This window comes from Vulpes vulpes, chromosome 5 (genome assembly GCF_048418805.1).
Source record: "Vulpes vulpes isolate BD-2025 chromosome 5, VulVul3, whole genome shotgun sequence".
Taxonomy (NCBI): domain Eukaryota; kingdom Metazoa; phylum Chordata; class Mammalia; order Carnivora; family Canidae; genus Vulpes; species Vulpes vulpes.
In genome coordinates this window covers 75,148,302-75,220,390 of record NC_132784.1, presented here as the reverse complement: position 1 = coordinate 75,220,390, position 72,089 = coordinate 75,148,302, and the positions used below count along the sequence as shown (strand labels likewise).

General features: G+C 37.7%; 5 protein-coding genes and 1 pseudogene across 8 annotated transcripts; 3 read left to right on the top strand and 3 right to left on the bottom strand.

Annotated features, from left to right (window-relative positions):
* Positions 1–1,947: 1,947 nt before the first annotated feature.
* Positions 1,948–3,504, bottom strand: LOC112912193 (olfactory receptor 4A47). Of its 2 annotated transcripts, XM_072757346.1 has the most exons (2): positions 2,612–3,504; positions 1,948–1,978 (listed from the first exon to the last, which is right to left on the bottom strand). In XM_072757346.1, the coding sequence occupies exons 1-2, from the start codon at positions 3,502–3,504 to the stop codon at positions 1,948–1,950; spliced, it is 924 nt and encodes a 307-aa protein (XP_072613447.1). The 2 variants fall into 2 exon arrangements, with proteins under 2 accessions (XP_072613447.1, XP_025844714.2); XM_025988929.2 differs by lacking the exon at positions 1,948–1,978 and having other exon boundaries at positions 2,575–3,504.
* Positions 3,505–15,017: 11,513 nt separating this feature from the next.
* LOC112912186 (olfactory receptor 4C12-like) lies at positions 15,018–15,929 on the bottom strand. The gene has a single exon (XM_025988921.2). The coding sequence runs from the start codon at positions 15,927–15,929 to the stop codon at positions 15,018–15,020; it is 912 nt and encodes a 303-aa protein (XP_025844706.2).
* A 6,614-nt stretch (positions 15,930–22,543) lies between these two features.
* Positions 22,544–24,568, top strand: LOC112912174 (large ribosomal subunit protein P1 pseudogene; annotated as a pseudogene).
* Positions 24,569–32,580: 8,012 nt separating this feature from the next.
* LOC112912183 (olfactory receptor 4C46-like) lies at positions 32,581–36,361 on the top strand. 2 transcript variants are annotated; one of them, XM_025988918.2, is made up of 2 exons: positions 32,581–33,493; positions 36,348–36,361. In XM_025988918.2, exons 1-2 carry the CDS (start codon positions 32,596–32,598, stop codon positions 36,359–36,361), a joined length of 912 nt encoding a protein of 303 aa, XP_025844703.2. In that variant the 5' UTR covers positions 32,581–32,595. The 2 variants fall into 2 exon arrangements, with proteins under 2 accessions (XP_025844703.2, XP_072613446.1); XM_072757345.1 differs by lacking the exon at positions 36,348–36,361 and adding an exon at positions 35,154–35,163 and having other exon boundaries at positions 32,581–33,491.
* A 3,939-nt stretch (positions 36,362–40,300) lies between these two features.
* On the bottom strand, positions 40,301–49,742 carry LOC112912187 (olfactory receptor 4C12-like). 2 transcript variants are annotated; one of them, XM_072757344.1, is made up of 2 exons: positions 49,732–49,742; positions 40,301–41,216 (listed from the first exon to the last, which is right to left on the bottom strand). In XM_072757344.1, the coding sequence occupies exons 1-2, from the start codon at positions 49,740–49,742 to the stop codon at positions 40,301–40,303; spliced, it is 927 nt and encodes a 308-aa protein (XP_072613445.1). The 2 variants fall into 2 exon arrangements, with proteins under 2 accessions (XP_072613445.1, XP_025844707.2); XM_025988922.2 differs by lacking the exon at positions 49,732–49,742 and having other exon boundaries at positions 40,301–41,230.
* A 4,609-nt stretch (positions 49,743–54,351) lies between these two features.
* On the top strand, positions 54,352–55,306 carry LOC112912197 (olfactory receptor 4C45-like). The gene has a single exon (XM_025988932.2). It carries the CDS (start codon positions 54,377–54,379, stop codon positions 55,304–55,306), a length of 930 nt encoding a protein of 309 aa, XP_025844717.2. The 5' UTR covers positions 54,352–54,376.
* The last annotated feature ends 16,783 nt before the right edge of the window (positions 55,307–72,089 follow it).

Here is a 72,089-nt window from a genome sequence, read left to right as displayed (position 1 = left end):
AAGCCAGAAAAATAATACATATACAATAGTAAGAGGGATCATTTCTTTAGTACATAAATGACTCAAAAATCAGCATGGGAAAGATCAACAATTGAATGAAATAAAGTCTTTAATAGTTAATCCACAGGAAAGAAATACAAATCATGTTAAATTTATGAGAAAATGCTTAAACTCAACTACATTAAAAGGATTTTAAAAGAAAGGACTTCAATTAAAGTATAAAATGAAATAAAATAACTTTAATCAGATTGTTCTGTCCCTTAAATATGCACTGGACACAGTTTGTTGGGTATACGGACAGAATGCATCTCAGACTGTGAGCAGCAGTGTAGCTGTTAGTATTACCTCAAGGATGGCAGTTTGGCAGTAACTATAAATATCTGACCATTGACTCAAATACATATAACAAGAACTCCACTCCTCAGAACCCATCTTTGCACATATTCAAAAACATGTATTTATTACAAAATTCTTTGTCATACGAAAAGGTTAGGAACAATCTGAAGAGAAATGCATACATTAATATTAGTATATACTTATAAGGGAGTATTACCTAATATAAGAAAAACTAAGAGATCTATATAAACAGGTATGGAAGGTCTTCAATGTTGCAGATAATTTGACTTTTATGTAGAATCTAAAAAACAAATAAACAGAAACAAAATAGACTCAAACACAGAGAACAAACTGATGATTACCGGAAGGGAGAGGCTGAGAGGACAGGCAAGATAGGTGAAGGTGATTAAGAGGTACAGGCTTCCAGTTATAAAATATTTAAGTCAAAAGATATAATGCAACATAAGAAATAAATACTGTAGTAATTACCCTTGGATGGCGACAGATGATGACTACACTTACATGGTGAATATTCTTATGTCATGTCTATAATTGTCAGAGCACTATCTTGTACATCTGAACCTAAGACAGTACATTAAGTATACTTCAGTTTAAAATGAAAATGAGAGATTCTTAATCCTGGAAAAAAAAACAAGGGGTAGTGGAAGGGGAGGTGGGCAGGGGAATGGGATGACTGGGTGATGGGCACCGAGGGGGGCACTTGATGGAATGAGCACTGGGTTTTATACTATATGTTGGCAAATCGAGCTCCAATATATATATATATATATATATATATATATATATATATATACACATTTATGTGTGTGTGTGTGTGTATATATATATATATATATATATACACACATAGAGAGAGCACTTTTTTCTATATATATATATAGAAAAAAAAACAAAAAAAAAAGAGGAAATAAAAAACATAAAAACAATCCTAAAATTAAAAGTGTATTTTAAAGAAGTATTGCATGAGCAATAAGGAGGGCATGTGATGTAATGAGCACTGGGTATATATGGAACTGATGAATAACTGAACTCTACATCTGAAAGTAATGATATACTATATGTTAATTAATGGAATTTAAATAAAATAAGATAAAACATATTTTAAATGTTGCATAGTAAAAGCAAACATTTACATACAAAGAAAAAATACACATCCGTATATTTAAATGCACATGCGTTTGTAAAGATTGTTATCTGATAAATCTTCAGAAACCAATGAAGTGACTGCTCCCGAGGAAGAAGACTAGAGACCATGCTGAGAGATAAGCAGGAAATTTATGCTACATCTTATCCTATATTTTAAAGATTTAATTTGTTTATTCATGAGAGACACAGAGAGACAGAGGGAGAGGGAGAGAGGCAGAGACACAAGCAGAGGGAGAAACAGGCTCCATGCAGGGCCCCCGACGTGGGACTGGATCCCAGGTCTCCAGGATCACACCCTGGGCTGAAGGTGGCACTAAACCACTGAGCCACCCGGGCTGCCCTAAACCTTATCTTATTTTGTAAGGTTTTCATTTTTGTTATAATTACCTGTTACACTTCAACTTTTCTTATATAAGACAACCAAAATTTAACAAAGAAGACATTCTATACATGTTTGAATATTTTAAATAGTAAAATAAAATGATGAAATGACAAGAATCTAATTAAAAATAATACTAAATCTCAGGAAAAAAGTGAAAGATAAATACATAAATTGATGACTGTTTAGTATAATCATACAAAAATTTCCTCACTAACTCATCACCTATTATTGATTCCTTACTTTAAAAGCATTATATCATTCTAAGTGAAGTAATACACAAGACATTATAGACATTATATTCTTGCAAGGAGGAAAACTTATTACAGTACAATCATCTAGTCCATGCTTTAATTATAATTACCAGAAATTCTTTAAAGAAATTAAAGTCAGAATCAGATTCTGCATTCTGGGGCACCTGGGTGCCTCAATCAGTATATCATCCAACTCTTGATTTTGGCTCAGGTCATGATCTCCCGGCTCAGGGATTTAGTCCCATGTCAGGCTCTGTGCTCAATGCAGAGTCTGCTTCAAATTCTGTCTCTCTTGCTTTCACTCATTCTATTTTAAATAAATAAAACCAAATCAATCAATCAATCAATCAATCAATCTTTTTAAAAGAAGAAGACTTCTGCATTCTAAGGAAATGAACCCTAATGTTCAAATGACTCTATTCATGGTGGCAGATGGGCTCATTTGCTGCAAGATATGATACTTCTGCTCCAGAGCTTCTTCATAGCATTTGTCATCTCAGAATTTCTCAGAGTGTAGATCAGTGGGTTCAGCATGGGGGTTATGACTGTATAAAACACACTCAGGGATTTGTCAATGGGGAAGGTCTTAGCAGGTCTTACATACATGAAAATACATGGAACAAAGAAGAAGACCACCACAGTGATGTGGGAACCACAGGTCTGGAGGGCTTTCCGCCTCCCCTCCGGACTAAGGTTCTTTAGAGAGTGCAAGATGACACCATAAGAGATGAGCAAGAGCACAAACACAATAGAGCAGATCATCCCTCCATTGGCAGCAACTAAGATGCCAATGACATGGGTGTCAGTACAGACCAGTTTCAGTAAGGGGTACATATCACAGAAAAAATGATCGATGACATTGGGGCCACAGAATGGGAGCCCATAAATAGTGCTAAGTTGAATTACTGAATGCAGAAAACCTCCAACCCAGGATACCACCAGCAGCACAATACACACCCATTGCCTCATGATAACCAAATAATGCAAGGGCTTACAGATGGCCACATAGCGGTCATAGGCCATCACCAGCAGAAGAAAGACCTCTGATCCACCAAAAAAGTGCTCTGTAAATAGCTGGATCATACAAGATTGGAAGGATATGATATTTTCTCCAAAGAACAAATTTGAAAGCAGTTCAGGAGAAATAGATGAGGAATAAATGACATCCATAAATGATAAGCTGGCAAGAAAAAAGTACATAGGCGAGCCCAGGGTCTTACTGAAAGAAACAGTCACCACAATGAGTAGGTTGCCCACCATGGTCAAAATATAGAAGAGCAAGAATATAACAAAAAGGACCTTCTGTTCCTTTGGATTCTGTGTGAGGCCCAAGAGGACAAAGTCAGTAACATTGTTCTTTGGTTCCATTTCCTTGGCTCTTTCTATTCCTTATGGGTCCTGACCTTTGTTATTAGAAACAGTTTACCTTTAAAACAAAGAAAAAACTTTTAAGTATATTATAAGCTTGATTTTTTATTTAGTCAACAAAAAGTGCACATGCAAAATCTATTTCTATCAAACCTATCATAATTGATATCACTTAGTTAAATACAATGTGGTTTCTTCCTCTCAGTGATTTCATATATAGGGAGTCAGACCACTACAGATCAATTTAACAAGTGTCACCACAAGTATATTCATGTAAACTATGGATTCCATGTGCCATAACACATAAATCAACTTGGGATCTGGGAAGACTTCCCAGAGAAAGCAGTACTTTAGCTGAGTTTTAAAGGAGAAGTGAGAGAACAAGATGGAAAGGAAATTCCTTGAAAGATACACAATGTATAAAGTCCTACACAGAGTATAATTCCTAAATGAAGAATCACTCAAGGTAATTTACATATTTAAAGTGGGAGAACAATTTATGAATGGTTCTCTGCTTACATCTACCTAATTGACATTTCCAAATAGTTATCAATTATTTATTAAGATAAGTTTGTTTTTTTTTTAAGATAAGTTTTTAACTTTCCACAATAAACCTATTCCTTCCTAAATGATCTCCATCTCATTATATGGTACAAAGTATTTTAATGACAGGAAATGGTAACACTGCAAGAACAACATCTATTATTTGTCATGCATAACTCTACATCATGTGCTATTTCCACACTTACATAGGCATTTTATATATATATATATGTATATGTATATATGTATACACATATACATCTATATCTATACATATGCACATCTATATAGATCACAGATAAGGTACACTTTATCTTTACAGTAGCAAGCACTGCTATCTCCATTTTATAGTTGAAAAAACAGGCTTAGAATACTTAAATTCTCAAAGTCATATACCTTTCAGTGACAGAGATGGGATTAAAAACTAACTTTGAACAAATAATTAAATCATATTTACAACAGAAATAAGCAGTAGTGTGTTTCTTCCTCTGTACATATGTAAAATTTGCTTATAGTTTTAGAGTAGTATTTACTGTGTTACACTGCAGATCATTAGTTAACATGTCTTCTCTGCTAGGTTGTCTATACCTCTATCATCTGTGCCAGGGATTTATATTTTACTTTAATTGTATATATTTTTGTTAAAAACATTTATATATTAAATGTTAATATATAATACATAATTTTGATAAACTTACTTTTATATTTCTACTTTTTCTTCTTCTTCTTCTTTTTTTTTTTTTCTATTTAGGTATCCTAACTAAGAGGACTCTCTAACATCCAATTCTGGTTACATGTTTAGACATTTAACTTTTTTTTTTTTAAATTTATGATAGGCGCACAGTGAGAGAGAGAGAGGCAGAGACACAGAGACACAGGCAGAGGGAGAAGCAGGCTCCATGCACCGGGAGCCCGACGTGGGATTCGATCCTGGGTCTCCAGGATCGCGCCCTGGGCCAAAGGCAGGCGCCAAACCGCTGCGCCACCCAGGGATCCCGACATTTAACATTTTTAATTATTATGGCAATTTTTTGAATTATGTATTCTCAATTCTTTACCATTCTGCATGCAAATAAAGCAGCTTATGAGTCAAAAAAAAAACTAACTCTGATTAACTTCAAAACTCCTGTGATTCTGAAGACCTTTTCAACTTTTAATTCTCATAAGCTCAAATTTGTAAGAATTTCCTGCATTATAAAATAATTCACACAATTGAAAATCTCCACCATTAACTCTTATAGGCTTACCTTTTGAAAGCTTGCTTACAGTCAGCAGGAGACTCTTAAACGAACTAATAAAGACCTGGAAATGCCTCTCTTATCCAGTATGACCAACGAGGTCAAAAAGCTGCATTAGTCCTTAAGGATATATTTTACTTCACATGACCAGATCTGTGCTTGTTCTGCAGAGTCCTCTAAGTACTTCAGAAAATTGTTATTACTTGATTGTAGATCAACTTAAAAGGAATTCCATGATGCAAATAGAAAACCAAAAATTTTCCACATTAGGGTAATTTATTGAGGCAGGCAACTTTATTGAAATAACAAGTCAGCAACAAGCTCTTTTAAAAGGAAAAATCTCTTCCAAAAAATAACTTTTTTTCTAGTACCTCAAAAAAAGAAAAATTACCATTCCCATTTTGGGGCCATCTCATTCTGTTTGTAATGGCAAAATTAATTGTACTGAGATCTAGAGAGGACATTCTTGAAATGTTCTCAAAGAATAGTAACAGTGCTGAAGAGAATAGCATCTTCTCCCCAGTAAAAGCAAAGATCACGGGCCATTTTTTGCCTTCCAACCAGATATATTATCAAGTCATGCCCTGGGAGTATGTCCAAGAATGACTCTTGCTTTATTTTATTTACTTTGATTTTTCCACCAAATTTTAAAATTTTAAAAGAACATCTAGATGTAAATATTCTTTTAGGTCTATCACATTATGGACAGGTCAGATGAGAAGCACTGGTGAACTATACAGTCCCAGAGTACAAACTGACCAGAAGAGTTAGATTTTATCATAGAACTCCAGAACACTTGCCCTGTTATATCACTAAAGACAAGAACAGGTGGATAATGTAAGAAGAGAGAGAAATTCTAAGGAAAAATTGAAAAGAAATGCTAGAGATCAAAAACACTGACAGAATTCAAGAATGCCTTTGATGAGCATTAGTAGACTGGACATAGCCTCAGGACATGGCAATAGAAATTTCCAAAACTGAAAATCAAAGAGAAAAAAAACCTGAAAAAAAACATAGACAAATAAACAAACTAGAACAGAATATGCAAAACAGTGGGACAACTACCAAACAGGTAACATACATGTAATGGGAATACTAGAAAAATTGACAAGAATAGAGGCAAGATTTTAAGCAATAATGACTGAGAATTGCCCCCCAAATTAATGTTGAACACCAAGCCTCTGGAAGCTCAGGTAATACTTCATAAGATAAATGCCTAACAAAAACCAGATAGAAGTATGTCATATTCAAGCTTCAGAAAATCAAAGGTAAAATTTTTAATCTTGCAAGAAAACAAAGAAAAAGTATCTTACCTATGGGTAGTGTCTGACATTAAGCCCTTTGATTGTACTGTAAGTGCTTGCTTGACATTAAGTTTTTGATTGACAAAGCATCCATTTCAAAAGCACCTATCATGAATAAACATATTACCAACTATATGACACAGCTACTAGCAAAGCAACCAGGTTAGGAATTAAGACACCTCCACTCATGAAGTTTCCTCTTTCAGAAAGCCCTGGGTAACTTCAACAACTGACCAGTTTAGTGACCCTGCTTCTCCTTTTCTGTGCCTTACTTCTTACTCTCATGCTTTAAATGAGCCAATAAAGAGTGAACCCATGAAACCCTGCATAGGCCCCCACTACCATCAGACCCTAATAAAGGCATAGCCCCAGGTCTGTACTCTTGCTCTCTTTAACTGCAATCTCAGATGTGGCCCTCAGATATGCTGTTTACCCTCTAAGACTAGTGTGTAGAATATCGTGTACCTTGAAGCTCCCTGATCATTTTTACTGCAGTCAAGTGTATCCTGAAATCATAGTAAGAACCACAAGAGCCAGTCCAGCCACAACACTGGCCTCAGTGGAGGAAATGTCTATGGGGACTTACTATAAGTAATACAAGCCCAGGTGAGTGCCACAGGCATTCCTAGACAATCACATCACTATCACTAGACTGGGACCACCACAAGAAGAAGAAAAAAGAATTAGATCCAACTTCTCAGAAACCATGCAAGAAAGAAGTGAATGGAGTATTTAAAGTGCTGAGAGAAAATAAATAAATAAATAAAGTGCTGAGAGAAAACAAAAGAAAAAAAAACCCACCAATCTAAATTTCTGTGCTCTGTGTAATTATCCTTTAAAAGTGAAGAAGAAAGGTCAAACTAATAGAATCAGAAAGTAGAACAGTGGTTGCCAGGAGGTGGGGATAAGGAAAGACGGAGATGTTGACCAAAAACTACTAACTTCTAGCTGAAGATGAATAAGTCCTGAGTATCTAATAATCAGTATGGTGACATAGTTAACAATATTGTGTTATATACTTGAGAGTAAATTTTAAATGTTCTCCCCCCAAAAAATGTAATTATGTGAAGGGATGAATGTTTTAACTTAACTTATTGTGGTAATAATTTCACAACATATATGTTTGACAAATCACATTGTACACATTAAACTTATATTATGTGCCAATTATACTTTAATCAAGATGAGAAGGAAAAAAAATCTATGCCTAGATGTTTCTAGCAACTTTATTCACAATTGTCAAAACATGGAAACAACCAAGACACTCTTTGGTGGGTGAGTTGATAAAAAAAAAGCTGTGGTACAGACAGAAAATAAAGACTATTTGGCACTAAAAGGTTGACCTACCAAGTCAGAAAAGGACATAGAAGAAATTCAAATGTGTATTACTAAGTGAAAGAATGCAATCTCAAAAGGCTACATATTGTATGATTCCAACTATGTGCAATTGTGTCAAAGGAAAAATGATGCAGACAGTGAAAAGATCATTGGCTGCCAGGAGTTAGGGGAGAGAGAAGGTTGAACAGGCAGTGCACAGAATATTTTTAGGGCAGTGAAACTACTTTTCATGATACTACAATGGTGGATACATGTCATTATACATTTGTCCAAACCTATAGAATGTACAGCACCAGAGGTGAACTCTAATATAATTTATGGACTTTATGTGATAATGTTTCATAGGTTCATCAATTGTAACAAATGTACGCAGTCTTGTGAGAGTCCATAGTGGGAGAAATTTGCATGTGTGGGGACAAGGATTATACAGGCACTCTCTGTACTTCCTGCTCAAATAGCCAGAAGCTGAAAACTTCTCTAAAAGTAAAGTTTGTTAATTTTTTTAAGGTGACATGTGTCCAGGAAGAGGAAGCACACAGATGCATGTGGATAAGCTGAATATCCTGGAGGCCTGCATTAAGAGCCAAGATCCAACTAGATGGAGATCTGAGGTAAGATGAAATGAGCGTACCATTTTAAACCTAGACAACTGTGGATTTTAAACAGAATTTCAAATGTGTTGGAGAGAGGTGACTAGGATTAATTCGCCTTCTTACCTAAAATAGCATAACTTTGAGAAAATTATTTTAAATATCCCTCAGCCTCATTTTTTAGCTCTAAGAGAATAATGTGCACTTCAAGAAATCATGATGATTGCATGATATAATGTATGCAAAGTGCCTGGTACACATAGTACACAATACATTTTGGGGTGGTTTTTTTAAAAAAGATGAGAGTCACTAAAGCAAGACAAGCATTTTTGTTTGTTATTGAGAAAACTTTCCTTATAATAAACATTTTAAAATTAAGCTAGAAGAGGTATTTGGGAAGTGCTACTGCATCATACCCTACACTATGCTAATGCCACAAGGTGAAAGACAATGCTGTCCATTGTGTTTCTACTTTAGCACTAACCACAACTATAGCACAGCAGGTATAAATGATATGAATAACTATGGTATCAACAATTTTCCTGCCCTCAGCTTCTCTGAGGTCACTTATTTCTGCTTCTTCTCCTAGATCTAGGATAGAGACTGGGATACTCTTATATTCTGTGGAAATTAAAAACTATCTATGGGATAAATGAAACCCATTTTGTGAGCTCCCATCCCCAATTGTGCACATTCGAGTGTGTGGCTGCCCCAAAATCTCTTAAAAGCATGCCACACATGTTAGTTTCCAAGGTATGTATCCACTATTCCAACATAAAATCCGAAGAATCTCATTTCCTTGTTTCCCTGCAATAAAGGTGCAGACATGTGATGGGTTCCATCAACCAAGAGTGTATGCAAGTCTTGGAGCAGAAGTCAGTTATCTGGCGATAGGTAGTTCCAAGCATCAGAGCAGCTTTGAGGTCAGGAATGTGATGGCACCAGTACAGTCTAGTCAGGGCAGGGTGATCCTGGTTAGGCACAGGCAGCATCTCCCTTGCATGCCAGTCCAGTCAGGTATGCTTCTACAAGCCCTTCCTGATAGCTCAGCAATCAATTTGTGATTCCCACTCTTCCAAATATCCTTAAACTATTTAATTGCATATCAAATATCCCTTCTACTGAAACTAGCTACAGAGATGCTGGATCATCAGCTAAGAACCCCTGATGATATATTCAACTGACCTAAAATTTTCCATTTCAATTTATCACCAAGAATGGAAAGTCATCAACTTCAGGAGCTTCCAGTTAACAAGGGTCACTTTTAAAAATGCATTTATTCTTGAGAGGGTTAAGTGGAAATGATGGCCTTTTATTCAGTAAGTCTGTAAAAAAAAAAAAAAAGCATTTGCCGTGTGCCAAGTCTACTCTAAGTGCTGGCAATACAGTAGGGCGTAAAATAGCCAATACACCTACTTTTCGTGAAGCTTGCATTCTAATTGGAAGAGACAGAGAATAAACAAGTAAATCAGATAATCAGATGGCAAAAGTGCTATAGAGAAATTGTGAGTACTGTGACAGAATAACTCAGGGAGATAGAGGATGGCTTTACATGGTGATGGTGGTTAAAGACCTCTAAGGAGGTGGCCATTGTGTTGCAGACTGAGTGAGGACAACAATCCAAGCAATAGGAAGGCCTAGAGGAAGAGCATTTGGGGAATAAAGAACTAGTTCAAAGGCCTATAGGCAAAAGTGAAACCATTGCAGCTGAAGCTAGTGGGTAAGGGAAAGAATGATATAACAGGGTCAAAGAGATGTGCTTGAGTGGGGCAACTATATAGAGATGTGCAATTTAAGCAAATGCTTTCAAATGGGAAAAAAAAATTGTGGAAATTAAAGAAGCCATGAAGAGGCAAAGTGGAGATGAATGTCATTGGCTACACCAAGTCCACCAAAGAAAACACCTGCCAGAAAGCACATACAGGTTCTGGGGAAAGACGATTGCTTGAGTCCAGATGTTTTATTTCACTTCATCTGACTTTATTTTTTTTTAATTAATTTTTATTGGTGTTCAATTTACCAACATACAGAAAAACACCCAGTGCTCATCCCGTCAAGTGTCCACCTCAGTGCCCGTCACCCATTCCCCTCCAACATCCGCCCTCCTCCCCCCTTCCACCACCCCTAGTTCGTTTCCCCGAGTTAGGAGTCTTTATGTTCTGTCTCCCTTCCTGATATTTCCCAACATTTCTTCTCCCTTCCTTTATATTCCCTTTCACTATTATTTATATTCCCCAAATGAATGAGAACATACACTGCTTGTCCTTCTCCGATTGACTTATTTCACTCAGCATAATACCCTCCAGTTCCATCCACGTTGAAGCAAATGGTGGGTATTTGTCGTTTCTAATCGCTGAGTAATATTCCATTGTATACATAAACCACATCTTCTTTATCCATTCATCGCACAGCAAAGGATACAGTCAAAAAAACTAAAAGACAACCTACAGAATGGGAGAGGATATTTGCAAACGACATATCAGATAAAGGGCTAGTTTCCAAAATCTATAAAGAACTTATTACACTCAACACCAAAGAAACAAACAATCCAATCATGAAATGGGCAAAAGACATGAAGAGAAATCTCACAGAGGAAGACATGGACATGGCCAACATGCACATGAGAAAATGCTCTGCATCACTTGCCATCAGGGAAATACAAATCAAAACCACAATGAGATACCACCTCACACCAGTGAGAATGGGGAAAATTAACAAGGCAGGAAACAACAAATGTTGGAGAGGATGCGGAGAAAAGGGAACCCTCTTACACTGTTGGTGGGAATGTGAACTGGTGCAGCCACTCTGGAAAACTGTGTGGAGGTTCCTCAAAGAGTTAAAAATAGACCTGCCCTACGACCCAACAATTGCACTGCTGGGGATTTACCCCAAAGATTCAGATGCAACGAAACGTCGGGACACCTGCACCCCGATGTTTCTATCAGCAATGGCCACAATAGCCAAACTGTGGAAGGAGCCTCGGTGTACTTCATCTGACTTTAATTAGAGCTGAATTAATTGTAAGGTTAAGGTTGCTTGATGATGTCCGAGTCAGAAGGGAGTAGTTAATGACACTCACCCATATCAGATAAAAATCCCCTTCCCATGTACAGAAACTCCTCTCTAGTGGTTTTACTCATGACCTTTCAGCTCACTGTCTCTCATACCTGGACACAGATAAACACTATAAATTCTTGCTTTGAGGTCTTCCTTGAACACAAAACCTAGAGTGGCCCCTTGTCTTTTGAGTCACTATCACATTAACTACATCTTTAAATTTTTAAGCACTTGAATGTAACTTTTTTCATACATATATATTAACTTATTTATTGTCTATCTCCCTACAAAGTGCTATGTGATCTGTCATTATTATGAAGTATACCATAGTGTTTAGGAGCACCGGTTCTAAACTGCATCTCAGGCATATCTAGCATGACCTACCGTAAATTATTTAAATTTTCCATACTTCAGTTCTTCTAGAAAGAAATAATAATAACATTATTTCATAGAGATCTTAGGGGATTTTTTTTTTTATCTTAGGGGATTAAACAGTAACTTGCCTTTGTAGCAGTAGCCAAATTTTAATAAGTAGGAACCACTTTTACTACAATTACTAATTATTGTACTACAGATTTTTTTATCATAGAAAGTGTCTCAAAATTTGGTGTTTTCCTTCACCTAATTGTAACTTCAGAGACATTCACATTTTAAGGTGAATTTTGTAGAGAGCGAATCTTATCCATCTTGTATTAATTTTGAGGGCTTTACTCTCAGAATTTCGAAAGTGTCTCATGACCTCATAATAGAAATATCTGCCTAGAGTTGAATAACATGTATAAATCAGAAGGTTTTTTTAAAAGTCAGACAGAAGGGAGAAGAAATGTGTGGGAAATATCAGAAAGGGAGACAGAACATAGAGACTCCTAACTCTGGGAAACGAACTAGGGGTGGTGGAAGGGGAGGAGGGCGGGGGGTGGGGGTGAATGGGTGACGGGCACTGAGGGGGCACTTGACGGGATGAGCACTGGGTGTTATTCTGTATGTTGGCAAAGTGAACACCAATAAAAAATAAATGTATTATAAAAAAAATAAAATAAAATAAAATAAAATAAAAGTCAGAAATAGAACACAAATAAACAATTGAAGGAGCAACAAAGACAATGACGCTTATTAGGTACCCACTAAGTGACAAGCATTGTCCTGGATATTTGGCATGCAGTGTCTCATCTAATGCTTAAAACTACTGTTTGAAAAATGTATTACCATTTCACTGTCCATGGGAGCTCAGATTAAAATAAGACCCTGAGGAATGCCTGGGTGGTTCAGTGGTTAAGGGCTCTGCCTTCAGCCCAGGGTGTGATCCTGAAGTCCTGGGATCAAGTCCCATGTTGGGCTCCCAGCATGGAGCCTGCTTCTCCCCTGCCAATGTCTCTGCCTCTGTCCTGTGTCTCTCATGAATGGATAAATAAAATCTTTAAAAATAAATAAATAAATAAATAAATAAATAAATAAATAAAATAAGATCCTCAGAGTTGATGAAATTCACACAATATTACATAAACTTAACCAGAATTCAATACTAATTCCGTTTACTCCATAACTCAAATCTTTCCACATCACCCAAAACTGCCATTAACACTAACTTCCAGAGGCTGAATAATAACATAAAGTCAATTATGCTCTTACCTAAACTTCAAGGAAAAGGTTACCTGACATAGTATTGATAATATATAAGGAACTAGTTGTCTTTTTTCACCTAAGGAGACAGGGACCAACATCCATAAAGGTGCTGACCCAAACACAATGAAGACCCTGCTAGTTCAAAAAGAGATATAAGCAAACATCTGTCCATACTAAGAGTTGGGCCAGCAGTGTTTTTTTTTTATTCTTTTAAATATGCTTTTATAATGTTTACTATGTGCCAGGAACTTTCATAAGCATTTAGCATATAAAAACTCATTTACATAGCCCAAATATATTATGAAATTTGTATTATTGTTACCATTTTTACACATAAAAAAATATTGTATAAAGATAAAATAATTTCCTCAGGTTGCATTCAAACTCATGAAATCTGACTCCAGATCTACTTTCACCACACCACCTCCTCTAAACAAGTATCTCAATTCTGTTCACATTCTGGTTGCCTATTTTTGTTGACCTCAGGTTCATAATAAAATGACTTTTTGGCCCTTCAATTAAGACTTGTCAGAAGAAAATCATACCGATAAATGGACCAGCCCCAAGGCCTAGGAAGCACGAGGCCAATGGAAATGAGAAAAACAGGAGAATGCAAGAAAGTAATGGTCAAGGATGTTGGGAAACATTCCAGACACCAAGAATTTTACAAGGCCAGTGAGTATAGAATATTATTCTTCAAAGAAGGTAGAAAGAAATTACGTATTATCCATTCCAATTCTCAAAAACTAGATTAAGTGGTTCTGCAATATTATAGAGACTCCAGTAATGAATTTCATAATCACTAACAGCCTTTGAGAATTTACTGGTAATAAAAGTTTTATAAGAATTATGTATTAATCCTAATAATATCTCTATCACTCTCCTTTAACTCAAAGATACTGTAGTTTCCTAAAGTTCACAATGAATGTAGTAAAACTAAGTTTTGACTCAGAACTATCTTACTTAGAGACTATTCTCTTAACGATTAGAATACACTAAATTCATTCCTACAAATGTGCATATAAAAATGCTACATAATGTCTTCTTCACACAGCAAAATCATGACAATGATATTCTCAATGTAAATGACTAATTGTTATTACAGTAACAATAAATTTTAGTCCAAATAACCCAGCAAGGATAGTAGGTCTTCCCTTTGGAAATAGAGAGGAAAAGAGAGAATCAGACCAGATGTAGCAAAAGATTTAAAAGTATAGGAAGTGAAGATAAAGAACAGAGAAAGCTTCACAGAATACTACATTTTTGTTTTGCCATTGCAAAGGTAGTAAGCTTGCACTGCATGACTTATGCAGAGTTGAGTTTCATAATGCTCATTGCATAGCAACTGCTATGAAATATACTTCCCAGGAAATGCTGTAACAAAGTGATCTGATAATAAGCTAAGGATGCAAACATAATCTATAGCATTGTTGCTCAAAGTGTATGCATAGATCACCTGCTTAGACACATCTACATAATTTGTTTAAAATGCAAATATGCCAATCCAAGAACAGTGCCCCACTGAGTTAGAATCTCCTCAGTCTGTATCTTGGAAATGTGTGTTTTAACAAGAATTCCAACTGATTCTGAAAGTAATCAAAGTTTGACTAAATGGGCAATAAATAAATCTAAATGTCATAGTTTTAAATTATTAATAATTTCTTGCCTGGGCCTTTCCTCAGAAAACTTACATGCCAACATCAACATACTTTTACATATAATGTTCACTTGGCCCTGAACCATTGAAATTACATTATTTTCTCCTTGCCATTTAAAAGATAAGGTCATTTTATGCTATTGTGATTATTTCTCCATTGAAGTCACCTTTTGATCCAGAGCTTCTTTATAGCATTTTTCACCTCTGCATTTCTCAAGGTGTAGATTAAAGGGTTTAACATAGGAGTTATCATGGTATAAAACACAGCCACAGCTTTATCAATGGAAAAGGTGATCGCTGGACGCAAATACACAAATATACAGGGCACAAAGAATAAAACGACCACCGTGATGTGAGAGACACAGGTAGAGAGGGCTTTACGTCTCCCCTCCAAGCTGTAGGTCCTTAGAGAGTGCAAAATGACCATGTAGGAGACCACCAAAAGGAGAAAGTTTAACAAACAGATGAACCCACTATTGGCAGCAACAAAGAGACCAAGGGTATGAGTGTCCATGCAGACAAGTTTCAACAAAGGGTTTAAGTCACACATGAAATGATCTATAACATTGGGCCCACAGAAAGGCAGCCAGACTGTGAAGAAGATCTGAATGGTTGCATGGACAAAGGCTCCAGCCCAGGCCACGCCCACAAGGAGGCTACAGACCTGTTGACTCATGATGGTTGTGTAGTGCAAGGGTTTGCAGATGGCCACATAGCGGTCATAGGCCATCACTGTAAGGAGGATAATCTCAGCAGCACCAAAAAAATGCTCAGCAAAGACCTGAGTCATACATCCCCTAAAAGAGATGATTTTTCTCATAGTAAGAGTGTCAGCAAGCATTTTAGGGGTCATGGAGGAAGAACAGCAGCCATCTATAAGGGACAAGTAAGACAGGAAGAAGTACATGGGTGTTTCCAGGGCCTTGCTGGTGCTGATGGTGATCATGATAAGCAAGTTGCCTGCCAAAGTGACCAAGTAGACAATTAGAAACACAACAAATGAAAATTTCTGAAGTTCCACATTTTGAGTCAAGCCCAGGAGGATGAATTCCGTCACATTACTCATCTTCTCCATCAAATCCGTTCAGGTGACAAGTGACATCCCTGAAAAGAAAGTCACACTCATCCTCAATAATGACACTTTCACCTAATGGATATTCATGGCATGCCTTATTTTTTCTAGTTTTGCAGAAGGTGAAAACAAGCCCAAAACCCTATTGACTATTTCATTTTTTGTATTCTTATAAGTGACAATGTAGGTGCTATTGTTTTTTATAATTTCCTGATTTTTTTGAGAGAGAGAAAGAGGAGGAAAGAGAACACAAGTTAGGGAGAGGGGCAGAAGGAGATGGGGTGGCAGAGAATCTTAAGCAAGCTCCACACCCAGTACAGGCTCAATCCCATGACCCTGAAATCATGACCTAAGCTGAAATCAAGAGGCTTAATCAACTGAGCCACCCAGGCATCCCTTGTTTTAATTTTCTACAACAAAATGTGCAACATTTAAAATCAGAAAAAAAATGCCATGCGTCAATTTGGAAGAGCCAATCAATGATATAGCCATGGATGTGGGACATTCACAAATACCCAAAGATTTGTGTATTTTACCTCCAAAATGGCTGGATATGTTTACCAGTGAAAAATCCAATTTGTTATAATTGAGGTCATGAAAATACTCAAAAACATATAAAGATTCTTTCACAAGCCATGTTTTTTCATACTTTACCTGTTTTTTCACAAGCCATGTTTTTTCATACTTTACCTTCTCAGCTTTCTTAAGACTAAAAATGGTATTGCTACCTCCTCCTAATCTCACAGAAGGTGGTAAATCACCCTAAAGGCTCTCGTGCCACATTGTCTGGTACTCATCTCTCATTCTTCAACAGGGTGCATTCCTGAAGGTAAAAATGTGCCTTAATGCAATTGTAATCATTAATTTTTATATTCCCAGTGATGGCCAAAAAGTAAACAGTCATAAAGCATTCACTGAGAGAGGGAGAAGAAAAAAAGAGACAAAAGAAAGAGGGAGAGAAATATAAAGGAAAAAGAGCAAAGAGAAGTGAGCTTAAATTCAAAGACTTAGTTTAGAATCTGGGATACACCACTTATTGACTGCATAGCATCAATTTATTTTATCTCTCTGGGATTCAACGTTTTCATCTGTTAAAGTGGGGAATAAATATATCTGTATTTAGGAGTGTCATGAAGATCAAATCATTTTAAATTTACTATTGTTGTTGTTAATATGATTTTACTGTTCTCACAAAGAAATCTTTCAAAATTGTCTCTGAACATCTCCAAAACGCAAAGATTCTAAAAATGTAAGCTAACCAAGTGAGAAGAAACAGGAGAAAAAGTAAAAGCAATAAATGTCAAAAAGAAAGGTCATCAGATTTAAGAAAAAAATTTTAAGCAAGTGATTAAAAGACTCTTTAATATAAATATTATTATTTAATTTGCTTGCTTTGTGGAATGTATTCTCTATTGATTAATTGATTTGTTGAAGATGAATTCTAAATACAAAATAATATACTGCTTCCAAATTTAACTCTATGACCAAGCATAGATATTTCCTGGAAACAGGAAATCATATAAACCTTGTTCATTATTCAAATAAGTGCTTTGTACAGTGTTGTGTCTTACTAGTTTTATAACCCTATTCAATTTTACATCCACAGTGATGACCAATATGAGGTATTAGAAAGCATTTGAACACTGGGGTATAAGAAACAGGTCAGAGTAGCATGGGGGGAATGGAGGGAAAACTGAATGGGAAGTCATCAGAAAGGGGACAAATCATTAGAGACTCTTAACTATAGGAAACAAACTGAGGGTCGCTGGAGGGGAGGTAAGAGGGTGGATGGGATAACTGTGTGATGGACACTAAGGAGGTTCTGTGACGTGATAAGTACTAGGTGTTATAGGCAACTGATGAATTATTGAACACTACATCTGCAACTAATAATGTACTATAAGTTGGCTAATTGAATTTAAATTTTTAAAAGGGGGGGAAAGCATTTGAGAGAGAGCAACAAAAGAGATGTAGAGACAGAACAAAGGGAGAAAGGGGGAAAGAAAAAGGAGAAAAGGTAAAACCAAAAAGGAAAAAGAGAAAAAAAAGGCAAGAGGAAGAAAATGGAGACACTACACTTACTAAGGTCATCTATGACTTTAGATGTTGGAATATTTCCAACAAGTGCTGCATCTGAAATCTGAACTTTTTATCAAATTTGCTTGCTGATTATGGTCCTCTGGGTCAACATCAGAGAAAATTGCTGACAAATCAAGAAGTCATAGGTTGTCCTTACATACACAATGGTCAGAAAAAAAAGGTTGTTTTTGCCTACCTTGGTGCTGAGGGTTATAAATTACTGTCTTGTCAACAGTTGGTCCTTTGCAACTTCAATAATACTTAACACCATTAGGGCTATCTTCAGTTCAAGGTATATGAAACCCAAGTCATAGTCATTTAATTTATGTAAATTTACTGTTCAAAGAAAAGAATCAAAGTGTTTCCAGAAATCAAAAAGAAGAAAATTATGCTCTTCTTACATACCAATCCTCCATATATGTTGTATGCCTGGGACTTCTCACCCTGGCATGATTTGTTCAGATAAGAAACTATTCCAGATAGTAGACACATTCACTTTATATTTAAAAGGAATTTAGGCTGGGAGGAATGGGGGGGAGCTTCAGCAGATTAGCACATTTCTATTTCTGTGGGATTCACAGCAATCTATAGATTTTTAAGTTTTTTCTGTAGACGTTGTGAGAGACTTGATACAGGCCCTAAGCACATGGAGCCAGAAAAGTAAATTCAATTACCAAAACATCAGCAGTCGACTAAAAGTCTCTGAGATGAGGAATCTCTTGAAGCCAATTCTGAGCCTTTTTTCAGAGCATTTATGCTTAGTGCTGAGCCACGTACTTTGGTCCTTGGGGTGGACTCTTTTCTCCCATCATTTCACTAGCTCCCCCTGTCCAGCCACAGATATAGTCAAGAAGAGGTTCTGCCTTTATGGTTCACTCTGCCAAGGAATCCTCACAGTCCTGCTTCTCAACTCCTTCAATTCTCACGAGAAAGGCATCAGTTTTATTTAAATGGTGACCCACCTCTATGCTATTCCCCCAAAGGAAGAGTAGTTAATTTTAGGAATCTTTGCCAAAATGGCAGCCAAATGCTTCTCTCTTCCTCCTATAGTACCTCTGACTACAGAAGGACTTTTTTGACAAGGGTTAGAGTTTATCTCCAGGAATAGGATAATTATTCCAAGTTAGAACCTTAGATTATTTGTTTCTTTTTTTCCCCAATAAATGTTCATGGAACATCTAAAATATACCAGGCACAGTGTTGTTCAATAATAATAATGGTAACTAATGAGTGCTATATGCCAAGCTCTGTATTTTTTTCTTTTTTTTTTTTTTCAAGCTCTGTATTAAACACAATGCATGACGGACACTTTGTGATGGACACTATAATTAATTTTCATTCTACAAATGAGGAAACAGGCACTATGAATATAGGTAATTTAACCATGATCAGAAGCTGAGTGGTGACAGAACTAAAATTTATTTATTCATTTTTAAAGATTTATTTATTTATTTTAGAGATGTACAGAAAACATGCATGAGGGGGAGGAGAGGCAGAGGAAGTGGGAGAGAGAGAACCCTGAAGCAAACTCCCCACTGACCATGGAGCCCAACATGGGGCTCAATCCCAGGACCCCAAGATCATGACCTGAGCTGAAATCAGGAGTTGGATGCTTAACTGACCGAGCCACACAGGCAACCCATAAAACTAAACTTTAAATACATATTTGCCCCCACAGCCCAGATAGTGTCTCTGCCCTCATATGAAAGAATTCAACTATTAAAAAAAGAAGAGACAAAAAAAAAAAAAAAAAGAAGAGACAGCATGAGCATTTTAAAAAAAGAACACAGCGCCATAATAGGAACATGCCTTAAACTAGTGTGGATGTGGAATTCTTGGAGACAAAGTAATGTTGAAGTTGAACCTACAAAAACATTACCCAAGGTCTAGATTAGATACGTAAGAGAGGAGATTGAGCCAGACTATACCATTTGGTGAATGTCAACAATGAACAAGGTTTATGTGTGAGCCCACCAATAGCATTTGTGGTTCTATTCTGTTAGAGTTAAGACCAATCAATTGTACTTTTCCAATCGTATATTCAAGTTGACTACAAGCTTTCATTGTCATTATCAATTAGCTGAAAATTACTTTAGCAGAAGAGTTAAAATGCATAAAGCAGCTGAAAAACCCCAATTGTAACCAGCTTCTTGAAATGAGGAATAATTAAAAATCTGATACATTACTTTGTTATACTTTATTTTTATTTATTATCCCCTTATTATAGGGATATAAAATGGTCTAGAGATGAGGAAAACAGTTGGTGGTTCTCAAAAAGTTATTTATGTATATAAAATATCCAGAATCAACAAATCTATAGAAATGGAAAACAGGTTAGTGGGTGCCTAAGGGGCTATGGAAGGGAGAAATAGAAATGGACTATATAACTGGTATAGCATGATAAAAAAATGTTCTGCAAGTAGGTATTTGTGATGATTACACAGGTAGAAAAATAAGAGGAAATTAATCAGAAAGTAGAAGATAGGAAATCATAAGGACAAGAACAAAAACTGATGACACAGAAAATGAAAAACAATACAAAAAAATCAATGAGATGAAAAGCTGGTTCTTTGAAAAGCTTAAATAAAATTGACAAAACTTTAGCTAGAATAACAAAGAGGAAGGGAGAGAGAAGGAGGAAGAGTAAGAAAGCATAAGAGAAAAAAGAGGCAAATCACTCATATCGAGAATACAATATGGGGTGTCTGGTGGCTCCATCAGTTAAGCATCCAACTCTTGATTTTGGCTCAGGTGATGATCTCAGGGTTGTGAGATTGTGCCTGGGGTTGGGGTCCACACTGGGCATGGAACCTGCTTCAGATTTGCTCTCTCCTTCTTCCTCAGCCCTCTCCCACCACCTCTCATATGCAAGTGTACTCTCTCTGTCTCTAAAAAAAAGGAAAGAATAAAAGATAATACATATTTTGTATTAATACATAAAACAAATACATAATAAAATCATTACATATTTTTCAGACATGAACAGGATACTAGGAAATATTATGACAAACTAATGCCAATACATTTGACAACTAAAACCCAATTATTTTGAAAAGTATTACAAGATCTGACTGAAAAAGAAATAGAAAACCAGAATAGTCATATATTAGGTAAAGAAATAGAATTTGTGGTTAAAATCCTTCTCAAAAATAACTCCAGACAGATGCAGGACGGAGGGGCAAGATGGGGGAAGAGTAGGGTCCCCAAGTCACCTGTCCCCACCAAATTACCTAGATAACCTTCAAATCATCCTGAAAATCTACGAATTCGGCCTGAGATTTAAAGAAAGACCAGCTGGAATGCTACAGTGAGAAGAGTTCGCGCTTCTATCAAGGTAGGAAGACGGGGAAAAAGAAATAAAGAAACAAAAGGCCTCCAAGGGGGAGGGGCCCGCGAGGAGCCGGGCTGAGGCCGGGGCGAGTGTCCCCAGGACAGGAGAGCCCCGTCCCGGAGGAGCAGGAGCTGCACCAACCTTCCCGGGCGGAAAGGGGCCTGCAGGGAGGTGGAGCAGGACCCAGGAGGGCGGGGATGCCCTCGGGCTCCCTGGGACACTAACAGGCACCTGCGCCCCGGGAGAGTGCGCCGAGCTCCCTAAGGGCTGCAGCGCGCATGGCTGGACCCGGAGCAGCTCGGAGGGGCTCGGGCAGCGGCTACGCGGAGGGGGCTGCGGGGCGGGAGCGCAAATCCAACAGCACAGGCCGTGGAGCACAGGGCGCCGGGACACAGCCCAGGATCCAGCCTCCCCCGGGACAGGCAGAGGCCGGGAGGGCCCAGGACAGCGAGGACGCTCCTGCCCGGAGCTGAGCAGATCAGCAGCCCCACCCCGGAGCCTCCCGGCACTGCAGACGGAGAGCCCCGGAGCTACTGCAGGAGCTGACTCCAGGGTCCCAGAGCTGCCACCACCACTGTGGCTGTTCCTCCTGGGGCCTCACCGGGTAAACAACCCCCACTGAGCCCTGCAGCAGGCAGGGGCAGAGCAGCTCCCCCAAGTGCTAACACATAAAAATCAGCACAGCAGGCCCCTCCCCCAGAAGACCAGCTACACTGACAACTTCCAGGGGAAGTCAAGGGACTTAAAGTAGACAGAATCAGAAGATACTCCCCAATGTGTGTTTTTTTTTCTTTGCTTCTTGATTTCTGTTTGCTTCCCCCACCCCTTTTTTTTCTCCTCTCTTTCTTTTTCTTTCTTTTTCTTCTCTTTTTTCTCTTTTTTCTTCCTTTTTTCTTATTTCTTTTTCTCTTTTCTTTCCTCTTTCCCTCCTCTCTTTTTCTCCTTTTCTCAAACAACTTGTTTTGGCCACTCTGAACTGAGCAAAATGACTAGAAGGAAAACCTCACCTCAAAAGAAAGAATGAGAATCAGTCCTCTCTCCCACAGAGTCACAAAATCTGGATTACAATTCAATATCAGAAAGCCAATTCAGAAGCACTATTATAAAGCTAATGGTGGCTCTAGAAAAAAGCATAAAGGACTCAAGAGAATTCATGACTTCAGAATTTAGAGCTAATCAGGCAGAAATTAAAAATCAATTGAATGAGATGCAATCCAAACTAGAAGTCCTAAAAAGGAGGGTAAATGAGGTGGAAGAACGAGTGAGTGACATAGAAGACAGGTTGATGGCAGAGAGGGAAACTGAGAAAAAAATAGACAAACAATTAAAAGATCATGAGGATAGATTAAAGGAAATAAATGACAGCCTGAGGAAGAAAAACCTACGTTTAATTGGGGTTCCTGAGGGCGCCAAAAGGGACAGAGGGCCAGAATATGTATTTGAACAAATCCTAGCTGAAAACTTTCCTAATCTGGGAAGGGAAACAGGCATTCAGATCCAGACAATAGAGAGATCTCCCCCTAAAATCAATAAAAACCATTCAACAACTCGACATTTAATGGTTAAGCTTGCAAACTCCAAAGATAAAGAGAAGATCCTTAAAGTAGCAAGAGACAAGAAATCCCTGACTTTTATGGGGAGAAGTATTGGGGTAACAGCAGACCTCTCCACAGAGACCTGGCAGGCCAGAAAGGGCTGGCAGGATATATTCTCGGTCCTAAATTAGAAAAACATGCAACCAAGAATACTTTATCCAGCAAGGCTCTCATTCAGAATGGAAGGAGAGATAAAGATCTTCCAAGACAGGCAGGAACTGAAAGAATATGTGACCTGCAAACCAGCTCTGCAGGAAATTTTAAGGGGGACTCTTAAAATTCCCCTTTAAGAAGAAGTCCAGTGGAACAATCCACAAAAACAAGGACTGAGTAGATATCATGATGACACTAAACTCATATCTGTCAATAGTAACTCTGAGCATAAACGGGCTTAATGACCCAAAAAAGGTGCAGGGTTTCAGACTGGATGAAAAAGCAGGACCCATCTATTTGCTGTCTACAAGAGACTCATTTTAGACAGAAGGACACCTACGGCCTGAAAACAAAAGGTTGGAGAACCATTTACCATTCAAATGGTCCTCAAAAGAAAGCAGGGGTAGCCATCCTTATATCAGATAAACTAAAATTTACCCCGAAGACTGTAGTGAGAGATGAAGAGGGACACTATATCATACTTAAAGGATCTATCCAACAAGAGGACTTAACAATCCTCAATATATATGCCCTGAATGTGGGAGCTGCCAAATATATCAGTTAATAACCAAAGTTAAGATATACTTAGGTAATAATACACTTATACTTGGTGACTTCAATCTAGCGCTTTCTAAACTCGATAGGTCTTCTAAACACAGTATCTCCAAAGAAATGAGAGCATTAAATGATACACTGGACCAGATGGATTTCACATATATCTACAGAACTTTACATCCAAACTCAACTGAATACACATTCTTCTCAAGTGCACATGGAACTTTCTCCAGAATAGACCACATGCTGGGTCACAAATCGGGTCTGAACCAATACCAAAAAATTGGGATCATCCGCTGCATATTCTCAGACCATAAAGCCTTGAAATTAGAACTAAATCACAACAAGAAGTTTGGAAGGACTTCAAACACGTGGAGGTTAAGGACCATCCTGCTAAAAGATGAAAGGGTCAACCAGGAAATTAAGGAAGAATTAAAAAGATTCATGGAAACTAATGAGAATGAAGATACAACCATTCAAAATCTTTGGGATGCAGCAAAAGCAGAAGGTAAGTCTACATTGGGGTGAGGCCCTAACTTCACCCAGCAACTAGAACCAAGCCCAGGAGGCCCACCAGCAACTCTCCCACACTATCACCTTGGTTTCAGACCTCACCTGCATCTACTCAGCCTACATCCCAAGAAGGTGAATGTTAAGGAGGAAAATATCAATGCCATCATTAAAGCAGTCAGTGTAAATGTTCGACTTTTCTGGCCAGACTTGTTTGTAAAGACCCTGGCCAATGGCAACATCAGGAGCCTCACCTACAACACAGGGGCTGGTGAACTTGCCCAGCAGTTCCTGCTACAACAGCAGGGGGTCTTGCTCCATCTGCCATCACTGCCCCAGATGAGGAGAAGAAAGTGGAAACAGACAAAGAAGAATCTGAGGAGAGTGATGATAACATGAGTTTTGGTCTTTTTGACTAACCCTCTTTTGTGACATGTTCAATTAAAAAAAATGACTGACTGAATAAATATGTAAGGAAATAAAACTAATCCTATACAAACTCTTTCAAAACATAGAGGAGAAAACAGTATGCAGCTCATTATTTGACCCTGCATTGCCTAAATTACAAATGACATTACAAGAACATGTGCAAAAGACTTTTAACAAAATATGAGTAAATCTAATCAGTAATTTCTAAACATAATAATGAACCAAAATCATACACAGATTGTCCTAAGAATAAAAGTTGGTTTAACATTCAAATATCACTCAAAATAAGTCACTATAGAATAAAGGAGAACTACATGATCATGTCAAAAGATGCCTAAAAATGGATAAATTTCAACCCAGATTTAAGGTTTCTTTTAGACGTTAGTAAATGAACAATAGAAAATTATTTGTTCAAACTGATAAAAATCATCTTCATAAAATCTATAGATGTCATCATATTAATGATGTATACTCCTCTTGATCTTGAAGATGGATAGGGATATACACTATTACTATTATATATTGTACTCTAGGTCCTCAACATTGAAACAAGAAAAAAAAGAAATAAAATACATAGAGACTTGAAATGAAAAAGTAAAATTTTAAAATTTTTTGTGCAGATAGCATAATTGTGTACAGAGAAAATGTCAAGTGTGGTAAAATAAATGATTTACACAATCAGTGAATTTGGCAAAGCCATAGTTCATGTCAATATTAAAAAATCAACTATACTTCTGCAAAAAACATTAAACAATTAGAAATTGAAATTATAACCAATATTTAAGAAACGAAATATTAGGGTTACATTTTTTACATTTACATAATAAAAATATTAGGGTTACATATAGGTAATATTTATTCAACAGGTGTATGAAACCATATAATGTTTGTCCTTCTGCCATTGACTTATTTCACTCAACATAATACCCTCCAGTTCCATCCACGTCGAAGCAAATGGTGAGTATTTGTCGTTTCTAATGGCTGAGTAATATTCCATTGTATACATAGACCACATCTTCTTTATCCATTCATCTTTCGATGGACACTGAGGCTCCTTCCGCAGTTTGGCTATTGTGAACATTACTGCTTTAAACATCGGGGTGGAGGTGTCCCGGCGTTTCATTGCATCTGTATCTTTAGGGTAAATCCCCAGCAGTGCAATTGCATTATATGGTCTCATTCATTTGGGGAAATTAAAGAATAGTGAAAGGGAATAAGGGGAAAGGAGAAAAAATGAGTGGGAAATATCAGGGAGGGAGACAGAACATGAGAGACTCCTAATTCTGGGAAACAAACTAGGGGTGGTGGAAGGGGAGGTGGGCGGGGGGTGAGGGTGACTGGGTGACAGGCACTGAGGGGGGCACTTGATGGGATGAGCAGTGGGTGTTATTCAACATGTGGGCAAATTGAACACCAATAAAAAATAAATTTATAAAAATAAAACAAATACAGAAAGCTAGGTAATTACCATAAATAAATTTTTGTTTTTGAAATTTAGTAGTCGAGCACGTTGAAAGTCATAACAAATAGAGTGTTATCTAAGAGAAGAAAAAATTTGGTTTCATGCCTATATATAAAACTGATCTTCTATATCTATAACTTAAAAAAACAGGTGTATGAAAGGTAGAAAATATTGCAAAGAATATTTAATACATAAAGGGAGATGTGTACATGTGATGGACTAGAAAACCCAATATTTTTACCGTATCATTTGTAAATTTTCAATGTGATTTCCATAAAAACCCCAACAGGATTATTGGAGAAATCAATAAATCTGTTCTAAATTTATTATTAAAATGTAGAAATGTTAAAGTGTCTATAATAGCAAATCACTCTCAAAAAAAGAACACATTTGAGGAACTTATTTGACATCTAATTTCAGGGTTAATTCTTAAGGTCCTAGAATCAATATTGTGTCCTAATTGGCATAAAGACAAACAGATAGATATGTCCAGAAACATAACAGAATGTTCATAAATAAACTCAAATGTATTTTTTGCAAATATAGCAAAGTATTTTAATGGTTAAAGAATAGGCTTTTATTTTATTTTTTATATTTTTTATTTAAATTCAATCAGCCAACATATAGTTCATCATTAGTTTCAGACATAGACTTCAGTAATTCATCAGTTCTATATAACACCTGGTACTCATCATATCACATGACCTCCTTAATGCCAGTCACCCAATTACCACATCCTCCTACCCACCTCCCCTACAGCAACCCTCAGTTGTTTGCTATACTTAAGAGTCTCTCATGGTTTGTCTCCCTCTCTGATTTCTTTCTATTCCATTTTCCCTCCCTTCCCCTATGATTCTCTGCACTGTTTCTTATATTCCACATGAATGGTAAGTATTCATCCTTTCTGATGGCTGAGTAATATTACATTATATATATATATATATACATATATATACATATATATATAACATAAAACACATTTTACATCTATATAAAACACATCTTTGTCCATTCATTTGTCGATGGACATCTCAGCTCTTTCCAGCTATTGTGGACATTGCTGCTATAAACATTAAGGTGCAGGTGCACCTTTGGATCTTTACATTTGTACCTTTGGAGTAAATACCTAGTAGTACAATGGCTGGATCATAGGGTAGTTCTATTTTCAACTTCTCGAGGAACCTCTATCCTGTTTCCAGAGTGGCTGCACCAGCTTGCATTCCCACCAACAGTGTAAGATGTTTCCCCTTTATCCACATCCTCACCATTTGTTTTTTCCTATCTTAATTTTAGCCATTCTGACTGGTGTGAGGTGGTATCTCATTGTGGTTTTGATTTGTCATCTCCTGACGACAAGTGATGTGGAGAATTTTTCATGTGTCTGTTGGCCATTTGTATGTCTTCTTTGGAGAAATGTCTGTTCATGTCTTCTGCCCATTTCTTGACTGGATTGTTTGTCTTTTGGATGTTTAGTTTGATAAGTTCTTTATAGGTTTTGGATACTAAAAAAGGTTTTCCTTTATGTGATATGTCATTTGCAAATATCTTCTCCCATTCTATATGTTGCCTTTAGATTTGTTGACTGTTTCCTTTGCTGTGCAGAAGCTTTTTAGCTTGATGAAGTCCAAATAGTTCATTTTTGTTTTTGTTTCCATTGTCTTTGGAGATGTTTCTAGCAAGAAGTTCCTGCAGCTGAGATCAAAGAGGTTGCCACCTCTGTTTTCCTCTACAATTTTGATGGATTCTTGTCTCACATGTAGGTCTTTCATCCATTTTGAATTTATTTTTGTCTGCTTTCATTCTACATGTGACTGTCCAATTATCCAAACACCACTTGTTGAAAAGACTGTCTTTTCTCCATTGGATACTCTTTCCTTCTTTGTCAAAGATGAGTTCTCCGTAGAGTTAAGGGTCCATTTCTGGGTTCTCTATTCTGTTCCACTGACATAAGTGCCTATTTTTGTGCCAGTACATACAGTCTTGATGATCACAGCTTCGTAATATGGCTTGAAGTCTGACATTGAGATGCACCAGTTTTAGTTTTCTTCTTCAAGATTCCTCTGGCTCAGGGACCTCAGGGTCTTTTTTGATTCCATACAAATTTTAGGATTACTTTTTCCAGTTTTGTGAAAAATGTCAATGGTATTCTGATAGGGATTACATTGAATGCGTAGATTGCTCTGGGGAGCATAGACATTTTAACATTAACTATTCTTCCAATCCATGAGCATGATAGGTTTTTCTATTCCTTTGTGTCTTCTTCATTTTCTTTCATAAGTGTCCTATAGTTTATTTAGAGTACAGATCCTTTACTTCTTTGGTTAGGTTGATTCCTACATATCTTATGATTCTGGTGCAATTATAAATGGGATTGATTCCTTAATTTCTCTTTCTTCTGTCTCATTGTTAGTGTATAGAAATGCAACTTATTTCTGTGCATTGATTTTTATATCCAGCCACTTTGCTGAATTGTGGTATGAGTTTTAGTAATTTTGGGGTGGAGTCTTTGGGTTTTCCACAAAAAGTATCATGTCATCTGTGAAGAGAGAGAGTTTGGCTCCTTCTTTATCAATTTGAATGCCTTTTGTTTCTTTTTGTTTTCTGATTGCTGGGGCTAGGACTTCTAGTATTATATTGAACAACAGTGGTGAGTGGGCATCCCTGTCATGTTTCTGACCTTAGAGGAAAAGTTATCTCTTTTTCCTGAGTGATGAAATGTTAAATAGCTTGGTTGTGGTGATTATTTCACAATGTATACTTATGTTAACATATCAAGTTATACATCTTAAATTCACACAACTTTATTTGTTCATGATATTTCAATAAGCCAAAGAAAAAGAGGTCCAAGAACTTTAAAATGGCTGTCTAATGCTTTATGCCCTCACTGCTCTAGCTCTTAAGGAATCATTAGTGGGTTCCTAAAAAGATTTAATATTGATTATTAAGGAGAAACTCCTCTGTGACGTGAGCCTACAGGGGAACTACATCACAGATCCACTGGAATTATGGCATCCTTCTATTTACATGGAATCTGGCTTTCTTTCTTTCTTTGTAATTTTATTTATTTATTCATGAGAGACACATAGAGAGAGGCAGAGACATAGGCAGAGAGAGAAGTAGGCTCCCTGCAGGGAGCCGGATGCAAGACTCTTCATCCAAGGGACCCAGGATCATGACCTGAGCCAAAGGCAGATGCTCAATCCCTGAGCCATTCGAGTGCCCTGGCATTCAGTTTTCTGAACAACCCAGGACACAGAGAGGAAGGAGACTCACAGGCTTAGGTTCCAAGTGTAGGAAATACAATTCTCCACCTAAGAATGAGTGTTTGTCAACATGTCTCCATAGAATACTGTTTCTAAGACAAAGCCTTTCCATCAAAGGAGATAATTAATTCCTGGGAGAGGAAACAAGAGCTCCAAGACAAGGTCCCTGAACCTTGATGCAAACCTCTTTAAATATCCTTACAGGGAAAAGTTAAAATGTTTCTGTTCACCTCTCCAGAGCAAGATTCATCATGAGCAGAATGAACCACCTGAATGTAATTTCTCCACACTGTCTGCCTCTTGCTCCACAGGACCAAAGCCATAAATAGATTATTTCTCTGTAGTGTTTCAAGTGAATCCATTCTAAATTCAAAACCAGAAAACACATTTCAAATAGATTTTCTGTGAAAAAGTTTTGAGGTGTTAGGATCAATGGAAAGATTTGGACTCATAAGAGTACTCTTTTATTTTAGTAGACTCATTGAGGAATAATGATATACTCCCCAAAATTGCATATATCTAATGTATACAGTTTTTTTAAAGATCTATATATTTATTTATGATAGACATAGAGAAAGAGAGAGGCAGAGACACAGGCAGAGAGAGAAGCAGAATCCATGCCCGGAGCCCGACGTGGGACTCGATCCTGGGACTCCAGGATCGCGCCCTGGACCAAAGGCAGGCACTAAACTGCTGAGCCACCCAGGGATCCCCTGTATATAGTTTTTTAATAACTGTTGAATTGATGGTGGATTACCTGAATAGGCCCTTCCCAAGTGTGACATATTTTTCATATTGAAAATTACTTATTACAAGTAGAGGACAGTTTGAAGATGGAACTGTTGCTGAATACCCCCAAACATCAATAAGATCATCCAAGACAGCTAAGGTAAGTTTTTCAATAGTGTTGATACTTTTTTAAAGTACTTCCCACATATATTACTCATTATTTTTCAACACTTTCCAAACATACTAATAGAATAATTTATCCTTATCCCAATGCTTCAAAAGATGATTTATGAATGTTATTAGCTAATTTGACACTTTAAAAATTGGGGGCATCAGGAAGGGAGACAGAACATAAAGACTCCTAACGGGAAAACGAACTAGGGGTGGTGGAAGGGGAGGAGGGCGGGTGTTGGAGGGGAATGGGTGACGGGCACTGAGGTGGACACTTGACGGGATGAGCACTGGGTGTTTTTCTGTATGTTGGTAAATTGAACACCAATAAAAATTAATAAAAAAAAAAAGGAAAAAAAAATAAATAAAATAAAAATTGGGGGCTTGTTAAGCAAATGGTAGGACCCTGCTTTCTGACACTAGGCACCATGCTTCGACCATAAGACACCTCCTAATAATGAAGAAAAATCATAAGAATGAAAACGCATTTTTATTACATTACAAACCCACAAATATGAAAATTAAATGAAAAAGATCACCAGCTGTTTGTCCAAGCACAAACATGGAGAACAGTTCCTGGGATTAACTTCTATGCATTACACAAGTCTCTATTGTTTCTTTGAGTGTAAAATTGGAGGTGATCCTTCCTAAACTCATTGCATAGTTAAATATTTCTGTGGTATTATTACCCAAACTGTCAATTCTTCCTATCTCGTAGGGGCAATCACAGTCATAAAATTAAATGAAAGTCCTTTGTGTGTCCCAAACAGTGTGGTCAATGTTTCAAATAATTGGGATAACCTGTGAGGTGGATATTATTGTTCTTGCTTTATAGATGAGGAAACAAGGATGTAAGGTACTAAGGTAATGCACCCCAGATAAAAGAAATTGCAAATGGAAGAACAAGGATTCTACTCTGGTCTTTCTGATTTTCAAACCAATACAATTAACCACGGGGATAATTGGTTTTTATATTTTGGAGAAGAGTGTGGCAGCTCATTTTTTAGAGGAGGATACGGTAAGAAAGACTTAGTACTCGGGGAGAGATCAAGAAAAAAAGGGTTGTTCAATGAAAGAGCACCACATTTTTAAGATTTGTGAGTTCCAGTATGCCATTGTGTGTGCTGTGTGTCTGCTGATGAAACTGCTGCACATAAGCTTGCCTCTAAAGTTCTATTAAAATAATTACAAGTATCATGGTTATATCAAAAAGAGATGACTAATTCATCTCGTTGTTTCTTGTAAAGTAACAATATAGGGCATGGATTAAAAATTTGGAGGGCCAACAATTAACAAGTATAGCCACAAGTATAACCTGACCTTTCTTTGCTCCAGCCTTTATTAGCTACTCAGTCATCTTAGGCAAGATTCTTAACTTCTTCTCTATGCTTCTATTCCCTAATGTGTAAAATAGGGATTAAAATGAGCCATCCTGTAGGTTTGTAGTGAGGCTTACCTAACCAAATATCTGCAAAAACACTTAAAGCACACTAAGTGTTCAGTTAGCTTTGGTTAATATTACCATCATTGTTATAATTATTAACATTTATCTCTGAGATTACTTCCTCATCTGCAAAATGTACGATATTAATACCAACCACACAGGTCATCACATGAAAAAGGACCATGTATACGAAGTACTTGCTACATACCATGCACACAGCAATCAATTGTTCAAAAGTATATATTTCTAGCTATTTTAAAGTCATTGGACTTAGGAAACATGCATTATGATTACGTGTAAGTAGCTCTTGTATCCATCCAATACATTCCCATCACCATTGCCCTGTTACTCTTTATTCAACTACTATGAATAGTCTGCCACTGGGATTCCTGTGTCTTCCTTCCACCCCCTAAATTAACCTCAAATCATTTCAGGCAAAGCACACAAAGATCTTTATGAGAATAAAATCCAAGATTTCTCCCTTCACAGTCTTCTTTATCCTCCCACTCATGTTCTCAATTACCTTCCATGGTTCTCCATTTCAAGAAATTAAAGAGAATCATCTGAGGTTCTGTATTTGGAGACTACATCCATATACTACCACACCTCAGGTTTGGCTACCGTGGTGCATACAATCTACTACTTCAATTTAGACTCTTGGTCATCTGGGATGACTTATATGTGCACATGTAGTCTCCTGCCTGTGTGTTTCCAAAAGTTCCATATGCCCATAATCTTAACAAAGACTTCAACTGAGAGGCAATCTGAATAATTTTCAGGCACTCAGAATCTTTATTTCCAACACACACACAACCTCAAAAGAATTCACAGTTCAATAGAATCCAAGAATGTATTACATATTAGAATGGAAAGTTCAGCAAATTCAAGGTTGCATTAATAAAAATTATTTTCTTTTCAGGCAATATAATTAACTATCAGGTGAAGCACATGGAGATTAGGAACAATGTGACAGAGTTTGTTCTACTGGGGCTTACAGAGAATCCAAAGATGCAGAAAATTATATTTGTTGTGTTTTTTGTCATCTACACCATCACTGTGGTAGGTAATATGCTCATTGTGATCACCATCACTGCCAGCCCATTGTTGGGATCCCCCATGTACTTTTTCCTGGCCTATCTCTCCTTTATTGATGCCTGCTACTCCTCTGTCAATACTCCCAAACTGATCATAGATTCCCTCCATGAAAAGAAGACTACCCTATACAATGGATGCATGACCCAAATATTTGGGGAACATTTTTTTGGAGGTGCTGAAGGCATTCTGCTTACTGTGATGGCCTATGACCGTTATGTGGCTATCTGCAAGCCACTGCACTACACAACCATCATGAATCGGCGAGTATGTGGCCTGTTAATGGGAGTGGTGTGGGTTGGAGGCTTTCTTCATGCAACTATACAGATCCTCTTCATTTTCCAATTACCTTTTTGTGGTCCGAATATCATAGATCATTTTATGTGTGATCTGAATCCTTTGCTCAATCTTGCCTGCACTGATACCCACACTTTAGGGCTCTTCGTTGCTGCCAACAGTGGATTCATCTGTCTGTTAAACTTCCTCCTCTTAATGGTCTCCTACGTGGTCATTCTACGCTCCCTCCGGAATCACAACTTGGAGGCAAAGCGCAAAGCCCTCTCCACCTGTGTCTCCCACATCACAGTGGTCGTCCTATTCTTTGTGCCCTGCATATTTGTGTACATGAGACCCGCAGCTACGTTATCCATTGATAAAGCAGTTGCAGTGTTCTACACTATTATAACTCCCATGTTAAACCCCTTAATCTATACCTTGAGAAATGCCCAAATGAAAAATGCTATTAGGAAATTGTGTAGTAAGAAAGCTATTTCAGGTGACATATAAATGTGCCTGGGGCTCAACATTGATTCAATGGAAACAAAGGCCAAAATGACATATTGGATGATTTCCACAAGGAATGCCTAAGGGAGGGAGAAATAAATTAACCACTATGAATCATAAATTCTGTATTGAGAGTGGCAGCAATGGATGCAAGAAAAGAGAAAACATAACCCAGGACCACTTTGCATATTCAGAAAACTCTACCAAATTGGGGTTTAGTTTTACTAGTTTCAACCATATATACGGATTCATAGACTTTCCTTCTGATAACAACTTAAAGAAATAATAGAATTTATTGTTATCAAGCAATAATCTCTATAAAAATCCAAGGAGGTATGCCCTGCTATCATCACTGATTATAGAAACTGATAGAAAGGGGAAACGGGTGAGGAAACAGAGAAAGGGAAAGATACCGATACATTGGAAAGCCAGTAATAATCAGAACTGACTGATTTCCCAGATCATGTTCTTAAATGCTGTTAAATGCCAGACAAATATACTAGTTCATTATCTACAACAAAAAAGCCTAATAGTTTTTCATGAATAACTTCTTGTTTTCGCATATCACAATTGATTGTACATGTTGCCTATAACATTATGGCATGTAACTGTTTAGGGCTATAAAAGCATTAGCCATTTAACCTCTGAAGGGGTAAGTGAAGATTAGGCCAGGTTTCCAAGTTCCTTTGTAGGCTTCATAACCATTTTTTATTGCTCATATCAGCCATCTTACACTGTTACACTATCAGAAACAGTAATGACTCAAAGAATATTTTGATTTCAGACAGAACATTCTATTTATTAAATATACAGTCATACTCTCTAAAGTACTTGCCTACTATGTAACAATAGTCTCTACGAGGTAGCATGATGTCTGGTGCACAATAAATATTGAGTGAATGAATGAATGAATGAATGAAAAATATAAAGGAGATGAATAAATTCAAAAATAAAGAGCAAGAAAGTAGTACTGGAAGCTAGGGAATTCTTTCCCACTTTTATCTGATTCAATTCTATGGAGAATTCTGGTTAGGCTCTCAGGGGAACTACAATTTGTTTTTATTCCTGCTTATACTAAGGATGGAAAATAAATTTAAACTATAATTCTCAACATATAAGCAGATAGTTTACCTTGATATTCTCCCACCTTCGGTGACATTTTAGTATCTTATGAATGTGGCCTGCTTATGTTATGATTTTTTGTTAATCAGCTTACTTTCTTAAAGACCTTATTTATATATTCATGAGAGACACACACAGAGAGAGAGACAGACAGACAGACAGACAGACACAGGCAGAGGGAGAAGCGGGCTTCCTGCGGGGAGCCCCATGGAGGACGCGATCCCAGGACCTCCGGATCAAAACCTAAGCCAAGCCAGATGCTCAACCATGAGCGACCCAGGTGTCCCAATCAGTTTAGTTTTTGGTACCACATCTTTATTAAAATATGTGGCTCTTTCTAAACACAAGTCTCAGGATAAACATATACCATCCGTTCCTTTTGTCCTTCCTTTTAATTTATCAACAAATATTTTTGAGCCCAAGAAATGTATCAGGCATGTTGATAGCTGCTGGGGCTTCAGTGGTGAATAAAAAGAGAACCAGATTCTCCCTTCACAGACCTTGTGAAGATTCCATTGAAAGAATCCCAGGAGGAAGTTTTACAAGTTTTACAAATGGTAAGAGAGTGGAGTCACGAGGTGCTATGAAACTACATTGGAGAGACATATAGGATCAGAAGATTCCTAGATGAAAAAACATAACAAGCAGAACCCAGTGGTGGAAATAAGTCAATTGGCAGAGTGTCCTGAAAGATGGAATACATTAAAAAGGCCAGGAGGTAACAAAGAGTGCGGAGGAAACCTAGTCAATTCAATATGGCTAACCAATTCAAAAACATTGAAAGTTTGCTTTTAATCCAGAGAGTGGTACAGTTACATTTGAGTTTCAGAATGATAACTCTGGCTACAGTGTGGGAAATGGATTGAAGGGGATAAGACTAGCAAAGGAGAGTAGTTAGAGGTTGCAGTGATGATTGGGATGTGAAAGTTTGGAGCCCTACACTCTGGTAGTGTAGGAACCTTGAGTATATAGATGGCAATTAAAGCCATAAAAGTATCAGATATCAGTTATGGAAAGCGTGACTTGGTCAACTATGGGTGGTCTTCAGTGGTCTATCAAATAGCCATTTTGACATTTTTAGAAAGAAAAAAAGCAAAAAAAAATCTAAAAATCAAACTATAGAAATGTCAATTTGTCTATTATTAGAAATTCAGTAGGATACCAAATCTATAAAATAAAAAACAGGCTATGAAAGAAATTTTAAAAATCAGATTGGCATCAGAATTTTTGTTGGCAAAAGTAGAAATTAGGAGCTAATGAAAAAAATCTTTTATGTTCTCAAGGAAAAAAGCTGTAACCAGTAATTCTGTATCATGCAACACAGGATTTAAATATGAGTATAAAATCGTTTTCAGACATGCAAAGACTCATAAATTTTATTGGTCAAAAATTAAACCTCAGCAAAACTGAATTCAAGGCATTCAAGACCATGCGCCATGACCAAGGGGGATTAGCCCCATGATGCTAGATTTGAGTTTAAAATATGCAAATAAATTTGATATTGATTTTTTTATTTTTTTATTTTTATTTTTCTATTTGCTAGACATGTTTAATAAGTCAATAATGTGACAATATCATGAAGGACCAAAAATCATGATGTGTAAATAATGGTTATAGTAACTGAAGATATTTAATCTAGAGAAGAAAAGACTTGGGTAACACATGATAGCTATTTTTATATATACTTAAAAGGGCAATCATAGGGAAAAAGGACTAGATTTCCTATTACACATGGTGAAATTTATAGAAGCATACTCTTACTCTTTGACTTGATATAAAGGAAGATTTTTTTTTAAACATGACTGCTTAGGAGTGTTCAATGAGGGTCAGATGACCAGTGATTGGGAATATTTCATAAGCAGGAGAGAGTAGCAGGAGTGAGATGATCATGCAATCATCTCGATAGAGACAGAATGTATTTAACAAAGTTCAACCACCTTTCATGATTAAAATTCTCAACAAAAGAATTCGAAGGAAGTTTCCTCAACACATAAAAAAAGACCATTTACAAAAAGCCCACTGCTAACATGATAATCAATGGGAGAAAACTAATAGCTTTTCCTCTGAGATCCAGTACAAGGAAAGGAAGCCCATGCCACTTCTATTCAACATAGTACTTGAAGTACCAGCAAGAGCCATCAGTCAAGAAAAATAAATAAGACATCCAAATTGGAAAGAAAAAGGTAAAATTATCTCTTTGTAGATGACATAATCATATATGTTGAAAACCCTAACCGCCACACACAAAAAAACTATTAAAACTAATAAATAAATTCAGTAGAGATGCAGAATACATACAAAAATTCTTTGCATTTCTTTACATTAACAATAAACTATACAAAAAGGAAATGAACAAACTAAGGGTGGTGGAAGGGGAGGAGGGTGGGGGGTGGGGGTGAAAGGGTGACGGGCACTGAGGGGGGCACTTGATGGGATGAGCACTGGGTGTTATTCTGTATGTTGGCAAATTAAACACCAATAAAAAATAAATTTGTTATTAAAAAAAACAAAAAGGAAATAAAATAATTCCATTTACAATAGCATCAAAAAGAAAAAATACTTAGGAATAAGTGTAATCAATAAATGAAAAATCTCTACACTTAAAACTATAAGACATTGAAGAAATTGAAAAAGACACAAGCAAATGGAAAGATCTCATGTTCATATATTGGAAAAATTAATATTGTTAAAACGTTAACAGGGATGCCTGGGTGGCTCAGTGGTTGGGTGACTGCCTTCCACCCAGAGCATAATCCTGGAGTCCTGGGATCAAGTCCCACATCATGTACCCTGCATGGAGCCTGCTTCTCCCTCTGTCTGTGTCTCTGCCTCTCTCCTTCTGTGTCTCTCATGAATAAATAAATAAAATATTTTAAAAAATAAATAATAAAAAACATTACCCAAAGCCATCCATAGATTCAATAAAATGCCTACCAAAATTCAAATGATATTTGTCACAGAAATGAAACAATCCTAAAATACATCTGAAACCACCAAAAACCCTAAATTGCCAAAGCAACCCTGAGCAAGAAGACAAAGTTGAAAGCATCACACTTCCATTTCCTAACTTCAAACTACTATATTTCAAACTGTAGTAATGGAACCACTATGGTACTAGAATAAAAATAGATACCTATTTAAACAGAATAGAATTGAGAGCCCAGAAATAAACCCTTACATACATAGCCAATTAATATTTGACAAGGTTATCAGGGTGCCTGGGTAGCTCAGTCAGTTAAGCATCTGCCTTCAGCTTGTGTCATAATCCCAGGGTCCTGGGATCAAACCCTGCATCAGGGTCCCTGCTCAGTTGGGAGTCTGCTTCTCCCTCCCCCACTTCCCCTGCTTGTGTTCTCTCTCTCTCTCTCTCAAATAAATAAATAAACAAAATCCTTAAATATATATATTTGACAAGGATATCAAGACTATTCAGGAAAGGGATCCCTGGGTGGCTCAACAGTTTAGCACCTGTGCCTGCCTTCGGCCCAGGGTGCGATCCTGGAGTCCTGAGATCGAATCCCACACAGAGCTCCTTGCATGGAGACACATGCCTGTATCTCTGCTTCTCTCCCTCTCTCTGTGTCTCTCATGAATAAATAAATAAAAATCTTTTTTAAAAAAGACTACTAAGGAGGAAAGGATAGTCTCTTCAATAAATCGTATTAGGAAAACTGGATATTTACATGCAAAAGAATGAAATTGGATCCTTGTACCAGGTACAAAAATCACCTCAAAATGGATTAGACTTAATGTAAGACCTGAAGTCATAAAACTGATAGAAGAAAATATAGGGGAAAGCTTATTAACTTTGGGCTGGTAATGATTTCTCGGATATGTTTCTTTTTTTTTAATTTTATTTATTTATGATAGTCACACAGAGAGAGAGAGAGTCAGAGACATAGGCAGAGGGAGAAGCAGGCTCCATGCACCGGGAGCCCGACGTGGGATTCGATCCCGGGTCTCCAGGATCGCGCCCTGGGCCAAAGGCAGGCGCCAAACCGCTGCGCCACCCAGGGATCCCCTCGGATATGTTTCTTATCTCAGCTTGCTCTATATCATTTCCAAGAGTGTGTACTTGAGGGAAGAGGCCGGAAAGACATCTAGTGGTATTGACACTGCCACCTCCATGGATGACTTCCCAATGAGTTTCAGTGGCACTTATGCAGACAGGTTCCAGGGAATCTCACAGGCACCCAGAAATCAAGTTCTCAGTTCAGTCGATCTGCACCATAATTGGGGTGTTTTCCACCAGCCTTGGTCCAACTGCAACCTTGAGGGTTGTTTCCTGCTTGCCAGTCCAGGCCACAGTCCTCTGTTTACATACAGTAACAGTGGGTCACTCAGACAACCAGTGGCCCAGTGGGATGTTCCCACCTTACTAGTCCCTTTTTTGCCTGTCAGTCTCTCTCCATCTACCATGAACTAGTTCTGGCCCAAGACAAGCTAGTGAACGTCACCATCCAATGGGCAACAACTACTCCTTCTCCAAAAGATGAATCCCTGCCTTGGGGAAGGATTCCACCTTCTAAACATGTTCCTTTCTTTGATATTCATCTCTCAGTCCCAGGGTGTTCTTTGGAGTAATCATTAGCCATTTCCAGTTAATGCTCTGATATAGCAAACAATTGTATGTAAACATCCCCTTTTCAAATTACTGTGTTATCTGTCTCTTATATGGGCCCTGAGTGCTACAATATGGAAAATACCTAATACACCTATAGGCTTTATAGGCATTTGATAAATACTATCTTTTTTCACTGTACAACCAAAATGTAATAAGCAAGAAAAATCACAAAAGAAAGAAGTTATATTGATACCAGAGCCCAAAATAAAGGAATATCATTAACCCTGTTATTCTCAATAATCAGTAGTAATCAACATCTCACTATTACATAAGATTAGTTTTTTAAATTTCTTTTTATTGGAGTTCAATTTGCCAACATATAGGATAATGTGTTCATCCCATCAAGTGCTCCCTCAGTGCCCGTCACCCAGTCACCCCAACTCCACGCCCACCTCCCTTTCCACTACCCCTTGTTCGTCACCCAGAGTTAGCTGTCTCTCATGTTCTGTCACCCTCTCTGATATTTCCCACTCATTTTCTCTCCTTTCCCCTTTATTCCCTTTCACTATTTTTTATATTCCCCAAATGAATGAGACCATATAATGTTTGTCCTTCTCTGATTGACTTCAGAGCGGTTTAGCACCGCCTTCAGCCCAGGGTGTGATCCTGGAGACCGGGATCACCCGCATCGGGCTCCCTGCATGGAGCCTGCTTCTCCCTCTGCCTGTGTCTCTGCCTCTCTCTGTGTATATCACGAATAGATTTTTAAAAATATTTTAAAAAAACAAACATAAGATTATTTTATTACCAATCCAATATTCTAGATTCATATGTTCTAGCTTCTAAAGATATTTGAGATTTTCAAGTAATAGGTAAATATTTATGGATTAAAAAGCAGTAAATTGTGATGACAAGAGTATGGGATAAGAGACAGTAAGTCTGGAGTCCAGTCCGAGCCGTAGTTCTGTGCTTAAGTGGTTATCTGCTGATGTTTTCCAACTCCTTGTTAGAGTTGATGTCTTCATCTGTAGACCAAGAGGCTTGCACTAGATTACCTCTATTACTTCTAGGTGTGGTGCTCAAAGATTCTATTTATTCATTATCTGAAGTCACTTTTTTTCTCCAGAGCTTCCTCATAGCATTTTTTACCTCAGCATTTCTGAGGGTGTAGATTAAGGGATTTAACATTGGGACCACCATAGTGTAAAAGACAGCAACAGCTTTATCAATAGGCAGAGTGCTCACTGGGCGCAGATACACAAATATGCAAGGCACAAAGGAGAAAACAACCACTGTAATGTGAGAGACACAGGTGGAAAGGGCTTTGAGCCTCCCCTCCAAGCTATAGTTCTTTAGGGAGTACAGGATGACCACATAGGACACCACCAATAGGAGGAAGTTTAAAAGGCAGATGAAACCACTGTTGAGAGCAACAAAGAGACCAAGGGTATGAGTGTCCATGCAAACAAGTTTCAACAAAGGGTACAAATCACACATGAAATGATCTATGACATTAGGGCCACAGAAGGGCAGCCAGACTGTGAAGAGGATCTGAATGGTTGCATGGAGAAATCCTCCAGTCCAGGCCACGCCCAGCAGGAGAATGCACAGCCTATGGTTCATGACAGTAGTATAGTGAAGAGGTTTGCAGATGGCCACATAGCGATCATAGGCCATCACTATCAGCAGGATGATCTCCGTAGCACCAAAAATGTGTTCTGCATAGACTTGAGCCATACACCCATTAAAGGAGATAACTTTCTTTTCATGAAGGGAGTCCACAATCAGCTTAGGAGCTGAAGAAGAAGAATAAATTGTGTCTATCACAGAAAGATGAGTCAGAAAGAAGTACATGGGGGACTTCAGAGCCTGGCTGGTGGTAATGGTAACCACAATGAGCAGGTTGCCTGAGAGTGTTACCATGTACAGAATCAAAAATCCCAGAAATACTATATTCTGCATTGTGGGGTTCTGTGTAAGACCTATTAAAATAAATTCAGTCACATTTCTTTGATTTTCCATCTATGTGGTATAGGTGATTAAAACTCCAGGGAGGAATGCTTTACCTTTAAAAAATGAAAGAAAGAAAAAAGGAACCATAAAATCATGAAACAGTCCAAAACTTTGACTTTTAACAGTACTCTAGCAATCTCACAGATGATTCCTTCTCTTTCTAAAACTCTGAAGGAATAGGTACTTCAAAACTTCTCTTAGTGGACACTCAAATTTCAATATAGTATTTAAATATAGTATTCGAAGCTAAGTTTTGCCGCTTTTTCCTGGACCTCAGATTGCTTTATTCTCTGTATCTCAATGTATTCTTAAATGTCAAAGGCAGTGAAGTGTAAGATAAACTGTCCCTGTTACACATGGTCAAGGTACAGAATGAGGAATATGGAAAGAACACCTCTTCCAGATGATCCCACAAATTCTTCACTGAGAAGCTCGCCTTAGAGTTCCAAGGCCCTAGATAGTGGTCTCCATTCTGGAAGCCCAATGCATCAGAGAATCCTTCCAGGGACAAGAATCCTTTAGAGGAAAATTGAGCACACTTCTAATTACCAATTCTTCTCCAGAGGAGATGGCCTTTGGAAGAACCAAAAATCGACTAATATGTTTTTATAGCTTCTTGAAGGTCCAGGCTAAAAATGGAGTTTCATGGTCAAAATCAGACAGAAAATCCCAAATTTGACTCATTAATTATCATTATTTCATTTATTATTTCTTTCTTATCAATCTTGAAGTAAATTGAGTATATTTTTAAATGATTGTCTATTACAATTTTCATCTGTCCCATACCATATAGAAACTAACATACAGTTCATATTCCCACCAACAGTGCAAGAGGGTTCCCCTTTCTTCACTCTGGAAAACTGTGTGGAGGTTCCTCAAAGAGTTAAAAATAGTGCTGCCCTACAACCCAGCAATTGCACAGCTAGGGACTTACCCCAAGGATACATAGGCAGTAAAACACCGGGACACCTGCACCCCGATGTTTATAGCAGCAATGTCTACAATAGCCAAACTGTGGAATGAGCCTCGGTGTCCATTGAAAGATTAATGGATAAAGAAGATGTGGTATATGTATACAATGGAATATTACTCAGCCATTAGAAACGACAAATACCCACCATTTGCTTCGACGTGGATGGAACTGGAGGGTCTTATGCTGAGTGAAATAAGTCCGTTGGAGGACAAACAGTATATGGTCTCATTCATTTGGGGAAATTAAAAACTAGTGAAAGGGAATAAAGGGAAAGGAGAGAAAATGAGTGAAAATATCAGTGAGGGTGACAAAACATGAGAGACACCTAACTCTGGGAAATGAACAAGGGGTAGTGGAAGGGGAAGTGGGTGGGGGGTTGGGGTGACTGGCTGATGGGCATTGAGGGGGGCACTTAGCGGGATGAGCACTGGGTGTTATGCTATATGTTGGCAAATTGAACTCCAATAAAAAATTTAAAAAAACTAACATACAAACATAGCAACTTGGTCTTATGTCAAAATTGATGTGTTTGATATCCTCTATTAATTGATGGAATCAAGTATAGGATGTTTCTTTTCTTGTCCTTGTCAAAGACCAATAGTGTACATATTACCACTCAAACCCTCTATTCCCACATCTTTGGGTAAATGAGAACTACAGAAAAGTGTTGATATAGCAGGATGACCCTGATCTTCCATGAAAGAACCCTCAGACTGCAATTGAAAGTAAGGACCGAAGCAGACAAACTTCTTCCAAGGACAGAAATCTTTGTTGTTTAAATTCCATATACTCAAATATTCCAAAATGGAAACTTTTATTATAGCTCTGTTTTACCCCATTCTTAATAGCAGGCAGAGATTTGTTTTTGTACTATGTAGTTCCTACAATAATAGTTCATTTTTTGAGAGTTGGTCATGTGCTAGGCACTGTACTAAGTACTTCACATGCATTATTTCACTTAATCTTCATAATAGTGCAATGACGTGGTACACTGTTATCTATCTTTTAAATAAAATGAACTCTAGTTAATAATAATAATAATAAATGACTTGCTGAAAGTGATAATGGTTTTTTAAAAAGAGGCAACTTTTTAAACCCAGGATGTCTGTCTCTAGGTCTTCAGCAGAGAAAAAAAGGAGGCAGAGATAGTGCCTCTCCAGTACAGATTCAGTTTACTTCTGAGAATCCACGAAAGTCGGAGTTTGAACAAGTGGGTTGGTACCGAAAGCCACCACCTGTGACCATATAAAATCCATGGCAGTTATTTTGCTAAGCTGTTAAATGTAGAGGTCGATGTTAATGAGTTCAAGGATGCATAGAACACTAAAATTGTTATACGTTAAAAATGCACCAGTACTTTGCTCTTAAAAGATGAGTACTTTGCTCTTAAAAGATAAAAGATGAGCTCTCTGGACACTGAGGTCCAGAGAGACAAAGTCCAAGAAAACAGACCACAGGAAAAAGTCTTCTAATGCTCAATACAATGATTTTTTTTCTCCATCTTGCTTCCCTTAAGATGAATGTTTACAAGGAAAAACCACTGTAAGGTGACAAAGAGAATTAACCTTCATCTCTTATCTTTAGTAATACCTATCTTGAATCTGTAAGAAAAAGGGCTAAGTCCGAGTTAAGAATGCAAAATTCCATTATATTGTTGGCACTACATCCACTATATCAGATATAAGATCTTACCTAAGTTAGAACAAAATCCAAGAAACTTTAACAGAGTCAGAATAACAAGTGCCCCTGAGCCTGGAGTTTAGTTTAGTTTCCCAACCACAGCAGGAAGTATATTCTTTCGTGTAGATCTTATATATTAACACATTCTCTTTATGGTTCTCAGTTTTAGGGCTTAAGATTTCCTTAAGAAATTGAATCCAGAAGTTGTCCTTCTCTTCTCTCCCATGCTGACCTATCTTGACCACAGTGAAAGTCATACACCCTATATTGGCTTCATCTCAAATTTCCCTTTCTGTCTTTTCAGCTGCCTCTCATATCTCCTTCTATCACTAGAAATGATTCCCCACCACCACCTCTTACACTAGAAATTATGAAAATCAGAGCACTGCTTCAAGAATATGAGTGACCATACAAAAGCCAATCTCCGTCTATCCAAACCACCACATCATATGCTCTATCACTGACAGAAACCCTTCAGTAACCATCTAGTTTCAATCTGCTGCCCTGCTGCACTGTCTCCAGGTTCAAAAACCTAGCAATTGATTCAGGAATCCATAAAATGTGAAATTATTCCTGGTATATTATAGATATATCTAATACAGTGATGAGAACAAATATTTCTCCAAAACATCCTATATCATCTCAAAGTGGTTCCTGATAAAATATCAGAAAACCATATTTCAATGATTTTCATTATAAACCCCTTGAGGTAAAATGGAAATATAAGAAACTGGATTAAAAATCAGCAATTCTAGTTAACTTACCATGGTTGCCTCTGTTGTTAGGGAGAATGCTCAATGTATTTAAGAAAAAGAAATAACCATTATATACCGTTGTACAAATTTCATGGTATGTACATGTATATTTCTCAAGTCCTCACTGATTAGACAATGGTATTTTCAAAGCTCCAATGCCTTGGAAATTCAAGTCAAAGAAAAAGAAAATATTGAATTTGAATTTGGAATCCAAAGTCCTTAGGTACTAAGGAGAATCTTCTGATATTCAGCACCTAGTTCCATGGCTATAGAAAAAAAAGACAAAAATATTTTTATCACTTAATACCCCCCTCTTATTCTACCCTTAAAATAAGAAAACCATTTCTTCTTGAATCATCACGTTTAGAGATGATACTGAGAATATCAAGGCTTTCTATCTAAGGCTTTGCTCTCTCAGGAATTAATTATAGCTGTTTTCTTTTAAGATTTTGCTTTAGAAATAGATATTTGGGAGAATCTGTCTATGAACAACACATCTTCACCTGAATGGCTCTTTTCCATGAACTTTAAGTTAATGTATTAACAGCCTACATTCCTGGTCTATAAATTGTGTTGTAAAGCACTCCTCCTCCAAGCCCTTGAGTATTACAAAATGGAGCATGAAGGATGCTAAAAGCTGTAAAAATAACTTGGAGTTTCATTCAGATCACATATCCCTGAGGAAATATCCTCCCTGGCTGAGGTCACCAGAGGAGGTTGAGATACTAAGTCAATCTATTGACTGTATGTACTATAAACAAGCACATAAGGACCTTGAGACTTAATATATTTTCAGGCAGAGTGAGATCTAGAGTTGGAGACCAAATTAAGGTAAAAATCCTTGTCCAACTTGTCTGATGTAGAAATCTAAAAAAAAAAAAAAAAAGATTTGTATACCTTTTCAATTACTTTTTTTTAGAAGTGTAAGAGTTCCACTCACCACCTGAAAATAGAAACCTTACCTAGGCAAACAGATTTCTTCAAATTTCTTCACACATAGTATTCTCAGGACAGTGGAGATGAGAACAGCCAAATATGTTCTGCAATCTTGCAAATGTATACTGAAACAAATACTCTACAGCCTGAAAGAAAGGATAATGTTAAAATCACTTATTGTGAGAATTGAAGCAGCTGCTATGTTTAAATGTATGGCTAGGCAGTTGATAGCAGACTGGGAAAAATGTAATAGCTATCCTTACTGAGCATTATGTCCTTCCCTTAATTTGGTGTAGTACATTGATTGATTTTCCTATCTTGAACCAACTTTGCATTCCTGGATGAATCCCACTTGCCCTTGGTATATAACCCTTTTTATAGACTATTGGATTCAATTTAGTAGTGTTTTGTTGAGGATTTTTGTATGCTTACATAAAAGATCTTGGTTATAGTGTTCTAGTGATAGCATTGTCTAGTTTTCATATTAGGACAACACTGATCTTGTTGAATATGTTCCCTCCTCTCCTATTTTTTTGGAAGAATTTGTGAAGGACTCGTGTTAATTCTTCTTTAAATGATAAAATTCACTTCAAGGTGAAACCACTTTGGCATGAGTTTTCTTGTGGCAAGGTTTATTACTAATCCAATCTATTTGTTATAAGTATATTCAGTTTATCCATTTATCTTGAGTTCCTAGTTTGTGCCTTAGTAAGAATTTGTTCATTTCATCTAACCTATGTAAGTTGTTGGCATAGAACTGTTCACAGGATGTCTTTATATTTTCTAATTTTGTAAAGCTGATAATAATTTCCTAGCTTTTATTTCTGATTTTAATTATTTGAGTCTGAAATCCTTTTTTTTTTTTTTAAGTCAGTCTAGCTAAAGGTTTGTCATTTTGGTGATCTTGTAAATGAACCCACTTTTGGTTTGATTATTTTTCTGTTCTCTATTCCTTTCTTTACTTCATTTGCTTCTGTTCTAATATTTATTTATTTTTGTTTGTTTTGCTTTTAGTTCATTCTTCTTTTTCAATTGTCTTAAGGGGGAAGTTTAAACTATCTGACGTCTTCGTTTTTTCTTTATTTTTTATTATATATATTTTTTATTGGAGTTCAATTTGCCAACATATAGCATAACACCCAGTGCTCATCCCATCAAGTGCCCCACTCAGAGCCCATCACCCAGATCACCCCAACCCCCTGTCCATGTCCCCTTCCACCACCCCTTGTTACTTTCCCAGAGTTAAGAGTCTTTCATGTTCTGTCTCCCTCTCTGATATTTCCCACTCATTTTTTCTCCTTTCCCTTTTATTCCCTTTCATTATTTTTTATATTCCCCAATGAATGAGACCATATAAAGTTTGTCATTCTCTGATTCACTTACTTCACTCAGCATAATATCCTCCAGTTCGATCCACATTGAAGCAAAGAGTGGGTATTTGTCATTTCTAATGGCTGAGTAACATTCCATTGTATACATAGACCACATCTTCTTTATCCATTCATCTTTTATGGACATTAAGGCTCCTTCAATAGTTTGGCTATTGTGGACATGCTGCTATAAACATTGGGGTGCAGGTGTCCAGCGTTTCACTGCACCTGTATCTTTCTACAAACTACAGATCTTCTAAGAACAACATCTCTAAAAAAATGAGAGCTTTAAATGATGCACTGGACCAGATGGATACCACAGATATTTACAGAACTTTACATCCAAAAGCAACTGAATACATATTCTTCTCAAGTGCACATGGAGCTTTCTCCAGAATAGACCACATACTGGGTCACATATTAGGTCTTAACGGATACCAAAAGATTGTTCCCTGCATATTTTCAGACCATAATGCTTTCAAACTAGAACTCAATCACAAGAATAAATTTGGAAGAAATTCAAACGCATGAAGGATAAAGACCATCCTGTTAAATGATGAAAGAGTCAAACAGGAAAATAGAGAAGAATTTAAAAGATTCATGGAAACTAATGAGAATGAAGATACAACCATTCAAAATCTTTGGGATGCAGCAAAAGCAGTCCTGAGAGGGAAATACATCGCAATACAACCCTGAAAAAACTGGAAAGAACTCCAATACACAAGCTAACCTTGAACCTAAAGGAACTGGAGAAAGAACAGCAAATAAAACCTACACCCAGCAGAAGAAGAGAATTAATAAAGATTTGAGCAGAACTCAATGAAATAGATACCAGAAGAATTGTAAAACATATCAAAAAAAACAGGAGTTGGTTCCTCAAAAAAATTAATAAGATAGATAAACCATTAGCCAGCCTTATTAAAAAGAAAAGAGAAAAGACTCAAATTAATAAAATCATGAGTGAGAAAGGAGAGATCAAAACCAACACCAAGGTAATACAAAAAATTTTAAAAACATATTATGAGCAACTATATGCCAATAAATTAGGCAATCTAGAAGAAATGGACGCATTTCTGGAAAACCACAAACTACCAAAACTGGAACAGGAAGAAATAGAAAACCTGAACAGGATGATAACCGGTAGGAAATTGAAGCAGTCATCAAAAACCCCAAGACACAAAAGTCCAGGGCCAGATGGCTTCCCAGGGGAATTTTATCAAATGTTTAAAGAAGAAACCCTACCTATTCTACTAAAGCTGTTTGGAAAGATAGAAGGAGATGGAATACTTCCAAACTCGTTCTATGAGTCCAGCATCGCCTTAATTCCAAAACCATACAAAGACCCCACCGAAAAGAAGAATGATAGACCAATATCCCTGATGAACATGGATGCAAAAATTCTCAACAAGATACTAGCCAATAGGATCCAACAATACATTAAGAAGATTATTCACCACGACCAAGTGGGATTTATCCCTGGGATGCAAGCCTGGTTCAACACTTGTAAAATAATTAATGTGATCATATCAACAAGAGAAAAAACAAGAACCATATAATCAACAGATGCAGAGAAAGCATTTGACAAAACAGCATCCATTCCTGATCAAAACTCTTCAGAGTGTAGGGATAGAGGGAACATTCCTCAACATCTTAAAAGCCATCTACGAAAAGCCCACAGCAAATATCATTCTCAAGGGGGAAACACTGGGAGCCTTTCCCCTAATCAGGAACAAGACAGGGATGTCCAACACTGCTATTCAACAATAGTACAAGAAGTCCTAGCCTCATCAATCAGACAACAAAAATAAATAAATAAATAAATAAATAAATAAATAAATAAATGGCATTCAAAAGATGAATGGAAAAAGACGATGTGGTCTATGTATACAATGGAATATTACTCAGCCTACAGAAACGACAAATACCCACCATTTGCTTCGACGTGGATGGAACTGGAGGGTATTATGCTGAGTGAAAGTAGTCAATCGGAGAAGGACAAACATTATATGGTCTCATTCATTTGGGGAATATAAAAAATAGTGAAAAGGATGATAGGGGAAAGGAGAAAAAATGAGTGGGAAATATCAGAAAGGGAGACAGAACATGAGAAACTCCTAACTCTGGGAAAAGAACTAGGGGTGGTGGAAGGGGAAGTGGGCCAGGGGTGGGTGTTACCTGGTGACAGGCACGGAAGTGGGCACTTGATGGGATGAGCACTGGGTGTTATTCTATATGTTGGCAAATTGAGCATCAATAAAAAATTTCAAACTATATTACAAAGCTATAGTAATTAAAACAGTATGTACCAGCATAAAGATAGACATATAGACCAATGCAACAGAATAGAGAACCCACAAATAAAACCATGCATATACATATGGTCATCTATGTGTGACAAGAGTGGCAGGAATACACAATGGGAAAAGAATAATTTTTTCAACAAATTGTGCTGGGGAAAACTGGATATACACATGCAAAAGAGCGAAATTGAACCCTTATCTTATACCTTCACAAAAAATCAACTCAAAATGGACTTAAAATGTAAAGCCTGAAACTATAAAACTCTTAGAAGAAAACATAACAGAAAATCTTCATCACATGAGAATGGACTACAATTTCATGGAAATGACACCAAAAGAACAGACAACAGAAGCAAAAATAGACAAACAGGACTACATCATACTAAAATTCTTCTGTACAACAAGGAATAATTAAGAGAGTGAAAAGACAACCTATAAAATGGAAAAAAATATTTGCAAACATATATTTAATATGGGGTTAGCATCCAAAATGTACAAAAAACTCATGCAACTCAATAGCAAAAATAGTTCAATTTTAAAATAAGCAAAAGAGGGACACCTGGGTGGCTCAGTGGTTGAGTGTCTGCCTTTGGTTCAGGTCGTGATCCCAGGGTCCTGGGATAGAGTCCCACATGAGGCTCGCCACAGGGAGTCTGCTTCTTCCTCTGCCTATGTCTCTGCATGTCTCTCATGAATAAACAAAAATAAAATCTTTAAAAAAAATAGGCAAAAGATTCAAATAGGCATTAGCACAAAGAAAATATGCAAATGGCCAAACAGTAAATGAAAATGTGCTTAACATTACTAATTATCAGGGAAATACAAATCGAAACCACAATGATATGTCATTTCACATCTGTTAACATGGCCATTGTCGATAAGACAAGAGAGAGTATTAGTAAGAATGTGGGGAAAGGGAACACTTGTTCACTAATGGTATGAATGTAAATTCGTACAGTCACTATGAAAAACAGTATGGAGGTACCTCAAAAAAATTAAAAATACCATATGATCCAACAATCCCACTTCTGGGTATAATCCAAAAATACTGAAATCGGGGTCCCAAAGAATTCTTTGCACTCCTATGTTCATTTCAGCATTATTCACAATAGCTAAGCTGTGGAAACAACCTAAATGTCCAACAACAGATGCATGACTTAAAAAAAAGAAACATAGTATATAGATATAGATGATATAGATATAGATATACGGAATACTTTTCAGCCTTAAAAGAAAGGAATCTCTCTCATTTGTGACAATATGGATGAAACTTGTGGCCTTATTCTAAGTAAAAGAAGCCCATGATAGAACAGTGCATAATTCCACTAATATGAAATATCTAAAATAGTCCCACTCTTAGAAGCAGAAATAAATGTTTTCCAGAATCTAGGGGAAGGGAGAAATGAGCAGTGTTTGTTTAAAGGGTATGGATTTTTAGTGTGGAAAACTGAAAAAGTTCTAGAGATGGTTGTTGAAGATGTTGCACAACAATGTGAACGTACTTAATGCCACTTAACTGTACATTTGAAAATAGTTAAAATGGAAATGTTTTATTTGAGTATTTTGTCACAATTTTAAAAAGAGCAGGGAGGGACAACCATAAGTGAGGCAAAATTGTTAATTGTTGAGGACAGAGCTGAGCTGAAGGCATTGCTTCTCATTCTTGTTCTGGAATTCAGGAGTGTATCAGTTTCATTAAAGGTAAAGGTTGATTTTTTTAAAGATGAGTCTGTGCAGGATTTTAGCCAGCTCTTCAATCCCTCACAAATGGAGGCAGAAAACATTGTAGTGGAAGCTCCTTTCTATAGTGTTTCCATCCTCTACCTCTGAATGTCCACATATAATGTTTAGCTGTGATGTGATTTTTCTCAATGGCTACCATGTAGAAGCATCACTCTTTACTGTAGATCTCCATAATTCCTTTTGTGTGGGATAAAGAGAAAAGCTATATTCCCCTGAACACATCATGAGACCCTTCCATCTAGACACACGCCACCCAAAAGGAAGTTGATAGATCTATGATTCATAAATTACCCAATCTTTGGTAGCTGAGAATTTTGCCATCTGAGTCTCCTTTGTCAGCCACTAAAAGTCACAGTTTCCCAGAGTAACATGGCACATAACCTTAAAAACTGGCATTTCTATCCTCAGGGCAACTATATTAGTTAGAACAATCATGTTTTAAATCCATTCTCTGAACTCTGACCTATGCCTAAAACTACCCCCTATCCTGTACCAGGCTCACCAATGTCAAAATGATCAACAAAGCCCTATCACGAAGCTTTCAAAGTTATCTGACCAAAATCTCACGCTAAACTACAGCCAGAGATATGTGTTTAACCAAGGCACAACTGCATTTCTAAAACTGGCCTCTTAATGATGTTGCTGGGTGCCAAGTAGGAGAAAATGAAGAACTATAGATGATGCTTTCAGCAAAGATTCCAAAAGGACCAATTACTAATTCTCTGAGGACTTGAGAAATCAAAGCATTACCAAATCCCACACTTTGTGAAAGTCTATTTAAATACTTTTCTAAAGAAAGTGAAACAGAATTATAGGATATTTAAGTAAATGACAGAAGCAGAGTATATATATATATATATATATATATATATATATATATATATATATATATACCAACCAGCTTAAAATTTATATGGGAGACACTGCTCCCAAGCTTAGTGGTTTAAAATCAGGAATAAAAAGAATTTTCTCCATACTGCTCATGAACTTGTTGGGAAACATAAATTTGGCAGGATTTGAAAAAAAATATCCAATTAAGTGGATCCAATGCACTTATACATTTTATAGTTCCATATACTAGCTTTCTCTGACTTGAAGATTTTGCTTTGTTCCCATTATTTTTACTTTAGATTAAATATAGTTCTGAGATTTGAAAAATATGTGTATTTTGAAGATGTGCTTATACTTTCATAGAAGGCCAAGAAAGTGAGTAGAAATTAAATCCTAGAGCTATTGAAGTTTCCTAACAAAAAAGCTCATTTTTCTGGGTGAGTTCAGACTGATAATGGGAACCAAAATAAACTAAAATGACCAAGACTGAAAGAGTTTTCCAAGAGAGAATTCCAGTGTCCCACCTGTTAGTTCACAGAGTGTATTTGCAACTGTGGAGCTATGCCCTCGGGAGAAGAAAATAACTGGGTGTGGTCTAAAAATAGTGGAATCCACAATCAACTAGATCCAGGTTGGTAATAACTAAATCTTTTTCCCCAAACTATAAGCAGATTAATTTAATTTAGCCATGTATTTTCACCAAATAGTTTTTATAGCTAGATTCTGTGAATTGCATGTAGTGTTTTTCCCTAAAAATGAATTTGAACATAATGACATGAAAATACAAGTAGAAAATGTAATCTATAATGCTGCTACACAAGATGCTGTTGAGAACCACTAAGGTCACTTTTTTAACATTATGGTTTACATGTATGTAGAAGTGGATTGCTTGGTTAGGTTTCTATATGTGATAATTTGAAATTGTTTCCCCTTTTCATGACCTCCATGTTGCCACAGTGAAGTTAGAATTCATAAATTAAATCTATTAATACTGATTAAGCACATACTCGCCACCTATAGGAGCCATGAGAAGAGAAGAAACAACTAAAGAGACTGAGATTTCTGGAAAACAAACAAAAGATATCTTTCCTTATCTTTATTGAAGCTGAAATATAAAAAGAAAAAATTGTATTTATCTTAAATAGTATTTCTGTCTCAACAGTAGGAAAATCAGGGAAAACTCATGACTCTTTTAATTCCATTTGTAAAATGTGACTACGATTATTTATTTATTCCAGAGCATTATTCTATATGTGATGAAAGAACAATTGCACAGAAAATTCATTTAGGAAATATTGAGGACTTTCAGGGATCATTGTATCACTTACATGTCTGCATCTAAAGATGTGAGAAGAGTGAGTATGTAATAGTCATGTTGAGCCAGACACAACATCCAGGGCTGCCAAGTGAATGTGACTCAAAGAGCTGTTATATAGTTCCTCGGCATTCTGAAGGGGAAAAACTCCATTGGCAGCTCTGTCTCTGTGTGTATGTGCATTCGTTTGACAGAAAGGAATCACAGCTCAAAGAACAATGCTTGTATAGACATAGTAAGGATGGCACTTTCCTATCTGATATACAGTTAACTTTTTAAAGAATGTTGTGTCATATACCTATATTCATGCCAATGAGCAAATATAATTTCAAAATAATTGTCATTGATGAAACCTGTCCCAAATACAATGAGAGAAACCATCTGTAATGTTTCAGAGCCAGAGTCTGGAAGTCAATCATAAGTCAACATTCATAATAACACGTTGCTTTTATTCTAGCATTTATGACATATTGTCACTATTCAATGTATATGAATAAGAGAAATTTAACCTTTTGACTCTTTTTGACAACTATCTCCAAAGCAGTAGAGGTGAATGGAAGGTGTGATTCCATCAATCCCAGAGACGAGGACCAAAAAGTGATGGAAGATTTTCATGTTGAGTTAAAAATACTAGTCAAAAGTCATTATATGGTTTCACTCATACAGGGAATATAAGAAATAGTGAATGGATTATAGGGGAAAGGAGTGAAACTGAGTGGGAAAAACTAGACATGGTGACAAAACATGAGAGACTCCTAACTCTGGGAAACGAACAAGGGGAAGTGGAAAGGGAGGCAGGCAGGGGATGGGGTGACCAGGTGATGGGCATTGAGGAGGGCACTTGACAGGATGAGCACTGAGTGTTGTGCTTTATGTTGGCAAATCAAACTTCAATTTTAAAAATATAAATAGAAATGTTGGGAAATATCAGGAAGGGAGACAGAACATAAAGACTCCTAACTCGGGGAAAGGAACTAGGGGTGGTGGAAGGGGAGGAGGGCGGGTGTTGGAGGGGAATGGGTAATGGGCACTGAGGTGGACACTTGACGGGATGAGCACTGGGTGTTTTTCTGTATGTTGGTAAATTGAACACCAATAAAAATTAATTAAAAAATAAAAATAAAAAAAATAAAAATAAAAAAAAATAAATAAAAATAAAAATATAAATAAATAAATAAGTCTTTTTTTTTTTTTTAAAGAAATTCTATGATCTTTCCAGATGGACCATGTGCTCATAACCCAAGCTGACTCCATGGAAAGGATGAACAATGTAACAGAATTTGTTCTGCTGGGCCTGACCCAGAATCCAGAACTGCAGAAATTCTTATTTGCTGTGTTTTTAATCACCTACTTGATCACACTGGCAGGTAACCTGCTCATCTCAGTCACCATTTTCATCAGCCCAGCTCTGGGTTCTCCCATGTACTTTTTTCTGTCCTACTTGTCCATTATAGATGGTTTATACTCCTCTTCCATAGCACCTAAAATGATCTTTGACTTAATCTCTGAGAGGAACACCATATCCTTCAATGGCTGTATGACTCAGCTCTTTGCTGAACATTTCTTTGCTGGAGCTGAGATCATCTTATTAATTGCCATGGCTTATGACCGCTATGTAGCCATCTGTAAGCCATTGCATTACATGACCATTATGAGCCGACCTGTCTGTGGTTTCTTGGTAGGAATGGCTGGAATTTTAGGCTTTGTTCATGGAGGGATCCAGGTTTTGTTCATGATCCAGTTACCATTCTGTGGCCCCAATGTCATCGACCATTTTTTGTGTGATTTAATACCTCTCCTGGAGCTAGCGTGTGCAGACACTCACACTTTGGGACCCCTGGTTTCTGCCAACAGTGGATCACTATGTTTGCTCACTTTTTCTATGCTGGTTGCTTCTTACATTGTCATTCTGCGCTCCCTGAGGACTCATAGCTCTGAAGGGCGTCGCAAAGCCCTGTCTACCTGTGCTTCTCATGTCACTGTTGTCATCTTATTCTTTGTACCTTGTTCATTCCTGTACCTGAGACCCACGACCTCCTTCCCTGCTGACAAAGCTGTGACTGTGTTTTTTACCCTAGTAACTCCTATGTTGAATCCTTTAATCTATACCCTCAGAAATTCAGAAGTAAAAAAAGTCATGAAGAAACTCTGGGGACAAATAATGAAAACTGGTGATAAATGAATCTTATGATTAGAGTATTTACACAAAAATATCTAGTAATAATTTATAGAGATATATTCCCTTTATTAGTTGATTACACTTGGGATAATCAATTATCCTATCTGGGTCAGTTTTCTTCAGGAATACTTATATTATGGGCAGGGTCAATGTACCCATTAAAAAGCACAAGAGACACAGTGCCTACAGCCTGCAATAATTTTAGGAGGTCTTAGAACAGTTTAATTTCTTTTAAAATATGAAGAAAAAATAAATATAAGCTAAGCGCAACTTGGAGTATAGTCATCTTTATGCTAACACAGTCATAAAATATAATTTTTGATATTTTTTATGGAGGAAAAGGATTCATAAGGATGAAAGGAGCAAAGGGCCACGAAAGTCATAATGCTGTCCCGATTATGGGTATGAAACAGATCAGCAGCAATATTATTGAACACACTTTATATCCAGCACTACAGCTAGAATTAAATGTTATTTTAAAAGAGGAAAGGCAACTATATATGCAAAAAAATATAGAACACCAGGGAAGTACTTTCATCCAAAATGTTTTTTTCTTAGATTCCTAAATTTGAAAGGATAGATGTTATAGATGTTCCTGCATAACAACAATAAAAAAAACTTATCACTTGTCACAGTCATGAGAACATTTGCTGTGTTCTTTTAAAAATTACATCACCGCCATTCGCTGTAATATACAATTGTCTACAGAAAGAATTAGAGGCAGAATTGGCTGATGCAAAAGAAATACAATTGATCAAGTCTGAAGAGTTAAGGCAGAAAATATCTGTATGTTAAAGTCATGTTTTAGACGTGGACAAAGGAAGACTCTGAACAACTGGGGCAGGAAATTACCAGTAGTGTCACAAAACTGAAAAAGGACCACAGATCTGGATTACAGAAAAGAATTCATAACATGTACATAATGAAATTCTAGGAAAGATTCAGAAATAGATGCTTTGAAGTCAGAGATTAAGAGCTTTGGATCAAATAGGCTTCATTTCTCATCTTGTCTCCCACATTAATTAGCTTTGTGAATGGAAGCAAGTTGCTTCATCTCTCTATGGATTTTTTTAATCTATAAAATTAAAATAGCATTACCCACTCTCTTAAGTTGTAAGAATAAAATGACTTAGATTGAAAAAACGAATTAGCTAAAAATTAGTGAAATTGCTTAGACATGGTTACAGCCTACATATGTCACCAGGACAGAACATATGCCAGGAACTATAGTTGCTGACAAGAGGAGGCCAAGAACATTGCTACCGTCATTCACTAACCATGATCACAGGAGGACCAAACATCTGTGCCAGCCCCACTTCACTTCAAAATAAGTCACATGCTTATGAGTAAGGACAATATAGAGGAGAGTTATCTCAGCAAAGAAGCTAATGGAACCTGGGAGCAGATCTCTGGACACTAAAGCTAGCCCACCAACAACTCCCTATTCTGGGATAAAATGCCCTTAACACCACTACAGTAACAAATGGGGAAGCTGGATAGAGCAAGTGTGAGAGATGTTTGAGCAAAACTTATTTCAAAAGCTCTCACTAATGATGGATCCCACTCTGGTGCTCTGGAAGGAGAAGGGAGAACCCAATGCCAGGGACCAACAGACACATCTCTGTACAGAGCTTGTGATTCCTGAGGAAGAGCTCAGAAGCTTGTCTTCAGAAGGTGATTTCACAACCAGGGATTTGAATATCATATGATGCTAACATTTCTCATGTTCTCAGGACTTCATATCAGGTTAAATCTCATTCCATATGAAGGCCTTTTAAAAATAAATGTTTTGCCATAATAAACAAACATATAGTTAAGAGAGCAAAGTGGTGGTTGCCAGTGGTAGTTGACAGAGGTGGTTGTGGGGGGAAGAGTGAAATAGGTAAAGGAGATTAAAAAGTGCAAGCTTTGTTATAAATAAATCAATCAAGGGGATGAAAAGCACAGCATAAGGAATATAATCAATAGTATTGTAATATTGTATGGTGACAGATGGGTGACTACACTTATCTTGGTGATCACTGAATAATGTACAGATCTGTCAGATCACTATGTTTTACACCTGAAACTTCATAACATTGTATGTCAATTACCCTTCAATAATAAATTCCAAAACATAGATGTTTTACCAGAATTTCCTGTGAATGACCACCTTGTAGATGGAGCAGTATGTTTAAAATATCAAACTTATCCTTTTGGATGATCTGCCTGTAGTTCCCATCAAAGATGAGATGAAATAGGATAATGATAAAATAAGAATGATGATGCTCATGATGCTGATGATGACAGCTTATGTTTTGAGCACCTTCTGTGAACTATGTCCTAACCTCACACTCATTTGTATGCTTTGGAGGCAGTAAATTTATGTCCCTATTTCTTTCCTTAACTCTAGTCTCAAACTGTGGAACTTACCTCTGTTTAAAACATTTATTTGAACATAATGGTGAACCTGCCCATGGAATGGTGTGAATATCAATAAAACAATGCTAGTATAAATAATTATGATAGCTTATTTTTATTTTTTTTATTTTTTATTTTTTAAATTATTTTATTTACTAGGTCAAAGTGCTTTGTATTCACTTTTTTTGTTACTGAGTTCTTACTATGGCCCAATAACTGCAACAATCCTGATTTCCCCCATTTCATGATTTAGGAAACAATGGGTTGGAGAGGTTAATTATATATATAGCTCAAGATCAATTAGCTAAAATTTTCCTACATCACAATTCAAATCTAAGCCTGTCTGATCCAAAGCCTTTGTGCATTATCAAATCCATTTGTATCTGCTCAATACAGCCGGAGAGCAAATTAAAATTTTTACATTTCTCTTCAATCTTTGAATTGAATTTTCTTCTTGGAACCCTTTGGGTCTTCATTGTTTGGACCAATTTGAAGGTGGATTTACCTTCATAGATAGGCCAGGCTGAAAATATAGAAGTCTGCAAAGACCAGTTAGTGACTAGGCAACAATCTGTAACTCCATGAATGTTTTGATTCCCACATAACAGGAATTTTTTTTGAAACTATCTTCTCCTCCGTTGGCAATAGTTTGTACATAAAGAAGTAACCTGTGGCTTATATAGCACTACTTTCCCCTGATAAATAAATATCAAATATTTTGACATAAATATGTGCTCATTCTGCTGTCATTCACTAAAAAAGAAAGGAGGAAAAAAGTCCATGAAGGAAGAGTGTTCAAGACAGAGGTAAAGCTGTTTTTTTAAAGTAGCTTGCCAGTAGCCACATAACAGTAAGCACTGGAGTAAAATTCTCAAATGCAGTTCTTCTGTTTTTATGCCACAAGCTTATTTTCAATGGTTTTTAAATTTGGAAGCTAAACTATTTTTAGCCTTTCTTCCTCTGTTGCCCACTGGCATGAAGTGCACCAACATTAGATGCCATCAACCTATCAGGTGCTGTGCTCTTCATGCACATTCACCTTTCACAAGGGCGTATACTAAGAATTAAAATACCCATTTTTGGACAAGGAAACCTATGATCAGAAAAGTTTAAGATGGCTTGTAAGCTGAACAGAGAAATCAGCCCCAGAGAGGACCTTTCAGGATAGCAGAGCCTTAACCAAGTTTATAGAACAAATCGAGGGAGGAGTGGTGGGACAAGAAAAGGGAGGAGGTGTGGGAGGAGGAGAGAAGCAAAAGGCAACCAGGATAACCAGTTATCTACCAAAACACTGATAGGGACTATCTCTGGGTAATGGCTTATAGATGGATTTACACATGCACAATAAATAGTGTGTGTGGGCTCACACATGTGTGGATTGCCCACCTTTGTTTTCCTAGATTCTGAATTTTAAAATAAATGTGTATTTGGGGAGAAAGGTGTTTTACCCTAGACTCCAAAATGGAGACACTGCTACCTTTGTAAATAAAATTAGTAATAATTTTTAAATCATATAGAAAATTTCTGGTGATATTTACTCATGTGTTTATTCTAGCAAGTTGAAATTTTTCAAAAATAGGGAGCATTCATAAGTTAGTTGGGCTGTTGTTAACCATGATTCAGGCAACAAAACACAAGGGAGCATTAGGATCAGTCCATTATGCTAATTGATATCTTAACTTTACTAAAAGGTGCTTGTCAAATTTCAAAGAAGTAAGTATGCTTTTCTAGAAAGTCTCCTGAGATAAAATTGTGGGACATTGTGGCGTTTGTGGGGGGAAAATGATATTTTTAATAAGCTTCATCGTGACTTCATTTTTATTAGTTGATTGGAAAATTGGCTCAATGGCACTTTTATTTTCCAACAATAGAAACAAATAGGTAGAGAACTGAAGGTCTCCATTACACCTAGTTTTATTAACTAGACTATCGGGATGTGACAAAATGAAAGATGATATTAATTTTTCCTAGGAACTTTGAAAGTTTATTTTTGTTAGACTACATAGCATTTGGGAATAAAATAAGAAGTACTTCCTGATGAGCTCCTGAATTTATTGGTTCTTGGAGACTAATTGTTGAATATTTGTAGTAGACAGATTATTTTTCATATTAATTCCTAGTTTGTTTTTTCTTAGTGTAAAAAGTAGATATGGTGCAACAGGATGAATTACAGATTATTTTTGAAATAAAGGAGAAGTTTATTATAAATTATAGGAGCCTCCTAACTCTTAAAGAATGAAATCTGAGAAGGGATGGATCACAGTTCTTTTTTTTTACATTTTTAAAATTTAAATTCAATTTCCCAACATATAGTATAACACCCAGTGCTCATCCCATCAAGTGGATCAGAGTTCTTAAGAGCAGGAAAGAATGGGGCAAATGTGGACATACATTTCAGATTCCAGAACACAGGCATCCCTTAGAATATGAAAAAGGAGTAAAGAAAAATAAAAGGAAATGCCACTTTGCATCACTTGCCCAACAACTAAGCCAATCTACTCTAAGCACAGCATGTATTTCACACCTAGAACAGATAGAAAAGTGTAAGAAGGCAGCCTCTGTATGCAAGGTTAGGAAAAGGTTGAGGAACAAATCAAATAAAACCTGCTGTGAGTAAATATGCCAGAACCTGGATTCTGAATTTGACACAGATTTCCTAATTTAATTCTCACAATAACACTTTAGATATGCATTATATTTATTTTTATTTTAAAGACAGACACCAGAGGTCGATAGAACTTCTGTCACTTAGGGGCACCTGGGTGGCTTAGTGCCTTAAGCGTCCAAAAGATGGTCATTTATTTACAAGCAGCTGGGAATTTGTTCTGTCATCCATTTCCCCTTTACCTGCTTAAGAACCTGGTGGCATTTACAATCATGGCTTCCAATTGACTATTTTAAGGATGGTGGATCTCAAACTCAGAGAGATTAGATGCACTGGTCCAAGGTCACATGGAAGATCCATGCCAGAGGTGCAGCTTGAACCCACGTTCAGCCTGTCTCCTTTCCTTTTTTTTAACTCAGAAGTATTTATTCCTTCAAGACTATCTATATTTTTGTTTGTTTGTTTGTTTTTTATGATAGTCACAGACAGAGAGAGAGAGAGAGAGAGAGGCAGAGACACAGGCAGAGGGAGAAGCAGGCTCCATGCACCGGGAGCCCGACGGGGGATTCAATCCCGGGTCTCCAGGATCGCGCCCTGGGCCAGAGGCAGGCGCCAAACCACTGCGCCACCCAGGGATCCCCAAGACTATCTATATTTTTAAAAATAGTTTATTATAACATTTCTTGAAAAACAACTCTGTAGTAGGTATTAATAGAAAGATATGATACAATAAGTGGCCAGTGCTTGGTTACTTTCATTTACCATAGGAAGAAAAATGGGCAAATATAAGTGGAGGAATATTAAGATCCACAACCATAGATGCTCCTTCAACATAAAGACCCACAACTTCAACATAAAGTTAAAATACCTGCCAGGATACTTTCAATTATTGAGAATAACACTTTCCACTAGCCTCGGTATTTAAGTATAACACTCTCCACTGTTACTCATTTTTCTGAATATAGGTCAAAAGCCTTAAAAAGGCATTATGAGTGAAAGAAAGCAGAACCAGATATGCTTCCAACCCAAACGGCAAGAATGCTAAACAGCAGCAGGGAGGTAAGTGAAATGACACAGTTGCATGCCACACCTTCAAAATACTGCAGCCAGGAAAAGAGAGACAAGAGTGGTATGGATGTGCAAGGCACAGACCCTGCCTCGGTGTGACACTCCCACATACACATCCCACTGAAGTACCTGACTCCACTTTCCCTGCCCCATCCACACCAATCTGGAGTGAGGCTCACTGAGAAGGGAAGTTATAATCCAGAGGGGAAAATTTCTAGAAATCCTGTGAGTGCAGAATGCCCTACTGATGACCCCCTGAGGATCTCTGTAAAAGCAGGATAACTACCAGGAGTCTTCACACTGTCTTTCCCATATGGGCCTGTTCCCTTTCCAATGCAACCATAACCTTCCATTATCTGCCTTCTCTTGAAGGAGGAGCTGACTTGCTAGCTCCGTTTTCTGCTAAGGATATTCACCAGCACAGTCTCAGAGAAAAGCTTTCTCCTTCCACTAGACAGGGCTTTTATAAGGGAGTTGGGACTGATAGCACGGGGACTGTCAGTGCCATGTGCTTCTGCCTTTCCAAGGGAGACTAATTCTCTCTCACAGGATCACATGCGGAAGCAGTGCTGGAGCTTGTGCCTCCTTCACAGATCAGAACAAGGCTGGCACCATCATTTAATTAGGCCCCTGAATACTGTTTTGGTCTCCCAAGGAAGGGACTCCTGTGCCTCTTAGAAGTGCCCAGTGTCCTTCTAGTGTCTTGAGAGAGAAACTATCAATCATCAAGAGAAAAGGAGAGTCGGGATATTTCAGGGACTCAAACTGGGGGGTGTTTTTAGAGAAACTGCTGACTGAAAAACAACATCAGGAAGGATCAACGGCATTTATTGGACATCTTCTGTGTTTTAGGCACAGGTCTTTCATCTCCCCGCTTAAAGCAGAGAGAAGAGGATGGCTGTCCTTCATCCATGCCTCTGCTGTGTAGTGCACCAAAAGATCGAAATGACATGAATTAGAATTGCACTTCCACAATTTTAATCATTCAATAAGGATTTTTTTCAGACCATACCTAATAAAAGATAGCACCTTTCTAAATGTCAGGAATACCATAGTGAATGAGGCAAACATGGCCCTTCGCAGCGTGGAATTTGTATTCTAAATGGCGTAGTAGTCCCCAAATAAATGAAATCAAATAAAATGTATTTGCTGGGTTCATTTTACACATTTTTTAATTAATTTTTATTGGTGTTCAATTTACCAACATACAGAAAAACACACAGTGCTCATCCCATCAAGTGTCCACCTCAGTGCCCGTCACCCATTCCCCTCCAACACCCGCCCTCCTCTCCTTCCACCACCCCTAGTTCGTTTCCCCGAGTTAGGAGTCTTTATGTTCTGTCTCCCTTCCTGATATTTCTCAACATTTCTTTTCCCTTCCTTTATATTCCCTTTCACTATTATTTATATTCCCCAAATGAATGAGAACATACACTGTTTGTCCTTCTCCGATTGACTTATTTCACTCAGCATAATACCCTCCAGTTCCATCCACGTTGAAGCAAATGGTGGGTATTTGTCGTTTCTAATTGCTGAGTAATATTCCATTGTATACATAAACCACATCTTCTTTATCCATTCATCTTTCGATGGACACCGAGGCTCCTTCCACAGTTTGGCTATTGTGGCCATTGCTGATAGAAACATCGGGGTGCAGGTGTCCCGACGTTTCATTGCATCTGAATCTTTGGGGTAAATCCCCAACAGTGCAATTGTTGGGTCGTAGGGCAGGTCTATTTTTAACTCTTTGAGGAACCTCCACACAGTTTTCCAGAGTGGCTGCACCAGTTCACATTCCCACCAACAGTGTAAGAGGGTTCCCTTTTCTCCGCATCCTCTCCAACATTTGTGGTTTCCTGCCTTGTTAATTTTCCCCATTCTCACTGGTGTGAGGTGGTATCTCATTGTGGTTTTGATTTGTATTTCCCTAATGGCAAGTGATGCAGAGCATTTTCTCATGTGCATGTTGGCCATGTCCATGTCTTCCTCTGTGAGATTTCTCTTCATGTCTTTTGCCCATTTCATGATTGGATTGTTTGTTTCTTTGGTGTTGAGTTTAATAAGTTCTTTATAGATCTTGAAAACTAGCCCTTTATCTGATATGTCATTTGCAAATATCTTCTCCCATTCTGTAGGTTGTCTTTTAGTTTTGTTGACTGTATCCTTTGTTGTGCAAAAGCTTCTTATCTTGATGAAGTCCCAATAGTTCATTTTTGCTTTTGTTTCTTTTGCCTTTGTGGATGTATCTTGCAAGAAGTTACTGTGGCCGAGTTCAAAAAGGGTGTTGCCTGTGTTCTCTTCTATGATTTTGATGGACTCTTGTCTCACATTTAGATCTCTCATCCATTTTGAGTTTATCTTTGTGTATGGTGAAAGAGAGTGGTCCAGTTTCATTCTTCTGCATGTGGATGTCCAATTTTCCCAGGACCATTTATTGAAGAGACTTTCTTCCAATGGATAGTCTTTCTTCCTTTATCGAATATTAGATGACCATACATTTCAGGGTCCACTTCTGGGTTCTCTATTCTGTTCCATTGATCTATGTGTCTGTTTTTGTGCCAGTACCACACTGTCTTGATGACCACAGCTTTGTAGTACAACCTGAAATCTGGCATTGTGATGCCCCCAGCTATGGTTTTCTTTTCTAAAATTCCCCTGGCTATTCGGGGTCTTTTCTGATTCCACACAAATCTTAAAATAATTTGTTCTAACTCTCTGAAGAAAGTCCATGGTATTTTGATAGGGATTGCATTAAATGTGTAAATTGCCCTGGGTAACATTGACATTTTTACAATATTAATTCTGCCAATCCATGAGCATGGAATATTTTTCCATCTCTTTGTGTCTTCCTCAATTTCTTTCAGAAGTGTTCTATAGTTTTTAGGGTATAGATCTTTTACCTCTTTGGTTAGGTTTATTCCTAGGTATCTTATGCTTTTGGGTGCAATTGTAAATGGGATTGACTCCTTAGTTTCTCTTTCTTCAGTCTCATTGTTAGTGTATAGAAATGCCATTGATTTCTGGGCATTGATTTTGTATCCTGCCACGCTACCAAATTGCTCTATGAGTTCTAGCAATCTTGGGGTGGAGGCTTTTGGGTTTTCTATGTAGAGTATCATGTCATCGGCGAAGAGGGAGAGTTTGACTTCTTCTTTGCCAATTTGAATGCCTTTTATGTCTTTTTGTTGTCTGATTGCTGAGGCGAGGACTTCCAGAACTATGTTGAACAGCAGTGGTGAGAGTGGACATCCCTGTCTTGTTCCTGATCTTAGGGGAAAGGCTCCAAGTGCTTCCCCATTGAGAATGATATTTGCTGTGGGCTTTTCGTAAATGGCTTTTAAGATGTCGAGGAAAGTTCCCTCTATCCCAACACCCTGAAGGGTTTTGATCAGGAATGGATGCTGTATTTTGTCAAATGCTTTCTCTGCATCTAATGAGAGGATCATATGGTTCTTGGTTTTTCTCTTCCTGATATGATGAATCACACTGATGGTTTTACGAGTGTTGAACCAGCCTTGTGTCCTGGGGATAAATCCTACTTGATCATGGTGAATAATTTTCTTAATGTGTTGTTGGATCCTATTGGCTAGTATCTTGTTGAGAATTTTTGCATCCATGTTCATCAGGGATATTGGTCTGTAATTCTCCTTTTTGGTGGGGTCTTTGTCTGGTTTTGGAATTAAGGTGATGCTGGCCTCATAGAACGAGTTTGGAAGTACTCCATCTCTTTCTATCTTTCCAAACAGCTTTAGTAGAATAGGTATGATTTCTTCTTTAAACGTTTGATAGAATTCCCCTGGGAAGCCATCTGGCCCTGGACTCTTGTGACTTGGGAGGTTTTTGATGACTGCTTCAATTTCCTCCCTGGTTATTGGCCTGTTCAGGTTTTCTATTTCTTCCTGCTCCAGTTTTGGTAGTTTGTGGCTTTCCAGGAATGCGTCCATTTCTTCTAGATTTCCTAATTTATTGGCGTACAGATGTTCATAATATGTTTTTAGAATCGTTTGTATTTCCTTGGTGTTGGTAGTGATCTCTCCTTTCTCATTCATGATTTTATTAATTGGAGTCTTCTCTCTCTTCTTTTTAATAAGGTTGGCTAATGGTTTATCTATCTTATTAATTCTTTCAAAGAACCATCTCCTGGTTCTGTTGATCTGTTCCACAGTTCTTTTGGTCTCGGTATCATTTAGTTCTGCTCGAATTTTAATTAACTGTCTTCTTCTGCTGGGGGTGGGGTCTATTTGTTGCTTTTTCTCTAGTTCCTTTATGTGTAAGGTGAGCTTTTGAATTTGAGTTCTTTCCAGTTTTTGGGTGGATGCTTGTATTGCGATGTATTTCCCCCTCAGGACTGCTTTTGCTGCATCCCAAAGATTTTGAATGGTTGTATCTTCATTCTCATTAGTTTCCATGAATCTTTTTAATTCTTCCTTAATTTCCTGGTTGACCTTTTCATCTTTTAGCAGGATGGTCTTTAACCTCCACGTGTTTGTCGTCCTTCCAAACTTCTTGTTGTGATTAAGTTCTAATTTCAAGGCATTATGGTCTGAGAATATACAGGGGACTATCCCGATCTTTTGGTATCGGTTCAGACCCGATTTGTGACCCAGTATGTGGTCTATTCTGGAGAAAGTTCCACGTGCACTTGAGAAGAATGTGTATTCAGTTGAGTTTGGATGTAAAGTTCTGTAGATATCTGTGAAATCCATCTGGTCCAGTGTATCATTTAAAGCTCTCGTTTCTTTGGAGATGTTGTGGTTAGAAGACCTGTCGAGGGTAGAAAGAGCTAGATTGAAGTCACCAAGTATAAGTGTATTATTATCTAAGTATTTCTTCAGTTTGGTTATTAATTGGTTTAAATATTTGGCAGCTCCCACATTCGGGGCATATATATTGAGGATTGTTAAGTCCTCTTGTTGGATAGATCCTTTGAGTATGAGATAGTGTCCCTCTTCATCTCTCACTATAGTCTTCGGGGTAAATTTTAATTTATCTGATATAAGGATGGCAACCCCTGCTTTCTTTTGAGGACCATTTGAATGGTAAATGGTTCTCCAACCTTTTGTTTTCAGGCTGTAGGTGTCCTTCTGTCTAAAATGAGTCTCTTGTAGACAGCAAATAGATGGGTCCTGCTTTTTTATCCAGTCTAAAACCCTGCGCCTTTTGATGGGGTCATTAAGCCCGTTCACGTTCAGAGTTACTATTGAGAGAGATGAGTTTAGTGTCATCATATCTATTCAGTCCTTGTTTTTGTGGATTGTTCCACTGAACTTGTTCTTAAAGGGGAATTTTAAGAGTCCCCCTTAAAGTTTCTTGCAGAGCTGGTTTGGAGGTTACATATTCTTTCAGTTGCTGCCTGTCTTGGAAGCTCTTTATCTCTCCTTCCATTTTGAATGAGAGCCTTGCTGGATAAAGTATTCTTGGTTGCATGTTCTTTTCATTTAGGACCCTGAATATATCCTGCCAGCCCTTTCTGGCCTGCCAGGTCTCTGTGGAGAGGTCTGCTGTTACCCTAATATTCCTCCCCGTAAAAGTCAGGGACTTTTTTTCTCTTTCTGCTTTAAGGATCTTCTCCTTATCTTTGGAATTTGCAAGCTTCACTATTAAATGTCGAGGTGTTGAACGGTTTTTGTTGATTTTAGGGGGGATCTCTCTATTTCCTGGATCTGAATGCCTGTTTCCCTTCCCAGATTCGGAAAGTTTTCAGCTAGGATTTGTTCAAATACATATTCTGGCCCTCTGTCCCTTTCGGCGCCCTCGGGAACCCCAATTAAACGTAGGTTTTTCTTCCTCAGGCTGTCATTTATTTCCCTTAATCTATCCTCATGGTCTTTTAATTGCCTGTCTCTTTTTTCCTCAGTTTCCCTCTTTGCCATCAACTTGTCTTCTATGTCACTCACTCGTTCTTCCACCTCGTTAAGCCTCGTCGTTAGGACTTCTAGCTTGGATTGCATCTCATTTAATTGATTTTTAATTTCTGCCTGATTGGATCTAAATTCTGCAGTCATGAAGTCTCTTGAGTCCTTTATGGTTTCTTCTAGAGCCACCAGTAGCTGTATAATAGTGCTTCTGAATTGGCTTTCTGACATTGAATTGTAATCCATATTTTGTAACTCTGTGGGAGAGAGGGCTGTTTCTGATTCTTTTTTTTGAGGTGAGGTTTTCCTTCTAGTCATTTTGCTCAGTGCAGAGTGGCCAAAAACAAGTTGTATTGGGAAAAGGAGAAAAAGAGAGAGAAGGAAAGAAAAGAGAAAAAGAGAAAAGAGAAAGAAGAAAAAAAGGGGGGGAGAGAAGAAAAAGAGAAAGAAAAAGAAAGAAAGGAGAAAAAAGAAAAAAGGGGGGTGGGGTGGGCGAAGCAATCAGAAATCAAGAAGAAAGAAAGAAAAAAAAGCACAAAACAAAACAAAAACAAAAACAAAAAAAAACAAAAAAAACACGGGGGAGTATCTTCCGATTCTGTATACTTTGAGTCCCTTGACTTCCCCTGGAACTGGTCCGTCTCGCTGGTCTTCTGGGGGAGGGGCCTGCTGTGCTGATTCTCAGGTTTTAGCACTTGGGGGAGCTGCTCTGCCCCTGCCTGGTGCAGGGCTCAGTGGGGGTTGTTCACCCCGTGAGGCCCCAGGAGGAACAACCACAGGGTGGCAGCAGCTCTGGGACCCTGGAGTCAGCTCCCGCAGTAACTCCGGGGCTCTCCGTCTGCAGGGCCTGGGGGCTCCGGGGCGGGGCCGCTGATCTGCTCAGTTCCAGGCAGGAACGTCCTCGCTGTCCTGGGCCCTCCCGGTCTCTGCCTGTCCCGGGGGAGGCCGGATCCTGGGCTGTGTCCCGGCGCCCTGTGCTCCGGAGCCTGCGCTGTTGGATTCGCTCCCGCCCCGCAGCCCCCTCCGCGGAGCCGCCGCCCGAGCCCCTCCGAGCTGCTCCGGGTCCCGCCGAGCGCTGCAGCCCTTAGGGAGCTCGGCGCACTCTCCGGGGCGCAGTTCCTCTGTTACTGTCCCAGGGAGCCCGAGGGCATCCCCGCCTTTCTGGGGATCCTGCTCCAATTCCCCGGGAGGCCTTTCCGCGGGGAAGGTCGGTGCAGCTCCTGCTTCTCCGGGTCGGGGCTCTCCTGTCCTGGGGACACTCGCCCCGGCCTCAGCCCGGCTCCTCGGGGCCCCTCCCCCTTGGAGGCCTTTTGTGTCTTTATTTCTTTTTCCCCGTCTTCCTACCTGATAGAAGCGCGAACTCTTCTCACTGTAGCGTTCCAGCTGGTCTCTCTTTAAATCTCAGGCCGAATTCGTAGATTTTCAGGATTGTTGGAAGGTTTTCTAGGTAATTTGTTGAGGACAGGTGACTTGGGGACCCTACTCTTCCGCCATCTTGCCCCTCCCCCCCATTTTACACATTTTAAATGCTGACAGATATACACATATTTGATACTTATTGATGGAGGTAGCAAATTTTCCTCCATAAAATATGAAACCATTTATCTTTCTAGTACTCTTGCCTTCTTGGTACATGCTCAGCTATTCCCCAGGACTGAATGAATCCTATTCTAAGCCTCCTCCCAATCTGTTTAGTGAAAGCTTCTAGAAAGAGTCACAAAATAGGGAGAATTTAATTCACTAAAATTCAAATCATCACCTTTGAAAGGCTCATTAACATTGCCCAGCAATCCTACTCTGTTTCTTTTTTTTTTTTTTTTAATTTTTTTTTTAATTTTTTATTTATTTATGATAGTCACAGAGAGAGAGAGAGAGGCAGAGACACAGGCGGAGGGAGAAGCAGGCTCCATTCACCGGGAGCCTGATGTGGGATTCGATCCCGGGTCTCCAGGATCGCGCCCTGGGCCAAAGGCAGGCGCCAAACCACTGCGCCACCCAGGGATCCCTCCTACTCTGTTTCTACAATCAAAACATTTTTCCAGTTACCCTCAAGGACCATTTAAAACCTTCACTTTCTTCAAAATTCCCTTCCCCAACTTCCAATAACTACTGATTTATTTATTTATTTATTTACTTACTTACTTACTTACTTACTTACTTACTTATTTGAGAGGGACAGAGAGAACTTGAGCAGGGAAAGACGCAGAGGGAGAGAGTCTCAAGCAGATAGCACACTGAGCACATAGCCCAATGTGGGGCCTGATCTCATGACTCTGAGATCATGACCTGAGCTGAAATCAAGAATTGGATACTTAACCAACTGAGACACCTAGGCACCCCACTACTCTTCATTTTAATTCAAGAATTTCCTAAGTCTTGTTTCTTAGAACTACAATGCAGTTCATGAGTTTCTTTCTTCCTTTTCTCAGTTCTCCTTCACAGAGTGGGATCTGTGTCATTCTGGATGGCTCCTCCCACCTTCCCCCAGCAGTGTTTCCCCCAGTAAATCTCTTGCACACTCTGCTCTGCCTTAGCTTCTGCTTCTCAGAACCAGGAATGATGTAGAAAATATTAAGAACTCTTACAAATCAAGAAGATAAAAACAATCACATGAGATTGGAACAGCACTTCAGCAAAGAATATACCCAATGGCCAGTAAATATCTAAGAGGGTAGGACTCCTCTCTTTTATCCTCTGAGAAATAGGATACAGAATCACAATAAAATACCACTGCAGTGCTACCCTACATGCATAAAATTAAAAGGAGAGTCGATATCAAGAGTTTATTATCAGTATGGAGCAATGGTAACTTTCATATGCTGCTAGTGGAAATGCATAATTGTTTTCCAAGTATATATTGGATATCCATAAATGTGCATATAACTTATGACCCAGAACCCAATTCCTGGATATAAACCCAAGACAAAGATATGCAGCTGTGCATTGGAAGACACATCACCAAGATTGTTAACAGAGCTATTTGTAGTAGCATAAAACTAGTAACAACTTAAATGTCTATAATTAATAGAATGGGTAAAAAAAAGTTGTAAAATTATACAACAGACTAACAGAATGAAAATAAGTGAATGACAGATATAACATGACTCAGTCTCACAAGCACAATGGTGAGTCAAAGAATCCAGACACCATGATTTCATATAAGATTGCTGTATTTAAAATTTTAAATAGACCAACCTAGGGGTGTGTACATAGGTGATAAATGTATAAAAGTATGAACAAAAGCAAAGAATTTTTATCATAAAAGTCATGTTAGTGTTGACCTTTAAGGGAAAAAAAGAAAAGAAAAAAAAATAAGGGAAAAAAAGAGATATGATTGGAAAGAAATATAAGGAATCCTGAGAGGGCTAGAAATCTTCTACTTCTTGAACTGCTTCGTGGAACAGGTGTTCCACTGTATAAATCAAATATTTTCTTTCTCTTGGTTTTTTTAATTGTCTGATTATGGTGTGTCTCCAATGGATTTCTCTAGGTTCATCCAGTTTGAGATTTGCTGAGCTACCTGCACCTCTAAATTTATATATTTTACCAAATTTGGGAAGTTTTCAGTCATTTTTTTTTTAATTTTTTGAGCCACATCCTTTCTCCTCTTTTTTCTGAAATTCTAGTAACATGAATGTTAGACATTTTGACATTGTCCCACAAATCCCTGAGACTTTGTCCAGTTTTGTAAATCTTTTTCCTTTCTGTGGTTCAGACTTGATAATTTCTATTGATCTATCTTCAAGTTCACCTACGGTGCCACTGAGCCCAGCCAGTGAATTCTTTATTTTGGCCATTGAATTCTTCAGTTCTCAATTTTCAATTCCATTCTTTTTTATAATTTCTATTTCTTTGCTGAAACTTCCTATCTTTCCATTTGTTTCAAGTATGCTTGCCCTTACTTATGCGATCATGATTATAATGGTTGCTTTAGTCTTTGACTCTGCTGATTTTTTTTTCCCACTTGCAGGTTGAGATTTCCTGCTTCTCTGTATGTTTAGAAATGTTGGATTGTATCCTGGATATTTTGAATATTATGTAATATCTGATCTTTTAAATCAAGAGTGTTGAATTCTTAATTTTAGCAGGAATTAACCTTGTTAGTTTCAGGTTGCAATTTCCAACCCATCTTCTGTGGACTGTGATTCCAAAGTCAGTTCAGTTAGCAAATCCTTTGCAGTGTTCTTCAGTTCTTTCCTACATGTGCGCCACCCAGTGGCCAGTCTGGGACTTGGGTGGTGGTCTACCCTATAAAGCCATTCTCAAAGACTTTGGTATGCTGATTAAGTTCAGATTCACACATTCACAACTCTGAGGTGGAGAGTCCTGGAATTCATATACAATTTAATGAAATGACTTTCTTGAGTGCCCTCCTCTCTTTGATATCCCTGGTGCTTTTTATCTCTTGAAACCGCTTTAGTTTCTCTCTGTGCTGCGTGCTTCTGAGTCTATGACCAAGTTTCAGGAGGACAGAGGCAATAAGAAGGATTTGTCCCAGGCTCCTGAGATCACAGCTCCAATAGTCAAATAAAAATATCCCCCTCCAGGGATCCCTGGGTGGCGCAGCGGTTTGGCGCCTGTCTTTGGCCCAGGGCGCGATCCTGGAGACCCGGGATCGAATCCCACGTCGGGCTTCCGGTGCATGGAGCCTGCTTCTCCCTCTGCCTGTGTCTCTGCCTCTCTCTCTCTCTCTCTCTCTCTCTCTCTCTGTGACTATCATAAATAAAAAAAAAAATTAAAAAAAAAATATCCCCCTCCCTAAAAGATTAAGGCACCGGTCCTACCGCCATTATTGCCCTTGTACTGCCTTTCTGCCAGAGTACTGACTGGGGTCTAGGACAGGAGAAAACAGAAAGAA

Coding starts and splice junctions, on each gene's coding strand:
- LOC112912193 (XM_025988929.2), bottom strand. CDS start 3,504: ATGGAACCAAAGAACAATGTTACTGACTTTGTCCTCTTGGGCCTCACA.
- LOC112912186 (XM_025988921.2), bottom strand. CDS start 15,929: ATGGAGAAGATGAGTAATGTGACGGAATTCATCCTCCTGGGCTTGACT.
- LOC112912187 (XM_025988922.2), bottom strand. CDS start 41,230: ATGGAAAATCAAAGAAATGTGACTGAATTTATTTTAATAGGTCTTACA.
- LOC112912197 (XM_025988932.2), top strand. CDS start 54,377: ATGGAAAGGATGAACAATGTAACAGAATTTGTTCTGCTGGGCCTGACC.
- LOC112912183 (XM_025988918.2), top strand. CDS start 32,596: ATGGAGATTAGGAACAATGTGACAGAGTTTGTTCTACTGGGGCTTACA.